General features: G+C 37.9%; 8 protein-coding genes across 11 annotated transcripts; 5 read left to right on the top strand and 3 right to left on the bottom strand.

Annotated features, from left to right (window-relative positions):
• The first annotated feature begins 4,982 nt into the window (after positions 1–4,982).
• LOC141905428 (uncharacterized) lies at positions 4,983–7,427 on the top strand. The gene is made up of 3 exons (XM_074794289.1): positions 4,983–4,991; positions 5,110–5,136; positions 6,160–7,427. The coding sequence occupies exon 3, from the start codon at positions 6,160–6,162 to the stop codon at positions 7,306–7,308; it is 1,149 nt and encodes a 382-aa protein (XP_074650390.1). The 5' UTR covers positions 4,983–4,991; positions 5,110–5,136; the 3' UTR covers positions 7,309–7,427.
• A 328-nt stretch (positions 7,428–7,755) lies between these two features.
• Positions 7,756–10,663, bottom strand: LOC141905430 (ubiquinol-cytochrome-c reductase complex assembly factor 1-like). Its single transcript, XM_074794291.1, has 9 exons — positions 10,502–10,663; positions 10,241–10,327; positions 10,029–10,124; positions 9,872–9,944; positions 9,709–9,766; positions 9,212–9,320; positions 8,908–8,988; positions 8,681–8,794; positions 7,756–8,597 (listed from the first exon to the last, which is right to left on the bottom strand). Exons 1-9 carry the CDS (start codon positions 10,583–10,585, stop codon positions 8,448–8,450), a joined length of 852 nt encoding a protein of 283 aa, XP_074650392.1. The 5' UTR covers positions 10,586–10,663; the 3' UTR covers positions 7,756–8,447.
• Positions 10,664–13,025: 2,362 nt separating this feature from the next.
• Positions 13,026–14,941, top strand: LOC141905291 (glycine receptor subunit alpha-3-like). Its single transcript, XM_074794122.1, has 4 exons — positions 13,026–13,152; positions 13,565–13,794; positions 14,400–14,543; positions 14,702–14,941. The coding sequence occupies exons 1-4, from the start codon at positions 13,026–13,028 to the stop codon at positions 14,939–14,941; spliced, it is 741 nt and encodes a 246-aa protein (XP_074650223.1).
• A 4,014-nt stretch (positions 14,942–18,955) lies between these two features.
• LOC141905288 (voltage-gated potassium channel KCNC1-like) lies at positions 18,956–29,786 on the bottom strand. Its single transcript, XM_074794120.1, has 5 exons — positions 29,490–29,786; positions 23,811–24,029; positions 22,097–23,302; positions 20,154–20,311; positions 18,956–19,006 (listed from the first exon to the last, which is right to left on the bottom strand). The coding sequence occupies exons 1-5, from the start codon at positions 29,784–29,786 to the stop codon at positions 19,000–19,002; spliced, it is 1,887 nt and encodes a 628-aa protein (XP_074650221.1). The 3' UTR covers positions 18,956–18,999.
• A 2,633-nt stretch (positions 29,787–32,419) lies between these two features.
• Positions 32,420–33,367, top strand: LOC141905287 (uncharacterized). Its single transcript, XM_074794119.1, has one exon. It carries the CDS (start codon positions 32,420–32,422, stop codon positions 33,365–33,367), a length of 948 nt encoding a protein of 315 aa, XP_074650220.1.
• Positions 33,368–36,215: 2,848 nt separating this feature from the next.
• Positions 36,216–43,075, top strand: LOC141905424 (uncharacterized). Of its 3 annotated transcripts, none has more exons than XM_074794284.1 (12): positions 36,216–36,306; positions 37,021–37,173; positions 37,449–37,642; positions 38,251–38,461; positions 38,893–39,014; positions 39,122–39,229; positions 39,384–39,419; positions 39,496–39,630; positions 39,999–40,037; positions 40,116–40,178; positions 40,290–40,521; positions 40,973–43,075. In XM_074794284.1, the coding sequence occupies exons 2-12, from the start codon at positions 37,058–37,060 to the stop codon at positions 41,286–41,288; spliced, it is 1,572 nt and encodes a 523-aa protein (XP_074650385.1). In that variant the 5' UTR covers positions 36,216–36,306; positions 37,021–37,057; the 3' UTR covers positions 41,289–43,075. The 3 variants fall into 3 exon arrangements, with proteins under 3 accessions (XP_074650385.1, XP_074650384.1, XP_074650383.1); XM_074794283.1 differs by having other exon boundaries at positions 39,086–39,229; positions 39,499–39,630; XM_074794282.1 differs by having other exon boundaries at positions 39,086–39,229.
• Positions 43,076–45,793: 2,718 nt separating this feature from the next.
• LOC141905738 (putative protein phosphatase 2C T23F11.1) lies at positions 45,794–50,064 on the bottom strand. Of its 2 annotated transcripts, none has more exons than XM_074794737.1 (10): positions 49,951–50,064; positions 49,324–49,444; positions 49,014–49,097; positions 48,860–48,925; positions 48,716–48,781; positions 48,513–48,586; positions 47,939–48,080; positions 47,762–47,845; positions 47,526–47,671; positions 45,794–46,834 (listed from the first exon to the last, which is right to left on the bottom strand). In XM_074794737.1, exons 2-10 carry the CDS (start codon positions 49,424–49,426, stop codon positions 46,595–46,597), a joined length of 1,005 nt encoding a protein of 334 aa, XP_074650838.1. In that variant the 5' UTR covers positions 49,427–49,444; positions 49,951–50,064; the 3' UTR covers positions 45,794–46,594. The 2 variants fall into 2 exon arrangements, with proteins under 2 accessions (XP_074650838.1, XP_074650839.1); XM_074794738.1 differs by lacking the exon at positions 49,951–50,064 and adding an exon at positions 49,873–49,943.
• Positions 50,065–50,464: 400 nt separating this feature from the next.
• On the top strand, positions 50,465–54,989 carry LOC141905154 (peptidyl-prolyl cis-trans isomerase FKBP8-like). Its single transcript, XM_074793927.1, has 13 exons — positions 50,465–50,596; positions 50,867–51,322; positions 52,129–52,249; positions 52,401–52,558; positions 52,750–52,897; positions 52,996–53,083; positions 53,173–53,283; positions 53,381–53,455; positions 53,535–53,652; positions 53,876–53,965; positions 54,280–54,357; positions 54,442–54,573; positions 54,649–54,989. The coding sequence occupies exons 1-13, from the start codon at positions 50,534–50,536 to the stop codon at positions 54,730–54,732; spliced, it is 1,722 nt and encodes a 573-aa protein (XP_074650028.1). The 5' UTR covers positions 50,465–50,533; the 3' UTR covers positions 54,733–54,989.
• The last annotated feature ends 5,959 nt before the right edge of the window (positions 54,990–60,948 follow it).

Genomic DNA, 60,948 nt, shown 5'->3' with positions numbered 1-60,948 from the left:
GGTAAGTATTGACAAAATACGGTTGATTCCTTACAAACCACCAAACAACTTTTTTCGAATATAAAATCAAACATAGTGAGTTCATAACAAAGACCGTCACCGAACTGAACTCGAATGACGAAGGTTACGCAGAATTAATTCAATTATGTCAGTGTTCTGATCAATCATTAGATCTTCCTGTTCAACCCACAACTTGGACCTTTACTTAAAACATGCACTTTCACAAGTGAATTTATCAAACCGGTTGACTTTGAAATTTAATTCCAATTAAGGAATTGATGCCCCGATGGAACGAAGGCAAGATATGATGGTGGTTTTCAGGGTAATTTTGGCTTCAGAATTGAAAGTACATTCGAAATGTTGACACCTTTACAGACCCCATCCCCCGATTACTTTTGTATTTATACTTCAGATTCGGGTGAGATTCAGGTCTGGAAATACGCATAACGGCGGTGTCGATACAGCAGTGTCTCATGTGTTTAATAAAACAACACAATATTATGAAATGTGATATTTACGGTTGTATTTATGAGAGCAATAAGTCACCGAGCCCTCGTGATTCGCACCACTGGAGGCCACGCACTAAAATCCTCAGCGTCCAGATTCTAACAATCAGTATCAATAATAGATTGAATTGCTTCGATAAAAGTTTTATATTTGGCAGCAGACATGCGCTGAATTCATAACGACGTTCGCTTAGTCTCATAGTTTTGTTAAAACGTTAGTATATTAGGAAGGAGTCAAATCGTCGTACAGTTCGGAGACTCTTTCTATTCTTTCTATTCTTAGTGTGCAATCTGAAATTATCTTTAAATATCACAGTTTCTCATCGATGGTTATTATGACGAAAATTCGTCAGACGAGTCGATCGCTATCCTCGTCCTCTCAGGCGCTAATTAAAGCAGTTCCCAATCAAGCAATGACGATAATTACGGAATAACCGTCGCTGTCCAGCTGTAACATCACGCCGGTCTGAATCAACTGATAATCAGTGCAAACATCTCCGATTCAACCCTACAGGCTTCTTTACTCCTCTATCACTAATCTTATACCCTCCCCCACACTTTGACTAGCAGGAGCCTAAAATGCGTATGAAAGCCGTAACGTCGTACGTCCAAACTATCATTAATTATTCCATTTTATGTTATACAAGGAAACTATAAAAAAACGCGTTAGAAATTTCCGCACGAGTAAAAAGAGAAAACCATATTTTATTCAGAGAAACCGTGCAAACCGTGACTCGTTAAAACACCCCCGCAGTATTCCCTGGATTACCATGTCTGATAATTCATCTATCCCGGGTATAATTTAATCCGTCATCAATCTGTAACTTAGGGTCGAATCGTTATTAGAAACGTGTCATTATCTTCTTTGATTTCAGATCCGTTAAATGGATGGATCTGTTTTGATTAATTTGATCACGGTCGGGGTATAAAGCTGTCTGGCGAGGTTCAGGTTATATAGGTGCGGAATGAGAGCGCTACACCTGACCTGACGCAGATACGTATCGTCATGGCATCTTTGAATTTTTCGTTTTTTTTTATCTTTTATTTTAGAATATGCATGTAATAATCACACTGAAGGAACCAAAATGGAATTCTAATGTATTGACTTAAATCTGGACATAGCCTTATGAGATACCTTTTAAAATTTTAATTTTCACGGTAAACGTGAATATAGGTAATATTGTGTAAGTCCATTAGAAATTACGAATTTAGTGAATCGTGTTTAGCGGAGCAGGTAGCTGCTCAGTTAGCTCGATTTTGTGGGGGAAGCTCGTCGTTTTTGATAAGATCAGTTCCTATCACAGTCCTGATTTCATACCAGGTTAATGCCAGCTAATCTACAAGATTTCTAGATAATATCGACTTTATTCTTGAACTCGAGTCACCTTTTATCTTTTATCCATTATTTACCGATATTTTTTTTTCAGATATTGGACTTTATTATGCGGTGTTGTAAACTTCATGTTGACTTATTGTGTATATTTCATGTGCGCGACGAATTGTAGACAAATGGAAAATGGCGGAGGCGGAGGCGGCGGCGGTGGCGGCGGGGGGCGCTTTCGTCGCACATCTCCAGTAAACCGAAACAACAACAGAATACTGTGGAATATACTACGACGATTTAATAAATGGGATAATAACAAAATTCCGCTTAGATTGAATTTGCTTCCAAAACGGCGACGCGCCCAAAACGATCAAAATGACGATGACTCGGTTTTGTGGGCGTGTGAAACAATAGACAAACCACGAGTCCTTAACGATTCATATTTCCCGAACATCTTACCCGAAGTGTTCTGTCCAGATCGATTATGTTACTGCAACAATTTCAAATGTCGTTCTCGTAATACGACCTTGACAGTTCTACGCAAACGAGGACCGAACGATTCTAATAAAGATTCGCACGTGTATATACCGCCTTCTTTAAGTGATAAGTGGCTGGCTGAAGAAATTTCTATAACCACGTCCTGCGAATGCAGCATTTGAATCTCAGTTTAGAAAATACATCTATACGAATCCAACCTCAATTCTGTGCGCTAAATATAATAGGTTCGCTATCGGCACTTTTCGCAAAGCTTTGCTCAAATTACAGATCGTAACATTTTCTAATTGATAATACGTATGTTCAACGAATAATTAAAGTAAGTTTGCTTAGATCTGACTACAATTGAAATCTACTACAAGTGATCTGGTGTATAAATATTATATACTTACATTTTTCTTGTTGCAATATATTTGGTGACCCGCTGTCACGTTGTTAATTAAGGGACCGGTAGACTTCATACTGCTCTTTAAAACCGGTCCTTGGATTCAGGTCTACAATTCTGAGTTTTGACTCACTGACAATGAACCTAATTTCCGAGTTAACTCTCTATAGCTCACAACTGTGGAACTGAATCCTTGTCTAGTTATTGGGTTGTTGCGATGGTAATTCGTGGCTTGTTATAACAAAAGAATTGAATTTTACTGAAAAATATGTCTGTGATCGTACACGAGTTAACTTTATCGTTGGTTAGAAAATGTTACAATACAGATTTATCTTTTCTAGTCTTAAAAATATATAACAAAATTCGTGTAAAAACTCTTATGATGAAGGGCAAACTTTCGTTTAGCATCTATGCCGCAACTGAGGAATTCTTCCTAAGGGCTTCAGTTTATTGGGAACTTCGATTTCCAGTGGTATTTAGGCCAATCGACCGAATTGCTTGCAGACTCTTGACGCCAGCTATATTCATTCGTGTCCACTCATGAAATTAGAAATTTCGTCGTCGAATCGATGAAAACGTATATAATGAATATCGTAAAATTTGTTGAAGTTTTATCGATAATGAAAAACGGATGAAAACATTAATAGTTTCCCGGTGGTTTAATACAGTATGAGGTATATAAAATTCCGTTATATATTATGCTGGAAATGCTCAAATTTTGACAGCGAAATTGCTCTTCATCAGCTACATTATGACGTATGTTCGTATATGAAGTTTGTAAGTAAGTCCGGAGTGGAATTTAAAACATATATATGTATATAGTGTTACTAGTTATAAGGTTTTGAACGTACTTGCTTTTAAATGGCAAATGGCATTGAAAGTCTGGACCCGAATTCATACAAAAATTGTGGATTGATTTCTTAAAAGAGTTGAATACAACAACTATAGAAATGTATCCAGTTTTTGTTCAAATATTTACATACAGATTATCATATTCTGGTTATTGTTAATTCTGTGGCATTGCGGGACAGCGATCTCGACGAAATAAATTATAAATTGTTCAGAAATGTCTCTTGTTTTGGTTATTGGTGTCACTGTCTGTCTGTGGATCACCGCCCAAACATCGGTTCGGTTATTCGATATGCGCCCCACGCAGGCGCCAAGGATTGTCAACCGTGGGGTCTACGGTAGTGTGCCATGCCTGGGTGGTTGTAATGTATCTCTCAGGGTTGAAAGTTGTCTGCTACAGTTTTATAGATATATTCGGTTTAGTTTATCACCATTTATTCCTTAAAGATAAAGACAGGATTGGTCAACTTGCTGCCAGGTGGATCACGTGATGCCATATTTGGGTTTTTAAAATAGATTACTCCGTCGAAAAACACCTAATCAAAATCCAGAGTTCAGAGCGGATCGTACGCAACTTCAACAAAGACTCCCGAACTTTTTAAGTGCCTTTTAATTCAAGGGCCTTTGACTTCTAAAGATGGCACCTTTTGCAAAACAAATATACAATTATGTCAAAATTCTAAAAAATTGGAACCGCGCTAGATGTCATATTCTAATTATTTCACCTTAAAAAGAATTTTCTAAAACTGTCAGATCTTGCACCTGAACTGGTCCTTGATTGTAAAGACTGAACTTCTAGAAATTGAAAAAAACACTCGATAAGCGTTTTTTTGAATTCTTAGTCCTAGATTGCTAGATGTCACTGGAACCATGTTGGGATGATCCTCACGTAGAGTTATCACAGCTCAGGATAATGTCCTTAGAACCGAATTCGGAACAGTGAGTTCAGTTGATTTATGATTTATCGTCTGCAAACAAACCAACTTAAAAAATGAAAAGTAGTTATGTAACCAATTGTCACGTCACCGTAATGAAATACAATACGAATTCTCGCAACCCTAGAAAGGTCAATGTCGATGAATCCCACTCAGAGATTTTGCTGCAAGGACGAACGAACAGTTTTTGAATGTATTATATCATGCAATATGGTGACGAGCCACGACGTCACGAATCTCTGGAGAGAGATACACGATGTAAGCTGCTGATAACTGGGGGCTTGTTCGTCGAATTTCAAAATAGATACTGGCAGCTGGCCAGTTTTTGCGTGTCAGGATTTTGTCACCTTGACTTTGGGGGATCAGCAAAGAATGATATTATTGAAGTCAAGGGAATTGTATGTTTATAGATAGATTGAAGTCCAACAGCATAAAGTAAATGTTTGATTAAGAATGATAAGAATTTTTTGTGTCGTTGTAAGAAAGCTTTTCAAAAAGTAAAGATTAGTCTATAGTTTATAGTGCTACGCACAGGTTTTCTCGTATTAACTTGAAAAACACGCATTCCGGAAAGCTCCAGATAAATGGAACATTTTATGCCATTTCTTATTGCAGATTCTTGAGAGATTGAGGATCGTTTTGGTGAGTAACTGGACCGTTACATTTACAAGTTTGATACACGTATAAACATGGTCAGTCTGATGCAGAAAACTATAGCAATGGATGTATGGGGAGGGGATGAGGGTAGAGGTGTCACTGCACGAGCTGGTAGGGGTGAATAATGACTTACAGCAAATGGACAAACAGTAGATATAATTTCCGATCCGCATTACGTAATACCGTCTTAAAAATAAGTTAATAATCTAATACATTACCATTCAGTGCAGATGATTAATATTTAATGATTTAATCATTAAAAAGATTATGATAGTGTTTATTATAGTTTTAATGTGTTCAGGTTAGCCATGTGTTCAATGTAACCTGACGTTACCATATTTTCTCCATGTTACCTGAAACCGACCAGGTGTGGTAAGAGAACCCGCCGCATGCTCTTTACAGATGTTCAGTTAATTTTACATTGTTTGCGTATGGAACTCGTAAACGCGACGTTTTCATTAGCGTTCAATCGAATGTGAAAATTGCGTTATAATATGCTGTTTAAATACACAGTGATAACTCAATGTTACTTTATAGCGCAATGTTCGTGCTCGGAGTAAATCTGTTTCATTAGACTATCTAAACCTCGACCCAAGGTACACGTAAGTCTAGTTGATCTCGAATTATTCGTGACATATATAGGTTATTCAAGTGACATCACAGCCCGTCATACTGGCCAGTTTGCTGCCATTTGACGGCCAATTTGAACAATACATAAGGCGTCATTTTAAGCAAGCAATAATAGGTTGTCTTTTTGTCAGAATTGGTTTGGCTACTGTGGACCCAGCTTCACTAAAAAGTTAAACTATTCTGAATCGATTTGAGATAACCTGAATTAATGAAGATAATGATTGAATTTAAGAATTGAACATTTTTGTGAAACTGGACCCTGTTGCTGTTAGCCGCTGCTGATAGATTCAGTTTCGACATCGGTCATAAATTGTCGGTTATAGAACCAAAATCCTTAATCGTGCAATTGGTCCCAGGGAGTTCTTTTTCCCATTTCAGATGATGAGGTTGCGTTTTCAAACTATTCAGAGTAGACTAGTGATCTGTTTATTAGTGTTCTTTCTCGGTGGGACTTGGTTTTTGGTGTCGCATCTATCATCAGTAACAAACACAAATCAACAACAGCAGCGAAAAAACATCCGCAAAGAATCACCGGAAAATATCCGCATTGACAAACAGATTCTTGATCGGTATCACGTCGATACTATCTCGAAAACCTCGTATCTCGATTTACCGTACAATCCTATAGTGTTTACCGATAGAAACCCGTTACTTCTCGCCGAGATACACGAGATAACCCTCAAACATCCGAGACCGAACTTCCAGGAAAAATATTACACTCACGCCAAACCGTTCCTGATCGATACCAACGATGGAAACTTCGAGAAAGACAAACAATCGAGAATTAATATTCTTCGATTAGAAACATTAAGACGCATTTCATTACCGGTATTCGCGCCCAGTATCACAAACAGAGATTACGTGCAGATTATGAAATTGCTGGCGTTTTTCGACGGAATTTGCGAACGCAACGATTTCTCGTATATGATGTACGGTGGTACGCTATTAGGGTCGTATCGTCACCACGATCTGGTACCCTGGGACGACGATATCGACGTACTCGTCGGGCACAAACACAAGCAAAAACTGGTCGAAATTCTGAGTAATCTGAAACCGAATTTCATTCTTGATACGTATAATTCATTACATTATAAGCTGTACGCCCAAACAGCGACGTTTCGGGCGTCAGGGGTGCCCTGGTTGTGGCCTTATTTAGACATTACATTTTACGATGAAAATCAGACCCATATTTGGGACGCGTTGATCTACGGCGGGAACAAGAAGAGATACATTTTTCCTAAAAGTGCCGTATTTCCTTTGATAAAAAGACCGTTCGGTGTTTTGTACTTACCATCCCCTCGTCTCGTATTAGACAATCTTAAACTGACGTATGACGGCGAAGTTTTAGGTTGCAAAACTTCTTTTTACAGCCATAAATTAGAAATGGCCGTTAGTTTATCTTACATCATTCCCTGTAGTGAGCTATACGAATATTACCCGTTCGTGCAACGCGATCGAGAGGACGCGTCAACTGAACGATTAGTTTATAAAGGAAAGGTATTGAAAACGATCGAAATACAGAAATAGAAAAATGCAAAGAATAGAATTTTTGGACGTTACAATAATGTTTTTATTCATTGATTAACTAAGTATGCGTTATTCGAAGTCGTGTTTTATAATCGAATACATTTCATCACTCTCTTTATTTTCTATCCAATAAATATCAGTCTTTTCAATAATGAATTTTGAGTAATATTATCGGTTTACATGTGTTCTTTTCTCTTTTAATCCTTAATATCATTCAATGTCGATGATGTTGGGCAATACTTACTCTTCAGGGCATCCATAACCTTTCAAGTTTATAGTTCTCTTACCGGTATTTACTCTCTTTCTTGCTTTGTGCCAACACGTGCAAATTAATGAATAACAAATATATGAATAGATGAAATACATGTATCTGTAATGAAATCCACATGTCACTCTTCCACTGGATCCTGAATCTAAAGACCCCAGAAGATAAAAAAAACACCTTAATTCAAAATGAGTAACAATCTATTTGGTTCAACTGTTTACATTATATCTGGACCTAGATTCAGTCGAGAAGGTTGTCGTTTGTCCACACCTTATACATATACATATATCAAACATGACACCTGAGAAACTATATAGTCATCATCTATCACAGTAAGGTGCAACACCTCACTCACTAAAACTATCATAAAATCATAGCTTTGACACGTGTATCAATCGAAGCAAGTATCAATCTGCTGCTTCTAAACTCAACACCTCCTCAGACCTGCTGTTATCACGATTTTTCCAATTTTAGATCATCCATACTTATCCAGTACTTCACCATTTCTCAATGATAATGAACTACAAACACGAGACATTTTATCAGCAAACTTTCAGAAACTGATCATCCACACTTCAAATTACAATTATGAAAGTTGATAGGAGTGGGTCCAGGGCTACAGATTGTCTGAAGAGTGGGATTCAAGACTACAGTGTCTGATGTGAGGGTTTCAGGGCTACAGTGTCTGATGTGAGGGTTTCAGGGCTACAGTGTCTGATGTGAGGGTTTCAGGGCTACAGTGTCTGATGTGAGGGTTTCAGGGCTACAGTGTCTGATGTGAGGGTTTCAGGGCGACAGTGTCTGATGTGAGGGTTTCAGGGCGACAGTGTCTGACGGGGAACGTGTATGATAGTTGAATCAATATTCTCTGCTGCTATCGTCGTAGTTTAGTTATATCCTGACTCGTTATTGATTTCAGTTTATTTTTACAATCTTCGTCTGAAAGATTTCCGCGCAACGGTAAAAATGTTATCAATCCAAATTTAATCATTATTTCGGCATCTTGTTCGTCCAAGTGTTTTATCTGAAATCATAAACGACAACGAAATTCATCAATATCTCTTAAAATCATAATTGAAAAATCTCAAGAAATAGGGTACATTTTACCTGACGCCTCACGTAGTGAACCATACTTTCTAAAAGTCGTGGGTCGATGTTTTTCCTCTCAAAGAATGTTCGCCACAAAGCAGCGGCTAAATCTTTATCATCACCCAGTAAACCCTACACATAATATACATCAAAATATCATCATTCAAATCTCTAATGACCCGATCAAACCCGGTCTATTTCAGTAAATAGCGCTTGCTATGGAGCCGATGTCAAGTAAGTCTTACCTCATCATAACTAAACATAGCAGCTCCAAGATGATCTCCGAATACAGAAAGACCTTCTTTACGCTGACTCGAAGCCACACCCTAAAAATAACACTCAACTTCCTGTTTAAACACGTAACTGAACATTGAGAACAAGTAGAGTATAGAGAATATTATCTATTTAAGTCTTCCACAACTCAGTTGTAAGATGAAGAGTTTATTTTCAAATTTGTCAACTCTTTCCTTTGTCAAATTCACCGACTTTAGGAGTTTCCTGATGACAGTTACAGGGTAAAGGTGGATATACTTAAAAATTCTTTGATACCTCAATTTTCTTCGATCTTTGCTCAAGGTCGAGCCACAGCGCCTTGACTAGATTGTGTATCATTAATTTACCCTCTTCTCCAAGATTCGTCAATTTCACCAATAACATCCTGAAAATAAAAAAATAATCTCATTTCCAACGAGATAATAATAACTTTATTTTCCCTTGAATTACTACAGGATTGTGCCCACTTTTAAGTATCAAGCATAAAAGCATACAATTATAACGATCGCATTAGCGTCGCAATACGAGGGAAAGGGTCTTAAAGCAAAGAAATGTTTAGATTAACAATTAGCAAGCCATTTCACCCACAGCACATGAACACACATGTAGAATTACACACGTATATTGAGTCATTGAATGAAGAAATAATAAGAGTTTCTGATCAACTCAGAAGATAGCGATTTTATGGGAAAAACTTAGGTCTTTTAACGGCATCAATGGAACAGGTTCATACTAATATTATTGAATTTAAAAAAAATTACTTCTTAACTTACCATATGTGAAGCTCTGTTACTATAAACCATGAATTGAACGTATCTGGCATATCAAATTCTATATTCATTTTAAAAAAAAACAAGCAAGTCAATATCTCGTCACAGATTAAACGACTTTACGTTTATCTAAATATAATACAAATATGATTAGATGATGTAATACCTTTCATCATAGAAACATGATCAACAAATTCATCCATACACATATATAACCTCTGACTGTTAACTAATAGATGCTGAAAATAAAACCAAATTAAAACCACTATCAATTGTGACAATTGTTGATTGAGACAAGCCCGTGAGGGTTTAACTGTACTTACTGATTTAGAGAACCGTAGACCATTTCTAAATGTGAGTTTATTCCAAATTGATCCTAAGAATCCCGGTTCAGTAGTAGTTGAAGTAAGGGTAGATCTCTAGAAATGAATGGTGCTATATCATTAGACTGTCAGGAAAGTGGGGATCAGGGGTTGGAGATAAACCCAGGCCCAGCTTAAGTAGCAGAACTGTAGGTTAGATAGAGTTAACTTACATGAATCTGTAGTAAGTCTGATGATGATGGTCCTCCGACAGCTGATTGAAAAACACACTTATTGCTTGACAGACAGTGGTGACTTCTCTGAAAAAAACAACATCTTAGCGGTTTAGATTAGTCGAAAACTACAAGAGCAGAATCCCAGAGACTAGTTAGTCAGAGACCTGGAGCCTGAGGCTCAGGCTCCAAGTCTCTGACTAACTAGTTGCTCAGGCTGAGCATGCTGAGGGCAGCTAACGAAACAAACGTCAAACTTACTATCAAGCGTCTAGCATTTGGTACAACCTGTATTAAACGATGGTTGAACATTTTCTGACAAGATGAGAGCCATATAAAACTCATTTTTCATCGAACTGTAAAATATCCCTGTTCTATTCCTAATAAATTACCAAATTATTGTGTTTTTACGTAAAATTTATATAAAACCGTCTACGACCTTGGGAATGACGATGTATACGCTACCTTGAGAATTATGCTGAGTCTACCGAGAGCGTTGTGAAGGTGGCAGCACCGCACGGTTACCTATCTTCCACCGCGATTATTTGCATAATAATTCTATGCAAATTTAATACCGGCAGTACCGTACGGTCCATGTTTGTATCTATTTCGGGGTTCGTTGTAAGATTTTCCTGGCCATACATGTGGTTACATTGAAAACTGCGCCCGCCAGACATGACAAAGCTATAAAAATCCTCGCAGAAAGAACTTAATTCAGTTTTCACAATATTCTTCCCTTGTAAGTCTTGTTGGAGGATCTCCTCATCAATAGCTGGATAATGGAATCATTGCTTTATCAATCCACCTTCCCTTAATTACCAACTCTCCCCTGGCTACTAGTATAGTACTCTTTCACTATCGTTCTCCAATACTTCTCAGTCCTACCTAACATGCCAGAGCATGCCATTGTCATTTGCCCACTTCGCATAGCACTTAACTGATTTGAAAAATAACAGGTTTAATGAGCAAGTTCACATATCTGATTGGCTGGCTTTAGCGTAATGATAGAAAATTGTTAGTTATAACGAGATCTAATTTCAATGAGCATTTTTTTCTGATGCCAAAAGCTGGTAAGGATCACTTTTTTCGTGCGAATTATGATTATCAACAACGTATTGTATATGATCATACTAAATGGGTGAGTGCATCGAGTGAATATTTGTATAAATTTTGGAAACATCGATGAATGGTTGTAAATATAGAAAGTATAATATCTAAAACTATTCTTTAAGGTTTATCAATTTTGTTTCGATGAAGGATCATCACCACGAGGATAAATCTGACTCAGCTTTACATCGATTCCTGTCAAGTTTCGACCCCGATTCGAGACCATTTGCGGAATCAGGTGATTTGAGGGTTGTTAGATTCGTAAAATAGTCATGAAATACCCAGAACACAGTTTCATAGTTCGGAGTTAAATTTGACTTTGAATCATTAAAAATGGAGCATTTCTAACTGAGAGCCAACCCTAACTCCTAATGGTGACACTGGATCTTGTGTTTTTACCTACGTTCTTGTATTGATTTGAATGTTTAAGTTATACAATTTAGGTTACCCATTGAATATCTCATTCGGACTGTTCGTCAATCACTTCGGATCTGTGGATGTCATAAAAATGGTAGGATACCTTAGATTTGTATAATATGTCAAAACTGAATATGCCGAAAACTACAGGTTCATACACGCCACATTTCCAATATCCGACTTTTTTATTTGCAAACTATAGTTGTGTCATCAGTGAAGTGCGCTGTAAAATATCACAAAAACTGTTCGTCGGTTAAACTATCGCCTCGGAATATATCTAGCTGGTGTCTCTTTCCAGGAATTTACTTTGGATGTCGTTTTGAAACAATACTGGGAGGACCCCCGACTTTCCAGAGAAAACAACAAGCGATGGCCGAATAAAAATTCAAATATTATAACGATAGGACATCACGATATATCTAGAATATGGACCCCTGATACTATATTCCGTAATTTGATAGATGGAAAACTGCATGGTATAACAACTCCAAATCATTTCATCTTGATACACGATAACGGCTCAATCATTTTCTCACAAAGGTAGAGTTTTGAAATGAAGTGTTTATCAGAGAAACTGGTGCTTGCATAGAAAATTCCAAACTCACAAACTAGAAACAGACTTCGAAAAGACGTTTCTATTTCCTCTGATATCGTTAGTGCATATTTCTCTATCAATAAAACCACAACTAAGAAATCCATATTGAAAAATGAAGTTTTCCATGAATATTTGACGTAATACCTCAGTTCTGTTATTGACTAATTCTCGAACTATATTGCGAACTAGTTTCACCTACAACAATTAATCTAATTTAGTTGAAATCTATTTGTAGGTTATCACTAGTTCTAATGTGTAACATGGATTTGACGTTTTTCCCAATGGATAATCAAACATGTCAACTAGAGATAGAATCATGTGAGATATTTTGCGTGATGATTTAATGAACTAAACGTTCAGCTTATAATCTTCCCTCATTTTTGAAAATCTATCAATTGCAACTTTTTCTTCAGTTCACTCTCACCCCGGTTCTATATATGAACGCATTCATCTAAGTTAAACATTAAATGGAATTAACAAATTATGCTATATTATTACTTTATTATGCAATATATGATATATAACACATTAGATAATTCATTAAGCTGCTTTACTTCTTCCGAATTCAAGGGAATTTTACGATTTCGTCTAGAAACTGTGTTAAGTTATTTTTAGTTCGAGATGATTCATGTTTTAACTCGTGACATTTTAGTTGCATTTACAACAATGGATATCAGATTTCACTGGAAGGAATATGAACCAATTCAGATGAACAAAAAAGTAGAATTACCCGAATTCGATAGCCACAATATCCGCATGTCATTTAACGATTGTACCGTCGAATATTCTACTGGTAAGGTTACACAATTTTAGATGTCATAAAACTAATTTGTAACCTGTATTTCTGTTGGCTTAATATGTCCGAATCAAATAACCAGAGGAAAGGCCACAATACTCGCATGTCATTTAACCGTCGAACTTTCTACAAGGATTCACAGTTGTAAATGTCATATTGTGCGTTTAAAGCAGGTCACATTGCGCTTTTTCTGGAAACCTGTAAAATAAAGTTTTTCTGTTGGTTTAGGATAGGCGTATGGGTTAAGCAGTTCAATGAACCACGCCTAGAGGTGTGGGAAGCGGGAATGTTAAATACGATATTTCCACAAATTGATTCTCGTCAATTCAGCATTTTTACCAAAGGTTACATGTATACAATAAAGTGTTTTCTTGTGAGATTCCATTTGAATGAACCTTTTCGTTGACAGGTATTTTCCCGTGTATCTCAGTCGGATTTCACATACAGCGAGAATTTGAATACTACCTAATTCAAATGTTTGTGCCCAGCGTATTAACGGTAATGTTGTCATGGTTATCGTTTTGGTTGGATCCCACTGCGACCCCAGCTCGAATATCTCTCGGATTACTCACTGTTATAACGATGACCACACAAACGACTGGAATCGTCTCTCAACTACCAAAAGTCTCTTACATCAAGGTAAAGGGAAATGATAGCTACTTTCTTGGAAATCACCTTTGGCGAATAATTTAGTTACATGAATTTAATTTTATTTCTGAATCATCAGGCAATCTGATGACGGCTGTCGTATGGCTACTTCAGAAGCAGCCCTTTCTGAAATACACGTGTGAAATCTTCCTCTCGTTATAAACCTGTGAAAAAGCCAGGTCATTTAATGATTTGATGATTCGATCCATTGAACATTAGTCGCGCCGTTTGGTCTCCGCGTGAAAAAGCCACGTATTTTACTAAGCACAACTATCTTTAATTTTTCTCAGGGTACCGATACGGTGGGAAAAATGTCCGCTTTAACAAGAATATCACGCAGTTGCGAATTCAGGCATACAATATACATATCATTTAATGATTCGATGATTCGATCCATTGATCACTAGTCGCGCCGATTGGTCAATGAAACAGTCCTCAAATAGTGTAGCGATTTCCACAACGTGAATATAACTGTAATTATCTTCATAAGGGTCACCTTAATCAAAAAGTGTCGTCATCTAAGGGAATAGAAACGTCTCCCTGGGTAGAGGGGGGAAATCTGCAAAATCTTGATATATAAGATGATATATTTACAGGCTATAGATATGTGGACGGCAATGTGTATTGCATCAGTATTTGCGGCACTGGTTGAATTTGCTGTTGTCAATATGTTAGTTCGTCGTGAACAGATTGAATTCCACCGATCAATAGAGTGCAGAAAATCTGTATTCACAATTGCAGTAGGTATAGTCGTGACGCAGGAAAATCTTAGAAAGACCTTAGGAGATAGATATCCAAAAACGTGTTCTATATAGCCCTTTTCATGAATAAAGTTTCAAGTAGTTGTACGTAGATACTTAATTGAAATGCTGGTCGAAATACAATAATTCTTTTTCAGACTATCGAAAGAAATCGAACCAATCAACATCTTTCAGTTAGCAAGGACAGCGGCATCGACCTTACTACGCATCCCGTCGGCAGAAATAGTCATCAGAAACTTCAAGCGCCTACAGGATCACCGATAACCTGCAATAGGAGATTAGCGTTGAAAGTCGAGTCCGTTTCAAGGATCGCATTTCCAGCTATATTCGCGATATTTAACGTATTCTTCTGGTTATACACGTTACACTATATCTGACTAGTGATCGCAGATAAATGAACTAGAGATAGATAATGAAAACTTGGCCAGATCGAGTACGCCTAAAATAATTTCACAGGATCAACATATTACATATCAACATTGTATTAGATTAGATTAGATTAGATTTTATTTTACTTATAATCATCGCTATAATACATATACATTATATTTACGGGCAGAGTCATCGATTTTCAACAAAAAATTTAATATAGTAAATAATGAATTATAGTAAATTTTACCAGCATAATTAACATAGATGGCGATTCACGCATAATATGGTTTTCTTTGTTTGTTTCGTTTGTCTCTTTCTTTTAATTATAATTAACTAACATATATTGTCACTCGTATACTTTTAAACCCAGCTCACACATTCTGCTCACAATTGCTCATCGTATGTTTTGTATGCAGCAGTAGAACAGATTCATCGGTGATGATAGAAAAATTGTTGACCACATTTCATCAAAATAACAATCACGGCGAGTTTGATAATACGTTGATAGTTAACAAGAAAGTACAACGTTATATCATACGAGTCTTTCTATTTGTAACAAAATATCTTCACACGTAAGGCGTGAAGAGATTCTAGCAAACGCTCGAAAAGTTCTACAACAAAATATACAACAATTAGGAGGTTGGGCTTAATTCACATTTTGTAGTGAGCAATTCATCACTTTCTACGATGCTTTGTTTGCTGAAGGACACGGTGAACAAGCGCTGAATTTACCAGTTGAAACCCGTAACGACGCGAGGGTTCTAGAAATCGGATGCGGGAATGGTTGTATGAGAACCATTATCTGCAAAACAAATCCAAGATAAGTTTTATTCTAGTGACGGATACCAATCCATGCGCTTTAGAAAATACATATGTGAATTTCGAGCGTTACGGAGTTCCGGGAGTGGTGCGCTATTCAGACGTGTTCCAGGAGATTTCTGAAGATTCGACTTGATTTTCTGGAATGTTTCGTTTTTCTATCAGACCCCCGCAGAGATCTGGCGGTGATACCGTTTTAGGTTTTAGTTGGGCTTGTGGTCGACTCGACATCCTGGAAGAGAAGGCGAAACAAGCAAAAATGCGTCTGGAATGCTATTGGCGTGGAGAGGGATGGATATGGGGCCTTTAGTTGAAGAATATTACCAACTGCGGCTGAACAAAAGTTACCAATGACAGAAGTATTATTTGATTGAATAATCTGCTTCATTTATGAAATCCTCGATATACTGGAATAGATTTCTAATGAGCAGTTATCATGCGTAACTTATCATATTATTCATGTTCAAAATGTAAAAGCAATATGGACTAATAATCCGCAATAAATGCCATAATAACAATAGTTATTATATAAGAAAGACTACAGTCGTTAGATAAAATATGAACTACTTCAAATTATCTATCGTGGTTTATGGGTTTTTATCATGAAATACTATTCCTATTTCTAAAATCAGATAAGCATTGTTCTTCGTGCCAATCTCGTTATTCTAAGAATGAATGTGGGAATGATTAAACTATTGATTGAATGGCAGAAGTCTGGAGTTTAAGTTGAGTCGATTTCACGGTCTTAAACGAATATTTCTAGACACAAAGAATTGTCAGAAAAAATATAGAATTATCCGCTAGATGGCGTGTGATAGACGTATGAGAATTCACGACCTAATAACACGTCATCATTATTTACTGTGCAGTAAACTGTCAAGAAACCAACGGCACAATGCATTGTTACAAGTGTTGACGATGATCCCACCTTGCGTGTATTAGTTAATACATCGGCTTTCTTTTATTATACGGATATTTCGTTCGTCGTTTCAGCTCACACAAGTAGCACTGCGCTCCATTATTCCGGCATCCATTGCGCTGTGCTGTTTTGTGTTAATGGTTATTATCGTCAAATGTAAGAGTCGTGTATGTCAATATTATGTTACTGAATAAAATGCCTGCATTGATTTATACGAGTACTTCTAGATATAAGGCCGGACTTTTGTCGCGTCATTTTTATTAAAAATGAATACGTCTCAGTTTCATTCTGTGTTCAATATCAGTAGACTGCTGACGTTTGGAAGCAGAAACCGAATGCTTAATTTCACTGAAATTAGCAGGAAATTTGGTAGTTCGAATCCGGACGTAAGGACGGACGTAGCGTTTCTAATTGCGCCGCTAAAGAAACCCATCCTGTGCGCATAATGACGAACGCAACTATGCAAATACGGGTGAAACGAGGAAAAAACGCGTAGGCAAAAACGGCGAATTAAAAAACGATGAAAATCTCAGCAAAATGCATCGCTTTTATTAGTGTTGACAAAGTCGTTACAGCCACAAAAACATGATTAAACAAAATCAGTCATAATCAGCGAACAAAAATAGCCTAAACGTCAGGTATAATTGCATCAAGTATTTCGTTTATTGTAGCCGTTTTCACTCAATCACGAATATGAGTTAAAAACGTTCGAACACAGAAAAAAATACGATTGTTTATTTTCACTCATTCGGAGACTCAATTCAACATAGCCTGACCAATATTGTGAGGACCCTTCCCTATGGTAGTGCCTAAGTTGATACACACTTAAGCTGTTATATTATACAGTAAACCATTCTAAAAATCAGACTTTTACTTACACGTGAATACAAGTTTTGATTGTAAACTAATAAAAATTACGAAAAATACATTGATCAGCAGTATTTAAGCAGTGGACAAACTTTAGATTCAGTATTTTAGAGTCGGTGGTTTTCGACTATTGGTGAAAAGGACGGATGAAGAAGTTTAATCTGCAGCACCGGGAACAAGAAGGCAGTTTAACCTAATGGTGGCAGAAATTTCCATTGATTGTAGTTCTTCATTAAAACAGTTGAGTTGATTTCTATTTATTTCACACGCATAATTTGTCATTTTTGTGTCATTTAAGCGCTTAAATGCCTTCGTAGAAAAGATCCGCAACGAATGATTAGAATTCAATATACATGAAACACTTCAAAATTACTCTACTGTACAAATAAAAAAGATAAAAAGAAGAAGTTGATGAGATCGATTCAAAGAGGAACGACGTTTCTGAGCTTCGTCAGTTACTCATCAGTAGATTTTAATCATGTCCGATTGTGGCTATCTCTAAATTGCTGTTAGTTCATGATTTTGCCGCTAATGTTTTGTATAGGGGCAGCACCTGACGGTACATTCTGACGAGGCGCGCTATTGCTTACGGTGGCATGCGAGTGGGCACTTTCTTTCAAACTCAATCGTGACGTCACCGTGCTATCGGCTGCCCAAATGGCGTGACTAGTACTCAACTCGGCCTTACTTTGCCCAGGGAAGTGTCATCGCACTTCCCTGCTTTGCCCAAGTTCATTATCATTCAACTTAGAACTGGATTTTTAAGCTTCCGAATCCATACATTATCATAGAGGAGTCACAGAATTCACATTTCTACTAAGTTATTGGTTTTCATTAATAGTTGATTTATTCAAGTTCATTCGATTATAAATGGAACGTAGAAGAAATTGACCGAGAGAACACAAAGTAGCAGTGGATGCTCATCCCGACGGTCGCGGTTCCCTCATTATATGATATATTCACCGAGTATGGCTCTATTCTACTGATACTCAATTAACTTCACGATATTTCGAGTACAAAAATATAGAAATTATCGCCACATACACAAAAATAATTACTACGGCTATTCTTAAACGTTTGTATCGTAAATAGAGAGTTTTATGTACAATTTCAAGCAGATGACACTGAATTAATGGACGGAGTTTTTTACAAGTAAAATATAATATATTCGATTTCCTCCCGTCTTGACAAAAACAACAAAGTCATAGTTCATAAGCTCATTTACAAAATAAAAGGCAAAGCTGAACTAATAGAAATTCAATCGATTTATTGATAGAGAATACCCTAGCTATTTGTTTATCTTATCTCATCCGCTACGATTCGCTAATCTAGAACACGAAATTTCTTATTATCATTGACATATTTTTACACAGGTCACCATAATGACAAACTACTTAAGGCGCGTCTGTTATATCAGCAGAATTATCGCAGAACGTATTTTGGTTTGAGACCCATTCATCATTCCCTAAAAATAGATAACAATGATATAAATTGAGTATATCAATGCATTATGTAAATATATTTTTTCAAAAGTACGAGACATTTCCAGTCGAAAGAACAACGACCGTTACCCATGCAGATACCTTACATCCTTCTCCCTCAAAATGACTCATGCACCCCCTCAACCTGCATTCACCCATCGGGCATTTTATTATCAAACCATTCTTCCAGTTTTTGTTCATCCACACTCCACAAGTGTTCAGAATTTCACATTTCAAATCGGAAATGAACTACAAACACCAGACATTAGATATTTTATCAGAACACTTTCAAAAACTGATTGTCCACATTTCGCACTATACAAATGAATCGAATGTCTTAAGGGGTGGGGGGGGGGGGGTGGCTCCGGGCTACAAAATAGTAGTTTGTATGAAGTTTAAGAGAGTTGATGTGTTAGTTGCCCAGTAACCTAGAATAAACGGCGTTATGAATTATGTTTACCGCGAATTATACCTTTTAAGGAGAGATTGATCAAACCGATTTGCATGGTTACTTTTCAATGAAACACGTAGGCGATTCTAAAGAACCAGCAGACCACAGTTACACGGACTTAAAATCATTTCCATGTTTGACACGATCGATTAAACGCAGCCACTTCGGTTTGGGATTTTTCTTTAAAAAAAGATGTCGCTTGAAATAGTGACATTTCAATGTGTCATTGACACCGAATTAGGATATGAAACACGTCAGCAATTTTTACCTTTAAAATTTTAACTAATTTCTAGATTGCTGACGGCAGCATTTGCAGTGAAACAGCTTCAAAGCATTTTAGGATCGAATGAATGATCATTATAAATAAATCATTGGTGTACATTTCATATCCTGAATAATACAGGTATCATCAACCCCAAACCCCAAATCTCAATTACACAAACCGGACCACTCCTTCAGACAATCTACAGCCTTGAACAAGCCGCCCTGAACTATCTCTCTTCAGACAATCCACAGCCCAACCAGCAGCCCTGAACTAGCCCTCCTCAGACAATCCACAACCCAACCAGCAGCCCTAATCCAGCCCTCTTCGGACAGTTCACAGCTCTGAACAAGCTCCCCTGAACGACCGATCTTCTGAAAACCTGCAGCCTCCCCGAAAACCAGCGCTTCGTTCTTACTTTGATTTATCAACTGGAGTTGAGTCTTTATTTCCATGCATCCTGGCCGCCTCCTCTCGTTTACTCTTCATCAACATCACCTGACGTCTGCGCTCCTCCATTCGCTTCCGGTCAGCGTCCGCCATGTCGCTTAGCAACTGCCTACTCTCGTCTTCCAACTATAAGACAAAAAAATGATTACAGAAGTTCATATATTTGTGATACACCTTCATTTAAATCATGATGCGTCGAAGATTTTTTTTTTCATTTGTTTATGGATAGAATAAATGGCGACGATTTGTCATTGTCATGAATTTGAACGCCTTGGCAAATATAGTGAATAATGTAAAGTTTGATGGTGAAATCGCTCAATTTAAATCGACCATTGACAACGAAAACGTGAAGTGTTGATTGAGGGAAATTTATTCCGATTGGATAGAACGAACATGTCTCGCAATATTCATCAATCATCGTCAGTAGTCGAATAATAAGTAAATAACATCGACGATGACTTTGACTTTGTTTAATTGCGACGACAACGTGTCAGGTTTATCTACACGTAAAATACTCAATTTTCACCACGTAAGAAAATTAGCTACAAGAACGAATAAAATTTATCCAAAAACCAAATGTAAAATGTGTTTTTTTGGCCATTTAAGAAACTATGATTTCTATACAGTATTTGACTTGTTATAGGTTTTCAATGTTATTACTCGTAAATTCCGCGGCCATGATGATATTTTTCCGTTAGAAAAGAGCGGCTGAAAAAAAATCATTTCTCAACAGCCGCTTATTTTGACGCTAATTGGTGCAGAATAGCACTCTACGAACCTGAAATATTCATATCTATATGATTAAATTGTGATAGAGCCGAACACCTATTATACTTCACACTCGCCTCGACTCTCCTGATTAGTGTAGATGTAAAAACCCTTCACTCTTGAAACCCTGAACTCTCTTACGAAATAAACTATTTATAAAACGGTGTTTCATGTCAGCATTTTCGTTCAAATACATACATAATTTAGGCATAGAAAAGGTCCTGCAGCCTTTTGCTTTTTCGACTCGACTTCGCAACATATTCAGTGATTTACAGGAGAGGCCCTGGTTGATGATTTCCCATATTCGATATTTCCATCGGATGGAAGACAATTAGATGCATTGCGTTTCACCGGTAGATTATCTCCATCAGTACAACGCACCTAATTGGTGGCTAGATATATACACTGGTGGGCATCGAGCGGGAACCTTTCCGCCCAAGAAATCTTGGGCGATATAATAGACCAATGAAGGAACTGCGACCAGAGATTGCGTTGTTGGTGCGTTGTTGGCAAGCGAGGATGGCACAAGTTGAACGGATGGCTTCAGGGGGTGGTTTCCATTAGTAATAAATACCAGTTGACCCATTCTCTCACATCATCGCAAATCTATTAATAATGTTTACCATTCAACAGTTTGCCTTAAACCGCCGTTCTCTATTTGCCTGTATTCCTCACCACGTAATTCTTTCTAAACAAAAGCCGGACAGACTCGTATTAATTATTCACACGAATATTTGCCGCGTAAATTTCCACCGATTTCCATTAATTTTCAGAGGCGAAAAATAAACAACTGCGCACTGTATTGTACTATACTGAACTAATACCGTGCGCACATGTCGACGACGTATGCAAAATTATTTAAGGAATTTTGATATTTCGACCCTCCCTCGAACATGATGGAATCATCAGACTCTACCCTTATTACACATATTGTAATACACATACGCAATAATGCCCCATTGTCATTATCAGCAAATCAGGAATCACATTTCGTTTTAGCCTGGGTTATTCCGAATTTGCATAAGCGATTCTGATTGGTGTAGACACTTTTTCAACAACTAAGCAGCATGCGTGCGCACCGAGACTGGTGAACCCATCAGGTTCGAATCCTAGCTTATGATGGATTAGTGAAATAAAACTTACTTTACTATTACTGCTGTATCCAGAATCCAACGATACCATCGTTTTACCGATCTCAGGTTGATCTAGATCATAAATTGTAGTTTCTTCTACAGGGGTGGCGCCACCGGACGGTTTAGCACCGTGACGGATACGGACGGCTGGATCACGTGCTGTAGGTGGGTACATGCTAGCGTGCGCCTGTTTACTGGTGGCGTACTCGGGAGGATGATAGCGAATGATCGAATCGTGAGGTTCCTTCAACGGTTCTTTCATCGCGTCTTTACTTCTCGATTTTTTATCGGACGGTGAATTTTCGGCGCTAAACTTTTCGACTTTCGTCGACGACGATCCCGGACGTTTGCCCGACTTGGGACGAGCCGATTTACACGAAGCGGAATCGTCGGGCGTCGTCGGTGGACTGTTCATCGGTTTTATCTTCCGTTTGGACTTGTACGGAAGTTTTGTCCGTGAAGTAGCGTGCGAATAGTACAACGTGAAGTTATTGACAACGATCGGAACCGTGAACGCGATTGTAAGAACCCCGCAGATAACGCAACACGTTCCTACAAGATACCCCATCTCACGTTTGGGCACTTTATCCCCGTATCCGACGGTAGTCATGGTTACCAAAGCCCACCAGATACCGATAGGGATGTTGTCGAATGTTTCCTTTTCGACGATATAAATCAAACAGGAGAATATTAGAACTCCGGTGAACAGAAGAACGATTATCAACATCAGTTCTTTCGTGCTGACTTTGATCGTGTAGACGAGTATTTTGAAGGCGATGTAATGTTTCATCAGTCGAAATATTCTCAGCAAGCGTATAACCCGTGATAGCATGATTACTTTGAGCAAGCTCGGCGTCCACTGATTTTCCGATTGGATTATCTTCAGTAAAACGGACACGAAATGCGGAACGATGCAAATCAAGTCGATTATATTGTGAACTTTAGTAACCATCTCCCTGAACGTCGGTACGAATATAAATCTGAGAATCAACTCGAACACGAAATAACCGAAACAGACGTAATCTAAAAACTCCATGTAATCTTTAACTTCGGTTCTGTAAACTCCTTCGCGTTCTTTCCAGTTGAGATCTTTATATTCGCAGGCGGTTAGAGTGGTGTTCAGCGGAATCACCACTCGACGGAACATACAATGCGTTTCCAGAACGAATATCACAATCGACATCAATACAAAAAACATCGACACGACGACATAGGCCTGAAAAAAAACAACACAGACAATGATTGAACTGTTACACTACGAAAATCGAAAAAAAAACCGCGATAAGTTCCACGGTCTTGATACCTAAAGGTGTTAAAAATAAATAAAAAGACTGGTTTCAAGTTGTTACATCTGCTGTATAAGTAAGGTGGTCTTACACTAAATCGAAACTATAACTGTGAAACTGAGCCCCGCATGCCATCGCCTTGTTTCACTACTGACAGGTGTGAGGTGGTTCTTTAAGGGAACATAATGAATATAACATCAAATCAGAAAAAAAGGTAGCGATACTAAAACAATAACGACTTATTCGCCGAGGATCCGAATATGAAATTCGTCGAGTGGATACTACTTTATATAATACTCGGGTTGATTGACTTGTGAATATTGTTCTCATTTCTGAATACGATTGTGATGACTGTCAACTGACTGTATGCTGTTGACTCTGGGCAAACAACGAGGAAACACAAGACTCCATTAAAACTAATCAAACACTAGTTTTTACCTTGGCTAATCGACCAGTTGATGGATCTTCGAGTACTGCCCAAATACGCCGTCTGGTTCGTAACCATTTCGACGGTTCTTCCTCCCAGGCGTCGTTTAAATGTGCCCCGAATGTCTCATCAATGGCCGCCAGGGTTGACTTGTGATCGGTGAATCTGCTGTAAGCTCCCCAGCAACACGGCTCGATATCCGACTCTTCGAGGCCCCAAAATAACAACTCCTAAATGTGAAAAAGTTCAATAGTATTAGTTCACGATTAACCTATAAATTGTCTGTAATCTATAGTCGATCTAAGCGAAGCCCGGGTTAAGGATCAGAAAATACGTTTGGAAGTCACAAAATAATTATTTCATTTTTGTCCGAGTAAAGTCTGAGTTGGCCATTCCCTCTGAGTGGGTGAGGTTAACTTTATCACGTCGGCGAAATGAGAATAATTTCATAACAAATTTCATAGTTCATACCAATTTCGCTTCGTAATTTGAAATGTGTTAATAGAATAGAATAAGATAAATTATTAGATACAGTGTCTACTGGCTGATGATGCGAGATTGTGATTCAACGTGACTTCACGCGCGCAGAAAACGATTCCGAAACAAAGAAAACTGACGTAAATGTAATAATGATAATAGAAATACGACATGAAAATTAGTTGCAGCGAAAATCAATCAAAAACTGATTAGTAAAAATAGTTGTTATTAATACTGGACTGTTGCGTTGAGAAAGTCACGTATCAGGATGCATCGAAGACATTACTTGAATACACCAGATTATTGTCTCATGTGATTAATATCGCTGAAGCCGTTTCTATTACGTCTATTGTTTCAGTTTCCGATAGCGGATATTTTGCCTACACAACTGACTGCGACGCGAAGGAAATAAATAATCAGTTTCCCGGGACCTGTATCACCGCCAGCGAGTCTGTATAAAAATCATTCAACATCTTTTTCAACGAACACGCCTTGTAAAGAATATCGAACTTTCATTCATTACGTTATTTAGGGATATTACTTTTTATTTAAAATGGTGGTCGTGGATTTTGATTCTACAGTTAAATCTATAATACGTGTAATAATAGTTATAATTGGACAGTTGCACACAAACTTGAAAATGAGAATGAGAAATCTAACAAAGTATATAGACCTACTCAGCGGAACACAAAGGAGTAACCGTACTTATAATCTTAGAGAAAAGAACTGCTTGTAGTGTAGTGTATGCCGGACATTTTATTTAAAGTATTCACCAAGCGCGATTCTTGCGTCTCCGTTAACCGTTATTTTTTTGAATTTGGCAGTGAATTCACTGCGGTGTTTGTAATACATCGAATAGACACCCGCCGAACCATAAAACTAGAAACTAATAACCGAGTGTAATGTTTCGCTTGAATTATTTCCTATATTGTCCCGGCTTTTAGCCACCTTAACGCATTTTACGACCCACGCAAAACCAGACCTGTTTACGGCGTTCGACTCTAATTAGACGTGTTTTCTCGTTTTACAATTCATTTCGATGTAAACTACACAATAGAATGGATACCATTAAAGTTTAGTTTACGATGCGGTTACTCGTGGCAACACGAATCGATATCCCCCAACTCGCCGTCTGCAGATTATTGAAAGAGCGATTATTCATGTTGGTAAAAATGTTAATACCGCTTTCCTCTCTCCTCAGTCTCTCCCCTAACTCTCTTTCTCCCATCTAATCCCCTCTCTTCCCTCTCTCCTCTCCCCTCTCTCTCCTCTCTCTTTCTCTTCTCCCTCTCTCTCCTCCCTCTCTCTATCTTCTCCCCCTCTCCCTCTCTCTCTCCTCCCTCTCTTTATCTTCTCCCCCTCTCCCCCTCTCTCTCGCTCTCCCTTCTCCTCTCCCTTCTCTCTCTTCTCCCTCTCTCTCTCTCTCTCTCTCTCTCTCTCTCTCTTCTCTCCCTTCTCTCTCTTCTCTCTCTCGCGCTCTTGAAATTCTGTGCCGATATTGGAAAATTTAGCATTCCGCAACTAATGAAAACGTTCGTTTTTTAATTCAATTAGGAATTCAATTTTCGAGCGGCAAAAAAAGGAACGACTAATAAAATCTAAAAATACCCGCAGACACATGAAATAGCAACTCGATATATCAACTCGATATATCACATTAAGTATAAACAGTACATACATTTGATATTTTGATAAGCAGATTGCTCATTCTGGGGATGTTTTCTTCAGGTACCCAGGGGCCGTTTCACATGAACTTTAAAATTCCATTCGTATTATGTTATTATAACTAATTCAATACCTGATTTTCATTCGCATACGACCCCTGCAAGTTTATTGCTGATGTTAATGGAAAATTAAGTGTCCGATTTTATATACTAAATAGAATAAACATTGTATGGATTCCATGTATCGTATAATGATGCTTAGGACTTGTCATATGGTTTTAGAGGCATGGACATCGATGGAAGGAGGCATTGGTCCTAGTTTTTGCGGAGCTACAAACAATTCAAAGCCCCACACGTCACATACACCACAAACAAAAACGACGACAATTCAGTGATTTTTAAAAGTTGTAGGCGCGAAAATGTGAAATACATATGCCATCATTAGGATAGTCCTAAAAGCTTTGTCTGTTTAGATTCCGTTTCCACCCTTAAACTCATACAGCAAGCTTATGGGTTTGAAGTTAAAGTGTATTAAAAAGATGAATTGGCTAAAAAGTGTAGGCCAGGAACATACTGGCTCCGTTCCTGCTATCCATTGGCCTTCATTAACGGCTGATGGCATTTTGGAAATTCAAGGTTAAACCTCTGCTTATTATGTAGAACAGTAAATGAAATACTGATGATGGCAAGTTTCTATGGACACTTCGCGTGTTAAGTTCATTTTGTAATAAAGTCATCCGGATTCACTCGACAGCGTCACAGTGACAATTAAAGCAATTAGTGAGAGTAGTAATGAGTGAATCGTAGCACGCGATATTGACAACCACTACCTCCTCATTACCTCCTCATTACCTCCTCATTACCTCCTCATTACCTCCTCATTACCTCCTCATTACCTCGTTACAGCTCCTACAATCCATACGTTAACATTCACTAAATGACGGACGGTCTTACCGGCGAGAATTGAACCCAATCTGACGACGCAGTAATAACTAAATAAAAGAATCATCGAAGCAATGAGTGGATTTTTTCTTCGTTTTTCAGGTCGAAGAATAACATTGCCGAGTTGAGACTGTTAACGACCGGATCTAAGAGGCTCATTAATCATTATACAACGAATCGGTTCCGTAAAACAGATCTATTTTGATCCAGGGAGTGGGATAATGGGAGGGCCTGATACAGTCAAACTCGCTTAACACATCCAGCTACATAGCTGTAACGATCATTACGTTGACGACTTATCCAAATGATGACTAACATTTCGTAAATACAACAGATTGGCACTGAATAATAGAGATGACTTGTCCAAATGACGAAAAACGACCACGTTTCGATGTATTTCGCTTTCTAAGTAAGATGACAACTCATGATTGATTCATATCTGATGATATCGTTATAAGTAAAGAAGCCGAAAGAATGCGCAGTTTTATATATATTTTTGATGTATAGTTTCATTATGCGCTCGTAGGGTTTTATATCATTTCAAAATTCAAAGGTTAATTGATATTTCTAGGAACGTACATGAGTACAATTCAATCGTGATTTCCTATTGAAAAGCGCACAATAACACGTTCAATTATTCATTATACGGCCGTAAAAAAAACAAATGACGTTTTGTTTTGCGGAAGACAACGAGGTAACATCTTTTGAATAATAAATGAGAATCGATGATCAGTCAATTGAATAGTATTGTATAGAGTTTGAGAGAGTGACTGGTGAAGAATCTATTCTTGACAATAACAGGGAATCCAATAATAATACAATCCATATTTCATACGGTTTGAAACGATTTCGATGTTTAGTAACGCGTAGCAACTCGATGAGTAACTATGGATCCGGGACTACCTGGGACACGCAGCTCGCTGAGAGCTCGTGTGATAATTGTCTTGTCATCTCAAAGATGGATCAATGTCTTCTTCTTTATTATTCATTACGACTTGTTCAATTCGCGGATTAATTCGTAATCTTGAGAAATTATAGTTTGCCCGTAAATATCGCTGCTTTCCATTCGAAGCAAGAGACTAGATGAATTTCTTTTTCATCGGGTCGGTGCTTGTGTCCGAAATAAGTTCCCCTTCCTATATCAGAAACGGGCCTGCGACTATTTGAACTAAATTTTACTGGTCCCAATTTAACGAAAGAGTTAAACTTGAATGATTGGTTTAATCGGCTATCGGCTTCTCGGTGAGGCTGGCAATTCAGAATTAACCCTAAGCAGGTACGAGATATATTTATGCCAGCAATATGTATAACGTTGATAAATTTCAAATATTATTCTGTAGATTCATGAAATTGAAATCATTACAGAATAAAAATGATTTACGCGCTGTCGACTTCGACTAGAATTGTGTGATCGAGTAAAATAAAGTATTATTTCAGTTGTAGCGACTACACAAATATTTGTTAGTCATAAATCACAATTGAGTCGAATCGAAATTGTTTTATCACGAGGATTTCAAGCGCAAACGTATTGATGAAACGCGTGGGTTTTTCACAAACCTCGACAAACTGCGCTGCTGCGACCAGTCGACCAGTGCAAACTGAATTCTCATATTTTCTTCCATTCGTCACGAAATCCGGAAATAGAATTTTCTCCGGTTCCTCTCCCGCCCGATTCATGATCTTTACGGTAGATTTTTAGTTGCGTAATAATAACGCGAACTGAGAGGAATACGTTTTATCGCTGTATCTCATGTAGGTTTTATACACGATGAAAACAGCACTTCGGGGAACTGAATTTATTAGCACGTAGTATATGTAAATGTGATTGGTATCATAAAGAAGCGCCTCACTGGGCGATACGGGCAAAATGCTTTAAAAACCCTAGAATTTGTTTGAAAAACATCCCAATTTCATCACGAGTACGGTGTGCCCACTTTTGGAGCTTTCCCTTTTTTTATCCAACTTGTTTTGAATGACTAATATACATTTTCAATTCGAATGGAATTCGTATGAGGTATCTACTGTTTTAAGGTGTACAGCGCGGTGATTCAGTTCATAGATCTGCGCAATATAAACGAATAGATTATTATCATCATTATATGATATAAGAACTATCCGATATTATTGAAGTCGTGGAGAAGCCACATTAACCTGATATCAAATCAAAACACGTAATAACATATCTTTATGCATATTACATTTCGATATAATGAATAAAATGCATGGAATCTAAAACGGTAATTTCTTCGTTTTTTTCTTAATGGAGAAAATTACGTATTGGAAACTGCGTAATGACGTAATACACGTCATAATACATATCAATAGAGGCTCTAACACGATATAAAGCGATCATCTAATATTCTTACTGCTCTCACTACTCTTCTTTCTCTACCTGATCTTACTAATCTTACTAGTCTCACCATTCTTATTGATCTTACTGCTCTAATTGTCTTTGCTAACCATTTACTGTTCTAACTATACTCTTAACGCTCCTACTAATCTTACTATTCTCTTACTGTTTTTACTGCTCTCATTGTTCCTACAACTATTACTTATCTTACTGCTCTCACTGTTCTTACTGTTCTTACTGTTCTTTACTGTTCTTACCCCTTTGACGACATTCCCGCACAGATTCGTATCAACGTGTAATTCTTCTGAGCGATAATAGTGTAAAATCACGGCGAAAACGTTCGGATTTCTGTCGAAGAAAAATTCTTTTCTATCGTAATCGTAACTTTCATCAGCTTCCATCAGATGCGCTAATAAAGCCAGCCTGGTTCCCGGGATCCTTTCTAATGTGCTCGCCCAGGTTTCATGTCTCCGACCGCCCACATTTATCGTTATTCGTCTATCCAATTTTTTCTCCATTTTCAAAAGATCGACGTACGGTTTGTGATGCAACATTTCCATTTATCATAGTGTCTATTTCAGAAATATTCGGCTAAATCAATGCCGTCGTCATCATTCTGCCCGAGTCAAATTGCATGTTTAGTAAGCATTTATCTAATGTTCCTATGTATATATTCTGACTGTGATATAGAGCGTATCAGCTTCCGAATATCCGGTACTGATTCAGTTGAATATTACAATTTTATATCCGTTCCATTGAATCAACTGATTAGAATTCTGATCTACTGAAAGCTACTGTTAACACGACGTCGCGTGGTCCAATGACAGACTGGATCTCCTTTATAAAGCCATCAACGATCGGGAACAGTTGTCGTCGCCGTCCTGTTAAAGGCATAAATAAGCAATTAGCAGAATTGTCGTTACGAAGAATTGATCGCAATGCACGGGGGATGGTAACAAGCGAGCCGATTCTGCCTGAACTCTCAGTTTAAACTACCTCCCGGCACGTTTCGATTCGGTCGGTGACGATGACGTCACTCCACTCATCCGCGAACACCAGACGACCGATGAATGCGTCACTTCCGGTGCCCGCGGATACGCGATTATTTACTCTCTAGACCCTGATTTTAGTGTTAACGCATATCGCTATTAAAGCTCTATATTTCTAGTACGTCTGAATAATTGGTTTTGCCGACATACACGCGCCGTATCACTAAAACAGCCAATAACTAAATCTTGTTCGCTATTGAAATACGGATAAGTGATGATAGTATATGGAAACTCGGTATCGTTCTAATCGAGAAGTGCAATGGGACGTATAGAAATCTATATAGAAATACGATACATGTAAAATATGCGCAAACAAGTCCAAATCCATCCTGTATTCGTGACTTACGTAGTTATCTGTCAATTGTCAGGGGCGTTAGGCGTACGTATATAAAAAAATATCCTGTAGCTATCAAATCTAATAGAATAGAAAGTTATAGAGTATACCCGTTTCATTAAAAATAAAAGGAATAAAAATGCAAGAGACCATCGTTAATTGTGAAGAAAAAACTAAAAAGCGGGAAAATAAACAAGGAATACAAGTTGATTGAGTACATTTTCAATAAGAAGACCGTAACCTCGTGTCATAAACTTTTGATTTTAATTCATGACACGTAGATATATTTCATTTTTAATGTTTAAATCTCTATGAAGTGGGAATCATCTTATGATCTATCGAATCTGTTCCGGCTTGGTTGTCGCATGGTAATCCAAATTAAATCTGAATCTTTTTTAAGGTCAAAGAGGATCGTGCAAGATTAACACCTATAGTGGTCGTTTCAAATTAATGAGGAATTTGTCTGTTGATAAAATGATTGCGTATTTTTTTTCTTATTCCATCATATTTCATTCTCCGGACGAAGATTTGCGATTTCTCTTTTGAATCACTCCATCGGTTCATAAAAAATCGTCGAAACAAAACAAAAACCTGTAATTGAGGTCAGTTGGAAGGTAAAGTGATGTCGTAGTTGCGATATTACTATTGAACTGAAATAGTCAGCGGAGGTGTGAAAAACGTGCTACTCGTGGTGAAACTAAGGGACACGGTATCCTACGACACCCGTCACAAACAAACCACAACTATGACAGATGGAATATTAGACAGAATTCAAAATTGTTGAAATAAATTAGTTGATCTTAAAATCAGTGTGTATTATCTTAATGACAAACTGCATCCGTTGACGTATTTGACATTTAATGTTAATTGTCACCCGAATATTTGCGCCAAATATTTCATGAAACACGCGTCAGATTACTGCAATTACTACAAACAACATATTTAAGAGTAATAATTAGAAGTGCCTTCGTTTATTGATTAATTCACTGATCAAATAATTACACTCTTAATAATTTCACGTAAATTTCTATCAATTACTTGAAATTAGTGAAGGGACTAATTGAATGATTGTTGACGTATTAAATTCGTGTTTCTGATCGAAATGATAATAATATTCATTTATTATAGTATTAATTATATTATTATTGTCAAAATGTAGAAAATGAAAAAATGAATGCTTTTTGATACAAATTCACAAAAACGCACACGAGAAAAATGTACTGGACTATACAACAACAGATTGAACTCATGAATGTAAAATGACTTTGATTTACTTGAAACAAATTGATTGAAAATGATATTTTTTTCATAAAGATATTCAATTCATTCAAAATTTTGAAAAGAGATACAATCGGGGTTCAGAAAATGTAATATATATATATAGAATAATTTGTCCTTTTTAGAAATTATAAACTTGAATTAATTTCAGCTGCCTCATGCTAACCCGATTTTCATGTTTTCATATTGTTTCACGTGGAATTGACTTCAGATATTTCATATTTATTTCGCCCTGTGTTTGAGATAATGTTTTCTATTTTGTTTGAAAATTTCGCCCAGTATTTTCGTAAATATTTATCAAATCGCTCGCCAGCAGTGGATACAAGTGAGACCAACATTGCTGGCAAGTGTGATTAACAAACGTCAAGCATTGTTCGCTGTGACGCGGTTGTTTGTAAGTTTGTTTCTAACGGGTTTGTCCGCGAATTCCCGGCGCATTCGGTATAAATACCATACGAACTCCAGCCCTGGTCATCAGTTTTCTGTAAACCGTTTACCAGATTCTTCTCGCTCAAAACTAGAGAAGATGTCCAACAGTCTACCATTCAGCATCGAGTTCTTGACGACTCCGCACAATCACCATCAAACCAGCTGTAAGATGATCGACCTACCGCCTTTGAGAAGTCTATCGCCGATTTCTGATTCGTTTGGTTTCGAAGAAAATCAACATCAGCGCCGAACACCATCACCGTTATCTTTAAACGGTAGTTTAGATACGCCTAGTAAGAGTATCGCGTCTTCCTGTGACTCGCCGAGGAGTGCTCCGTCGCCGACCGGTTCTGACGATGTCGCCGAAACGATCTTCGCTCTGGAACAACAAGCCGCGTCGATACAAACCAGGAATAAGGATAAACCGGGACATTCTTACATCGCGTTGATATCTATGGCGATACTCAGTCGTCCGGATAGACGCATGGTACTCAACGATATCTACGAATACATCATGACGAACTTCGCGTATTACAATAATTCGAACAAAGCTTGGAGAAATAGCGTACGTCATAATCTCTCCCTGAACGAATGTTTCGTTAAGTGCGGTCGAGCTGAGAACGGTAAAGGGAATTATTGGGCGATTCATCAGGCTTGCGTCGATGATTTCGCTCGCGGTGATTTCCGTCGTCGAAACGCCCGGCGCCGCGCCCGACGAGGAACCAGAGATCTGGATATACCCGAGATACCGGTAAATAGCGCGCAGAAATACAACGTCGGCTACGTTCAAATGAGCTGTCCGCCGACTTACCGACCCAGTTCATACCATCCTTATAGATCTTACCAACAAACTGGATATAATAGATACGCTGCGATGACCGGTACCTCCAGTTGTATCCCACAACTGGCACCTGCAGCAGCCGCACCTGCGTTAACAGCTGCGTTCTCGTCGCATCATTCGCGTATCGTTTCGTCCGCGAATACGACGTATTACACGACGACGACTCAGCCGCTGCAGCTGCAGCTACCGTTTCAAAACTGGTAGAAAGAAATATCTGCTTAAAAACTGAAAAAAGTCGTGTGGATGTTTGAAGTGATATTTGATAACGACTGAACCAGGTGTATATAGATGAAATATCGGGTGCTATAATTGTAGTTCATTTAGTTTGATGTGATGTGAGTATATAACTTCAATGTAAATATGTATATGTATATTATATGTACGAATATCAATAAAATTCAAGTATCAAAAATTAATTTCATGATTTTCATTTTAGTTTTTTTTTTCGATCTGGGAATTTTCTTTGTCCGGGGATTTCTATCTGATTACATTGAGTTCGACAATGACTGAAATGATTTATCTAAACTTTCTTCACCCTTCTTCACTATGAGTTCTCAATTTTTGATCAATTGTTATCAATCTCCATTTTCTCCATTTTCTTGCGAATATTGCGACTGCTGTAAATTGTATTCAATGATCAAAAGTTGCTGATTTAATTTACATGCTGAAAATCAGCAAATAAAGCTACATATATTGATTCCTGGACTCAGTTTCGCGTGTTGATGATTATATGAGTTTAATGCTAACAAATAAATAATTTTCATATATTTCCCTCAACACACACACACACGTCATATCTCACTCGCTGGTGAATCATGAATTCAACGACTGTTAGTCGACCGTACCACAGTTATATCATCATGATGTCTGTAGAGAATAAGTCTGGAAGCTACCGCATGTTTTCATTGGTATTTCTATTGGTTATCTTCTTACTGGGGGCTTTTGGAAATTCAGCTACTTTTCTGATAATGATAAGTCGTAGATTCCGCAGTTTATCTTACGCTAACTATCTGATCGCTTTGTCTATCAGTGATTTTGTATTCTGTTTTGATTTTACACTGATGCCTGTTTTACAATTTTTGCTCTTGTATCTAAACAGCGGTTTCTTTTTCATGATGAATTCACTGATCAGTTGTCAAATCTACGAATTCTTTATGGCATCTATGGGAGCTAGCAGTTCGTGGTTGATAGTAGCGATTATCTACAACTTTTTTCGATATTTGAAATGGTCTAGTGCCTTAATTCTAAGCACTGCCAGCTGGCTAGCACTGGATCCTCTATAACCATATAGCGCACATAAAACCGGTCCAACATTGTATGCATGAGTTATGAAAAATAAATATACTATAAATAGCCATTGTAAAACTGACAATCAAAACAGGACAATTTACTAATCAACACTGTTCATATATCCTCATTTATAAAAAATACTGCTCCACTTTATTTGATAGAACATCAGTTTGATGGTTGCTATAAACTGAACTGACCAATTGAAAAGTTTTAAGATGAATAATGAACACGTATGTGTCGTTTTATTCTCATGACAAAATTACACCTTGCTAAATGACAGGTATTTAATCGAGGAATTATCTTGTAAGTTCCTAGTAAATAAATGAACTGCACTTTAAAAACAGCTCAACATAAAAGAGACAAATCCTACTAAGTCATCGTGGAAAGCTTAGTATTAACTTAACGTTCTAAATTTCATTTTCATTAACATCATTTGTACTAGACAACTAGAATTTTCGCTGCACCTTGTCTTAACTAAAGATCTTCAAACATTATCAGTTCGCTCATTTAATTCAATGTTATTTTAGGGAAAACATGACAATGATTTTACTATCGATAACTAATCATGTTTATAGCTGTTTAACATTCTTTCTAAAAAAAAGTAAAATGTATCTCCCAAATATTATCCTTAAAACAATTAACAGTTACAGCAGTGATAGGGTGTGGTATATAGGTAAAAGGACGCGTGATCTTTCATCAGTTATTCGAAGCATTTTATCGAATCAGTTATTTTTTAGTGTGTTTGATTTAGTTAAGGTTTATGGTTATTTGTTTTGTTTATTACTAACTGTCCGATAGAACACTTAAAACAACAACAGAAAGGATCTCAAGAGGTTGGGAAACACGGAGAAGGTTGTTCTATGAAAGAAGAACCTTTAATAATTAGATTAAGTTGATAGGAAAAAATTCCTGATGACGGAGCCCTATATTAACTTATTGTTTGTTGGTTTTGTTTATCTTTTTATTACTTATAGTTTTATTTGTTTTTTTTTTAATTTTGTTATGTAGTTTTGTTTATTTTTTTTTAAATTATGTTCTCTGTATTTTGTTCTATTTATTACTATTTACATCAGGAATTTTTTACCGGTGAGATTTTGGGCTCACTTAAAAAAGTGCTACAAATTCACTGCTGCACCTAAAGTGATTTGATGAATCGATTTGAATTTGATACCGTGTTAAATTCAAAGATTAGACCAAATCAAATTTGATTTTGCCAGGATTAATTATACGATTTTACTTAAAATCAAATTAAATATGACGTGATAGATTTGCCTTATGGTAAATATCTTGGAAGGAAACATATATTGAGGTGGCGCTAGCGTGAACGGATCGAAAAAATCTTCAACTAGCAAGTGGCATTTGACAACTAGCAATTGGCAACAAGCCCAACTAGCAAATGGCAACTAGCAACTGGCAACTGGCATGCCGTCTTCCATAGTAGAATTGTCCATCATTGCACCTACTTGTCAGTCATGCTCCGTGTCACATGGAAGAGAATGCGTTCACGGCTTTAAACTGATTAAAATCTTTATTTGCGAAAAAAAATGTCTAGCGTGTGAGAATTACAAGTGGAAGGAAAAGGCTACTTCATGTATTTCTAGTCAATGGAGCAAAGCCATTAGGTTAGTATTGATAAGAAGTTCCAACCCGGAGCGTTTCCCTGTTAGCGTCCAAACATTATTAGACTGGTTAGTCTAATATTTTGGGACAGGCAACCAGTCTAGACTTTTGGCGAAGGTGAAATTGAATTGAATTTAATTTAATTGACTTGAAGTTTCCATGAACGAACGATCTGCGACAAATAGATGGATCAGTACTGGACCAGTTGAATATATACATAAAACAGGTTTCCAGTAAGTGAGTCTAAATGATAGTTATTTCATGAATTAAACTCTTTCCCCGACGTGACAGTAGTCATGTCAGTGACAGTGACAGTCACGAGTCAGTGACAGTAGTCATGTCCACTGTCCACAACCACAGCCACAGGGACTTGTCACAATTGATAGTGAATGAATAAAACCAATATCAATGACCAGATCCACTATCCCTGTATAATATAAAAACAAGGGTGGCAACAAATTTTCAATCTGACAATGACTTCTCCACTTCAATCGACTGTAATTCCAAAAATTCTCAACCGATTCACACGAAATAAGCTTTAATACAACCTAGAAGACTTTCTGCTTCGAACGAGCCTTCAACCACCACTCTCCGACAATTATCTCACAACGAAATCTCACAACAGACCATCGTTTTATATCTATATTACCCTGCGTATATAGAAGGGATTGCTATGGTGTCATCGCGAGGGGGAGGTGATGAAAAATGTTTGACCTCAAGCTCAGTCAAATAAATGGCAACACCTGAAAAATTGCTTTGCCTTTTGTACCCAATTGACAATATAGATCTTATACCAATTGGAATAGGACTTGCCGAATGGATGGGCTTATATCTATTTAGAAAAGTATCCCGTCGATATAGGCCTAACGTTTAAAGAACAAAACAATTGATTTAAAATTTCGACATTTTGATTTTCACCGACGCTCGTTGTTTTCTATTATTTACAGCTAAACCTAAAAACAAACTGATCCTCATTCAATCAACATGAACCTTGGAGAAGTGAAAATATTGTACAAAAAAGGCCTTTGCCTATTGCTTTTGATAACTGCGGTGAAAATGGACGATCAGTGTCGACATCTTGATCTAAATTTACCCAAACAGTAAGTAGTTCATTCAGGTCAAACAGAGTCAGTGTTCTGATTGGTCTAAAGCTGGTCACCGCATTAAACAGGCAAACACAAGCTTATGATCGGGTTACAACTAATCACCAGACATTAACAAACTGGCCACATATTGGGTCGAAACGGAAAGTACCCTTAAATGATTTACAAATGACATCTAAGAAATCTATAATAGATGAAACTAAAGGAACTAGTTAAACATATGAAATGTCCTAAATCATGATGTGAATTGTGAAACTGATTTTCTGTTACAGATTGTACTGTAATGAACGAGGTATAAATTACTGCATCGACTGTGATTTGCTGAAGTATTTGAGAAACCCGTATGATCCAACGTTAAGATTTAATGATCATTGTAAGACCTCGTACCCTGTTGATCCCACTGTACGGCCGCAGAATGTACGTCAGTGTATGTCGGAGGATATACGAGATCTTTCAAAAGTTCCAGGTACGTAAATCACCACGGACCCAGTTCGCCGCGGACCCAGTTCACCGCGGACCCAGTTCACCGCGGACCCAGTTCGCTCCGGACCCAGTTCACCACGGACCCAGTTCACTGCGGACCCAGTTCACCGCGGACCCAGTTCGCTCCGGACCCAGTTCACCGCGGACCCAGTTTGCCGCGGACCCAGTTCGCCGCAGACCCAGTTCGCCGCGGACCCAGTTCACCGAATTCTCCATGGTTTAAATTTGACTCCGCAGTTAAAGCATTTAAAATGAAATTATTTCAAATCAAAGTTAAATCTACCCTATCTTGGGACTCCTGGGTTCAATGCCTGTCTTGAAAATTCACCACGAACCAGTTATGAACCGCGGAGCGATATATTGACAAAGAATTGTTGAAGAACTGGATTATATTATGTGTTTAAGAGATTTTTGGGGTTTCGTGAGAAGTTTAAGCTTAAAACTGTTAAGTTTGAATTGTTGTCCTCATTGAAAACACGAAATAAGCTAGACGGAGGATATAAAAAACCTGAGTTTGGCTTTTCATAAATCTGGGCCCTTAGATATTCTTCCAGAGCAACTATTAGTAAATCATACCGTTTTGTATTACAGCCTGTTCGTCATTGGTATCAGAGATTCCAATAGGTGGCAGTATCGAGTACGGATGGATGTCTATCGGGCCGCTGATTACTCTGAGTAGATTCAACGGATGGAATATTAGTGTAGGCGAGGGCCCCAATGTTCCTCCGTGGAAGGTACATGAAATTGAAAAACAGACAGTCGGACGTACTCATAATTTCAGCGGCCAATCAGTTCTATTCAGGTAAGAGTATTAAACGGGTCAGTTTAAGATTAGCTGTTTAAAGAACTGTGAGATTCTGTAATTTCTTTGGCTCGAGGAGGGCTTTCTAATCAAGGCTCGATTTATGCAATCCTATCGATGTTTACAATTCTGGAGAGTGTTCTCTGGATACGTGTGATCTTCCATTGTTGGTATCCCGCTGTGTCGTAGTATCCCAGTTTCAGCCTTTGATTTAAGTATATAATCAAGAAAACATGGTAAAGAATGGTATCTATTGGTTGAATCAGAAATTTCATGTACCCTATCAGGATAATTTCATTCAATTTCTAGTAAAGTGACAAAAAATCTTGTATAGGCCTACTGGGATGCTACCAAAATCGAGCCCTGCCCAATGATGTTAGAATGATGTTATTGCTGTGTAAACTCACTCTGTATTTTTCATATTTGGATAGAAATTGGGACGGCCGGACACAGGCGTTATCCTGCTCAGATGAACTGTTGACTTGGAATGAGACGATAAATGGTACCGATCAACCTCCACCTGTGATTCCTATTAGTACTGTACCTACCTCAGGTAAGATCACATTCAATCTGCGTTTTATATAAAGCACGGTCTTTTTAATCTAATCACTTTTATTTCTAAAGGTGCTTCGGATAATGGCGGCTCATCTCGTGTTGTAGAAATTACAGTAGGTGTGATTGCAGGAGTAGCATTGATAGTTATAATTGTTGTGTACTGTGTTAGGAAAAAATATTTATCTTCTACTCCATCGGATAGTCCCGAAGAAGGTATGCATCAGTAAATTGCTTTGCTTAAAATTTTGTGTTAATTAATAAATGATTAAGTTGTGTTGCTAATTAATTATACCTTCTCTTGTGGATCACAACTATTCATTACTAGAATCATAAGTTTATTTTGAATAACACTTGTATTGTATTACAGTTCCCTTAAGTGTTAGTAATGGTGATAAACAAGTTGGTGAGTACCCAGTATGAAATGTGCGCATGAATGATTGAATCAAAGTTTGATATATCTAAATGTATTTGTTTACTAGTAGTTAATGGAAGCGGCCCACCATCGAATCATGGGGAATCAGTGTTGACAGCTAATGGCACCGGCCCACCACCTGTCGATCAGCGTGATATAAAGATTACAGTTGACGAAGATTCTACACCTACGAATGATAACTGTGAGTTTGAATTTGATTCATACATCATCCAGTTCAACAGTTCTCGGGTGTTTGACTTTAGGATGGAAATAATGGACAGATATCATTTGAACAGGGTCGTGCTGCCCCGAACCACCCTTTAATATTACAATGTAGTGAAGAGTGGAAGATCAGTGTAATGATAAGTTATCAATGTCTTGTGGGATGCTGGGTGAAGGTTGAGGGGCACAGGTTCCAGGGTGAGGGGGCTGCGGATCCTAGTTGAGTGGCTGGAGGCTCCAGAGTGAGGGGGCTCCAGGGTGCAGGCTGAGAGTGGACATTCAGACTCCACGCTGCTGATTTATTAGATCAAATGTTTGAACTTAAATCTCTTATTCTTCAATTTCCAGACGCTCAAAATAATAACGCGATAGAAACGACGTCATCAGGTGAGATATTGAATTCAGTTCTGTATGAAACAATCAATCTGAATGATTAATTAATTAATATAATGGTGATTATTTCAGCTTATAATCGCAATGTCAATCGTGGTATATTTGAAGACTTTGGTAGATATAAACCTAGTATTGGTAAGTTTTTGGAATTTTCTGAAAAAATAATTCTCAAATCTAAACAATCACCCTTTTCTCTAAATGTTCGTTTCAATTCGTGGCGCATTAAATCTTGTTTCGTTCTCATAGGTAATATCACATGTGCAGTGAATGCCTGTGACCTGGGGCACTATATACTCGGTGAGCTAGAAAAACAAGCATTTGTGATTAAGTATGATGAAAGTATGGCACGACCGGCACTTATCGATGAAAGGTTGTTTGAATTCATGAAGCGTGACGTGACTCTTTGGAAGATTTTCTTCAGTGTTTGGCTGGATTTGATTGGAGAAGATACTCCACAAAATTGCATTTCTATGATTGAGTAAGTGGTTATAATGGCAAATGATAATTCTATACTGAATGAAGCTGTGAATCCTGCATCCCTTCAGACAATCTGCTGTGCTGGGTGCGGACAGCAGACAGAGAGGGAGGGAGAGGGAGAGGGAGAGGGAGAGGGAGAGGGAGAGGGAGAGGGAGAGGGAGAGGGAGAGGGAGAGGGAGAGGGAGAGGGAGAGGGAGAGGGAGAGGGAGAGGGAGAGGGAGAGGGAGAGGGAGAGGGAGAGGGAGAGGGAGAGGGAGAGGGAGAGGGAGAGGGAGAGAGGGAGAGAGAGAGAGAGAGAGAGAGAGAGAGAGAGAGAGAGAGAGAGAGAGAGAGAGAGAGAGAGAGAGAGAGAGAGAGGGAGTACAAATAGCAGATAATCCAGGGGTGCAGGATATAGTTAGCAGATAGAAACCTGCTTCAACTTATATCATCTGTATCTTTATATTTTAAGGAAATACAATAAGAGCGAATTGGTTAAGTCTCTGAGCTTTCTTCACAGAAGACACCCTGATGTGGTGAAAGTGTTCCATATTTTGGAATTTTCCAAGCATTTCACCGTGTGTCCAGTATTCTGCATTCTATATAAAGATGATGGACACATCAGCCAGTGTAACGCGTGCTCGCAGATTTTCAATGAACATTGTGCCAATTGTAAATTATGTACGAACGGATGGTACGCACAACACAAATCTAGCAGTCCTTCCAGTAGCGGTTTAACTGTTGACATTCCTGGTAGTTCAACATCAAATACTGAGTGTGACGTGTAATGTTTGTCAGTGTGGAGGACATTCTATTGTACTCATAGATATAAACCAGGACTGAAGAAACTATTGGGTCAGACTCGACAAACAACTGCTAGTCTGGATCCTAGTGTCTTGGATTCTTAGAGGATATTCCGCTTGAGCTTCTAAGATTAGATTATTTCTTAGATTGTCATCGATATTGTTTTTGGTTTTAATGAATTTTTGTTTAATCATGTAATAATCATTTACAAGTTAAGCCTTAATCTTATCATATGTGACTAAAATGAATACTTATGTATTACATAGAGACTAAGTATCTTAGTTTAGATGTATTTATTTGTATGTGAACAAACTATTAGGGATCACTTGATTCATACACTGCAGTCAGTGGAAGGTGTTGAGAAGGGTCAGTGATGAAGGTGGTCAGTGGTGTCACCTCCATGCTGAGAGACAGGAGATTCGCTCAAGTCGGGTCATTTGAAACTATAAAAATGTGTCTGACTTAAATGAAATTCGAGTTGGATGTTACGTATTTCATATATAGTGTCACCAAATATAAACATCAGAGTTCAACGATTATCAGAGTTGATCGGATTCGACTTGGGTGAAGTTTTCAGTACTTTATTTTAATCAGTAAATACATATACATCATCGAGTAATAATTCAAATACAGGTTATAATCATGTGATATTTAGGGTAGATTTGTATATAGTTCTTGTTAACTTTATAATAAAAAATGTGAACATGACATGTGAACACAGTGCATGCACTAGTGTGTACAGCGATAGATTACATGCATTAGAGTGATTTGTGAATCTGTATCAGATCATTATCACGTAAAATACGTATTGAAACAAATTATGACAAATGAATTAGATATTTCATAGCTCCCAACCCTGAAGCTGGAAACCTGGCTATAACTGATAGTGTTTGAGTATTTGTATGAGACTATTGTCTGTTTATGTCTTTGTACTTACATGTACCGTTGTATCACATCGAAATTGTTTATTTTTTACTTTTTTACTGTGATGATGTCATATCGAATCGAATTGTAAATTCCCTCCACCTCTGTTGTATTTTCATCACTTGTGCTGAACGCCTCTAAACTTCACAGCGTATTAAGTCTCAGAGATATAGCCAACCACTGTTAGAAAATGAATGGAACACAAGACTCTGCTTGCCTCGGATATCTCCAATAAATTAGAATTCTCTCAAAGGTATGTGAATCGTGGGGCAGTGAAAGCAGGAATCAATGGATTGGAAATGGCTCGTGACTGCAGTCTACTGTAGATGTTGAACTGTGATCTTAGTCTCATTTTAACACTGCTGTTATGTAATTACCTGTACTTTTACCAGTTACTCTTATGAAATGTTTTTATCAAATTTAGGAATTTTAACTCATGTGATTTAAAAATCTAGATAATTGAGCTACTGAGAGCTTCTAAACGCCTGTAGCCAGCTCCAATCCTCCAGTTGTGAGTCAAGATTTTACTCTAGTGAAACTAATTGAAAATGAACTAATTTACCTCTGCAGAGTCTCAGACGACAGCAGAGAACAATAAATCACTAGATCACTTGTGAAGTTAACTCGTGACTGGTAAACTTTAGAGTTCAGTTCCAAATATTTTAACTGAAAGCCAAATTTCAATCTAGAACTGGAACTTGGTGCTGTCAGCCCTCAGCAGCGGTACTTGGTGCTGTCAGCCCTCAGCAGCGGTACTTGGTGCTGTCAGCCCTCAGCAGCCTAATAATGTTAATACAAAAGTTATATTCTATAAAATTTAAATCATTTATATTTCTTATGAACAATTGTGAATGAATATACTATTATTATATTGGATCATTTACCGGTATGCTTTTTTTTCAAAGGTTTCAATTTCGTCTGATTCGGGAGATGATTTGAGTCAAGGTCAAGAATTACAGTACACAATTACACTTACCCCTCTCCAAATGCGTACGTAATAAATGAATGACCCCTAACGCAGAAAAGTGTTTACTTTTGGTTAAGCCTTACTGCTACAAACCATCCATGTAAGTCCAGACGTCAACGAAGTTTAGACAGCAAAAGAAACATATGACACATCTATTCTTAGAAATATCAACGATCAATAATTTTATTGGAAATATAAATAGATCCCACTTTACAATATTTTATTTACCTTTTACATGGAACGTAGAAATATAATATTCAATCAACATTTTATTCGAACTATTTCCATCCACGAAAAATTAATGGATCAAAGATTTATCGCGAAAGAAGGAAACATGGCATGTTTCAATGCAAGGTGTATAGAGGTCTTGCAGCCGTGTGCATGACTTGAGCACGCCATATTGGTCGACGAACGCTATAAGTGATTTACATGACAAACTCCAGGGGCCGGTTCCATAGTCGAGACTTAAGTCCAAAAGTGGTCTTAACTCCTAAGACTGGTCTTTAGCTGTTAGAATAGCTAATGAACTAAGATAGTCTTAGACTGGTCTTACGTTTAAGCCATGACTATGTAACCGGCCCCTGAAGTTTGTAAATCCCCTGATTACGTCTTGTTGTTATGTATGACAAGTATAAGGCATCGGTTGACAAAACTACATCACGTGCAAGACCTGTATAGCTGACTTATTTCGGAATAAATCGGAATCATACCATGGAAGTATAAACTATATACGTCGATGGTTAGAGTGAATGTTGAGAGACAAGTAAAACGACATCACAATCAACATTCAAACACAAAACTACAGCATTTACTTTACAGAAAACTAGACGCAATTCAGAGAACGAAAAAAATCTAACCGACTACTAATGAAACTGTAATACTGAACAATGTCGACAAACTGCACACCGCTTAATGATTCACAAATACTCATTACTACTATATGTACAAATTATTTACAAAATGAAATCACCTTTAATATTGACTAGACTCGATTTCGAACGTAACGCACACGTTTACAGACAACTGAATCAACACAAAACAGTCAGACAGTTAATGATTAAATAGAACTCATAGATAATTAAACAGCACGACCCAGTTTCATAGTTCTCCGTTTAGATTTGACTCGGAAACGAACACCAAACCGAGATATCTATACAACTGAATCCAAGGACCAGTAACAGTCATGACTGTAGTCCAATCCAAAAGTGGTCTTAAACAGTAAGACTAGTTTTAAATAAAGTACAGAACTAAGATGGTCTCAGACCGGTCTTAAATCTAAGCCATGAATATGAAACTGGATCCAGGAGAATAAATGCAGTAAATTAATTTGACAAGAAGAACGCCGGAGACTAGGATTAGGATAGAGCCCGAATGAGACAACACTTCAGGTGTACTGTAAATACTGAATCAACGCTTTCATTTCATAACTAAATTAAAATAATAGCAATGAACTGATTGACAGTAGACTACCTGCTTACAAACCAGTAAATACCCGGTCCAAATATGGACAAGAGTTAGTGAGTGTGTTCCTCCCTAAAGTCATGTAGTACGCCTATACAATACAATATTCAATAAATACTTTATCTTTAAATAGCACTTCAACCTAATATATTGATGATAACCGTACATTTCTATATCAAACACTTCGATGATCGGACAAAAATAAAATCTATTCACGTCATCTTTAATCTATTTATACATGTATATGTCATAGTATGATGTAATGTTATTGCACACGGAGTATTCCAATAAATCACCTCTCGGTTCGGTTTCATGAAAAAGTTGTAAAAAAGTTTGAATTATCTGCCTTATCGATAGCATGAAGTAACAAATAGCGATCAAACCAAATATTTGAGTTGAACTTTTTCGTGAAACTGGGCCCTGGAGACAAGATTAGGAACTAGCTCCAGGTTCCACAGTTTGACTCACAACTGTGGAACTGGGTCCTGCAGTTAACTGTATTATTATAATTTCATTGATAATGAACTGATCTCTGATGACTAGTAATTATGGCACTGATGAACACTGATATAAAATATGCCCTTATATCATGACTATTAAGGCCGACAACAACTTACAGTAAACCCCACCTAACTCTGGACAAACTAGGACCACTTCAAAATCAGTCCGAGTTCCCGAAAAATGAAATCAGAGGAAATCAGAAAATAGTTTCGTTTTTGTCCCAGATAGTCACAAGGCAGGGTTTACTGCATTACATGAATTCAATATTTTCAAAAGATTTCTCTGTACAGCAGAGCTACAGCAGGGCTACAGCAGAGCTACAGCAGGGCTACAGCAGAGCTACAGCAGGGCTACAGCAGAGCTACAGCAGGGCTACAGCAGAGCTACAGCGGAGCTACAGCGGGGCTACAGCGGAGCTACAGCGGAGCTACAGCGGGGCTACAGCGGGGCTACAGCGGAGCTACAGCAGAGCTACAGCAGGGCTACAGCAGAGCTACAGCAGGGCTACAGCAGAGCTACAGCAGGGCTACAGCAGAGCTACAGCAGAGCTACAGCAGGGCTACAGCAGAGCTACAGCAGGGCTACAGCGGAGCTACAGCGGAGCTACAGCGGAGCTACAGCGGAGCTACAGCGGAGCTACAGCGGGGCTACAGCGGGGCTACAGCGGGGCTACAGCAGGGCTACAGCAGGGCTACAGCAGAGCTACAGCAGGGCTACAGCAGGGCTATGTCGTTTATTTAAAAGAAATCATGAGGTTCAGCTGCACATTATAAGTACGACTATATTAGGACAACAGTATTCAATCATTATAATCGGGATAAAAAGAATACAGAAATAATTTGGAAGATTTTTGATAGTTTAGGAAACAATAATTCAATGATGTAATATCAATATTGAGAATAACATTGAAACATTGTATCAGGGTTTGTAGCAGTCGGACTGAGGCAAAATTAAATAAGCGCGTTTTTCTGACTGAGATCCCGGCAATTTTCTAAATTAATAATTCGAAACCATGAAATTAGAAAATGCATTCGTAATCAAATTTGTCAATAGAAATTTCCTGTGATTGAATTTAATCCGAAAAGTAAATACTTTCTAGTACGTTCAGGATTTCACATACCAGGTATCACTATTATAAGGCTTATCCCAAATTTTAAGATAGTTGACGATTTTCAGAAGTTGCCAGACTTACTACAAACCCTGTGTGCGAATACGATGAAGTTTCTCCTCTGAATGGTTTTGTTTTTTGTGAGCAATAATAACGATATTGATTCCCGTCATAAAAACACCACAAAGGAATGAATGACGACATCTTTCCGTTGAAATTAGTCGTAGAAAATACTCCTTTTTGTACATCAATAAATTTGGAAACGTTTCCAATAATATTCCGAGTCACACTGAGTATTAAATGATGGATATGAGAAGTTGATTTATTCTCTATCCGGCTCTGGTCTCATCGACTGATTGCGGCTCCACGGCAGCGGCAGCAGCAGCAGATGAAGCTTGCTGGAATTCTAGGATCGGTCCTAACACCGACGGGTTCGAGCAGCGTTCAGCGAGATCGTCGTACGTACCGCCCTGTAAGAAACACACTAACACAACCGTCATATTATCACATCCTAGACCACCGGCCTGACAATCAGGAGCAAGACATTTAGTCATCAGTTCTTCACAAATCTACAAAAAACAAATCGAAAACTTTTATAGTAACAAACAACAGCAATAAACAGGACAATAGACGAGCATCAGTCTGAAGAATGAAATTCAACCATAAAGATAAACTAAGAGAGTAGTGACGTTTAGACTCAATGCTATGAGACATTTTCAAAACTAAGAGAGTATTGACGTTTAGACTCAATTCTATGAGACATTTTTAAAACTAAGAGAGTAGTGAGGTTTAGACTCAACTCTACGAGCCATTTTCAAAACCAAGAGAGCAGTGACGTTAAGACTCAATTCTGAGCCATTTTCAAAACTAAGAGAGTAGTGACGTTTAGACTCAATGCTATGAGACATTTTCAAAACTAAGAGAGTAGTGACGTTCAGACTCAATGCGATGAGACATTTTCAAAACTAAGAGAGTAGTGACGTTTAGACTCAATTCTATGAGACATTTTCAAAATTGCCACTACTCTCAGAGTCTTTCTTGTCATCATTGGCTTTTCTCATTCACCATTCAGCAATAAACAACCTATGTGCCATGAAAGACACACTCATGAAATATTTCCTCATCCAAGGGAGGAGGGCGAGAATTGGCCACTTCATGTTCTTATGTTTAAAATTGTGTGCAGCATTAGGGAAAAGGAAGGAGGGGGATGAAAATCAGCAAGATACTGAACCAACACCCCTTCCCCTAAACAGAACTTACAAATTCAGGTTCCATACGTTGAGCCACTCGAACTCGCACAAAATCGACCACTTCTTGATTCGTTAGAACATCCCAAATACCGTCGCAGGCCAAAACAAGAAACTCAACATCAGGACTTAGATCTCTATTCGTTACATCGGGAAAAGCTACAAAATAAACATCATCAATTTGTAATCTTAGTAACCACGTAAAGAAGCTGAAAATCATTTGAATCTCGTTTTTAGTAGAAGTCTAACCCGTTACTATCTGTTCTTCTGCTGGTTTTTTCTCATTTTTCTTGAACATGAAATCTCCGAGAGCCCGTGATAAAGCTAGGTTACCTACAAAACGCAAACAGACAAAGAGCACTCGCAATGAATTCCATCTATTTGAGTCAGTCGGGTTATATTTCAATTTGATGTTTAATAACTAACCATTAACTCTATTAAACTCGACCCATCCTCCAGCAGCTATTATACGCTTAGTTTCTAATTCATTGCTCGGTTTATGATCCTGAGATAAAGCTTCTGATCGTCCTCTGACACTGATTACCGCACGTGAATCACCAACATTTCCCTACAGATAATCAATATCACAGACCTGTATCAATCTGTGCAGCCTGGGCTTCCAATAAAAAACTGTAACTACAGCCACAGGAGTCTTTTTTCTGTTTTCAATAAATTTGTATTCTTATCCTTAATGGAGAAACTGAAAACTGTGGTCATGTGTGTGAATTATTGAACTCTTTAAATGCCCTCTGTTCATCATTGTAATGCTTTTTTCTTGCTTGTATTATCACCTCGTGTCATTTCCATGCCGTGCATTTCTCATTTTTATCATTTTGTGTTTGTTATTTTATCGCATGTATTCATCACTCTTTGTCTTAATGTACCCTGTACTCTTGTATTCATGTTTATATTTTATTGCGTGTCATTTCCTATGCAATTTGTTTATAATCATATGGAGCAATAAAATAAAGGTTCAAGAAATTAATGATAAGACACATACACAGTATAGTAATCCATCTTTCAATAACACTGTTACTGATGTGGTTCCTGCGAGTTCATCTTTCATACTATCGTCTGTGAAAAATAGAAAAAATATTCATTGAATATTTTTTGAATGATTGAATTAATTGAATCAATTAGAAAGAAAGATTTTCTGCGGGCAAATAATTTGACTACAATGAAAACTTTCCGGCATAATTTTACCTTTTAACATGTCTTCATCCAATGATAGAAAACCTTCTTTTATTGCTTCATGTATCTGACCTTGACCTGAAATATGGCATAAGAAAATGATCTCCGTTTAACGATGAATTTCTCGAGGTGTAAATGAATCGTTGTATGACTCACTGTATGCGGGATGGTTGATGATTTTCTGATGTAAGTTATCGCCGGCGTACTGAGCTACTTTAGCACCTGAAACAATTTTACTCAAAATTAATCATTCCTACAAAACAAATCAAAATGATAGAAAAATCATTTTATAATGATTTGATTTTCTCACCTCCGTGGCCATCGAATACTCCAAAGAAACAAGCATCTTTATCACCGGGTAATGATAGTAGATTAGTATGAGCATCTTCCATATCTTAATCACAGTGTTAAAGACTTTATACTAAGTTTTATCATATTAAATTTCTTAGATTGAATGGTATATCATTTAACCCTGGTTATAGATTTTGTTTTTGAGAATTTTGATGAATAACGCCGATACTCAGTTTCATTCAAAAAAGGTACCGTTCGTTAGGCCTACCGTATGCTCAGTAAAACATGAGAACTGCTGGAATGCCTCTCAGTATAAAAGTAAAGGATACTCATTCTCCAACCCTGCATACACGATGAACCAACTTTCACTAAATGATTTGAACAACTCGAAGTTTCCTTCGCCGTCACTGGTTCCGATAAAGTCTGACCCATCTTTCAATGTTTTATTATCTGAAATGATGAATCGACAAAATTATGCGCTAACATAGCTGGTAGGTAGTCGTATGGTATCTACCATCTGAAATTAAAATCAAGATCAGACAATAGGTTCATTACATATAGTCATAGACCTAGTAATTGATAGAGGCCTACGATTGATTAAGAGCTAGGCCTAGCTAGAGAGAAGCCAGGTTTAACTTGTCTTTTGATTGATTGTCAAGAAGAATTGTCAAGATAGGGATTGGGAAAATGTGTTGTAGTCATTTTTAGGAAGTGACATGAAAAGTATTGAATATTATACAATCAGTTAGTGGGGAGGTAAAGGATAGATGGGTTTGGCAACGGTCACGAAAGGAAAGAAGAAAGAAAGGTTACGAAGAGAACAGGAAGGAAGGTTTAGAATAGATCATTAGATGGAAGAAAAGTTGTTTCTTGTTGACCTGTCTCTGCTGTTAGACGATAAACCAAGGCGTTCAGTTCAACAAATATAACAACAGCCATTGAGAACTGTGACTGACCTGAGGGGCATCGATAGAATAGTTCATCGGGTTAAACAGATAACAGTACTTGATTGAAACAGTACAGAAAATTTACTGAAATCAGATTTAATTTGTCCAGCGCCTAACAACACACCGTTATGGTGAAAGGATGAGTTTACGCGCAGGAAAAAGTTCGCATTAAAAAGGCACGTAATCTTCACATCGATGCATTTTTATTTATTCAAATTTATTTCATTCGTATTCATTTTAAATATTGTCGGCACATGTTAGCAAATCAGCTCACAGAACAATTAAATGGGTTTTCAATATAGAATAAATTGAATTATATTGAAAGTGCTTAAGCCTATCGATTTGTTTCGGAGTCTTCCCTGTTAATATAGTTTGACTATTTCGCCTGATTGAATCAAAACCCCTCTGTACGAATTTATAATGATACAAAAAGGAATTGTATTAGAGACCAAAAATGCCAAAATCTATTTTGACTTCTATTACTGGATGTGATATTATCGGAGTCATCCTCTCAATATATTTCATTGAATTGACCGAATGTCAAACCCCTCGATATAAAAACGAAACTGCGTTGTTTTTTGCTGCAGTGATAATGTCTGAGGAGGTGAAGCATTTTGAAACTGAAGAAACTCAATCAACACAACAAGCGCCATCGGTATGTAAAACACAGGTCGACATGTAAAACTTTATCTTTAGTTTTGATGCGTATTTAGTAGAAATTACGAAATAATCAATAATCTTGTAATCGATCTTAAATCGATAATGACTCAACATTGTCTTGTTGATTGTAACTGACACACCCACCTCAAAGTAACATCACGGGAGTTCTGGGGGGAGAGGGGTCCATGCTATCTCTATGAGAATTTTGTGGTGGTTTTCTGTTAAACAGGCCTTATAAATTAGTATAATTATTATTTTTGTACAGATATTGGATGATGTCGCATCAGATCATACTGCACCTGATGATGTAGGTCCTGCTGGCGATGCTGCACCTGATGATGCAGTACATATTGTACCAGAACATGATGCACCGGAGGATGATGTATCTGCATTGCACGAGGATGCACCAGATACCAAACGGGGTGAAGTTGTGCTAGAAGATGCAGCGAAGGGGGAAGTAAGCCATCAAGATGATGACACCATGGGGCAGGAACCAGTTGTACCTGCTACAGAACCAATTGCACCTGCAGAACCAGCTGCATCTGCAACAGAATCAATTGCACCTGCAGAACCAGCCATACCTCCTACAGAAGCAGCCAAGCCTGCAACAGAATCAGCCAAACCTGCGGAAACAGCTGCACCAGCTACAGAACCAGCTGCACCTACAGAACCAGCCATACCTATAAAACCAGCTGCACCTGCTACGGAACCCGTTGCACCTGTATGTTCATCTTCCACTACAGGTCAATGTATATGTAGTCAAATTTACTGGGCCTCGTTACTTCAAAATCCCAACGCTAAAATAACTCGCGATAAAACCATTATCCGACCGATAGCTACGAAAATCTGGGGTTCAGATCGACAACAGATTTATGCAGCTTACCCCGAGGCAGGGTTATATACATTTACTCCTGACGGTCGTATTCAATGTACCTGTTCAGCTGCTGCAGCTGCTGGTAAACTGCACAATGAGGTAAATTGTGAAGTGATGGATGATTGATAGGAGATGGGTATACTTCTCTATCCGTGATGTCGTCCTGTAGTCCCTCCCCGGTGGTAAGGAGTCGGTCAGTCAGTGCAGGTTAATTACAACTCTTCACATCTGATAATGGTTTATTTCTTTCTGTCCCCAGTTTTTCTGATATTGTGCATGCATTCCATTGGTTCAGGATTAGTCAGTAACCTCTGGGCTGGCCACACTTTCAAATTTCTCAGTTAAAATTTGACTCGGAGTTAAAACATCAGACATATCTAACTGTAGAGTCAAATTTACCTCACAACTGTTGAGTTGGGTTTTAGTTTCATGGGTTACTGGCGAATTCAGGATCTGCTCAGCTATAGCTGTTCTGTGTGTAGGTTTTCAGCTTTGTTCCCTCGAGCTAACAAGAGTTCGCTTAAATACGTACGCGTTTTGCAGTTTGAAATTTGAAAATACTGGCCAACTTATTCTCTGCGTTTTGTAGTGACAAAGATACCTATAATTTATAGGTTTTTTTTAAGTGATTTATTTGTGGTGAAATTTTCCAGGATCCACCTGTCAATGGAAGTGAGGATATTGGCCTGAAAACTGTGAAAGAAGAAGATGACCGAAACAGTATTGATGAATCCGATTTGCCGAAGGAAACTGCCAAAAGTACTGCATCATCAGGTAAAATATGAGACAACTTCTAACACTGTTAATTGAGCAGTTAAACTGCTTTATCATCCACTCTCAATTCGGACAAATTTCGTTTGTAAAATTTGAATCTTTTTGAAAAATATAAAAATCTGACGGCATTGTTGTTTTCGGTGTGTTTTAGATGGTGATAATCCTCCATTAGCGAACGGTGATGAATCTGAAGAATCGGATAAAATGGAAGATGTAATTAAACCAGAGATACCGGATATAGTCAAACATACCGAAGATGCTGATAAAGACTTTATGGATGTGCTCGGAAATGGACAAATTAAAAAGAAGGTATGATAGGCATTCGATCGAGGGACAATTTATGAGAGGAGCCAGTTTCAGTCCATCAGTGAAATATTCAATTCTCTAAAGAATTAAATCTAATTGAGAATTGAGCTCCGTATTTGAATATTTCGGTGTAATAGTTTCATAGGAGACTGACTATTAGGAATAATGTTTGATTTTCGATGTGTATTTGGCAGGTAATTTCAGCCGGAGAAGGAATCACAACTCGTCCGACTCTGAACGATCAGGTGATTGTAACGATGAAGGGTCGTTTATCAGATGGAACTCTAGTCGATGAAATGGCGCATTATGAATTTACGCTCGGTGATGGTGACGTTATTCAAGGTAAAATCCCTGTTTCTTGAACCACTCTCGTACAGCAGGAGCCGATCCTATGGGAGCTACTCGTAAAAACATCACGAGCACTGATTCTATCATTGCAGGTTTAGATCTTGGTATCGCTCTGATGGAGAAGGGTGAGAAAGCTGAATTGACCGTCCAACCAAGATTTGCTTTCGGTGATATGGGCAGGTAATTAATATTAATGAGCAGATGAATTAATCATGACCAGTTTCTACAGTTCTGAGTAGTAATTGTTTTAATTAATGATTAATTCGCAGAGATCCAGACATTCCTCCTGATTCAATTGTTATCTATGAAGTTGAACTGGAAGCTATCGGTGATAAACTGGATTATTCTGTTTTACCCATTTCAAAACGACTTGAATTAGGGTCAGTATTTTACTGGTATTTCCTCACATTACCGTACAGTAACCTGTATACGTAGGATGATTGCGATGATGACGATTATGAAATTGTTTTTATTTAGTGATAAAAAGAGAGAGATTGGTAATAAACATTACACCAGACACGACTATGCTTCATCCGTGAATTCTTATTCAAAGTAAGTTAAAAACTCATTTGAGATCAATTTTAGATTCCTGAATATAACATAAACATGTCTAATTTACAATATTTTATAGAGCTTTATCGATACTTGATGAAAGTATTCAGAGTCCTGATGCTGAAACTGCTGATGTGCAAAAAATGTTAGACGCACAAGTGACGTGTTATAATAACCTGGCTGCCGCACAGTTGAAGGTACATTCTTAGCATCTTTGAAACCCTTTCATTACTGAATAATTAATACCCCGAATGTTCAGGGTTCAGTTCCATAACTCTGAGTTAACTCATCGAAAATGAACTAACTTATACTCAGAATTAACTCTAACTCACAACTTTGGAACTGGGTCCTGGAGATAATTTTAAAATCTTTATCAATTGCTTTTCTGAAAATAAGTGATGATGTTTTGTTTGTTTGTAGTTGAAAGCGTTCGATGCTGCGATAAAATCCTGTGATAGTGTTCTGAAGGCTCAACCCCATGACGTAAAGGCTTTATTCCGCAAAGGAAAGGTCAGTCAGTTATAAACAGTACCATAAACCAGGAGCCAGGTTCATGTCTTAACCATAGAATCAAATTTCAACATGAAACTGTGGAACTCGGTTTGAATATCTGGACGCAGTTCCTCAGTGTTCACATTTGACTCGATTGAAATGAAATGAAAGAGACCTGGTTCCACAGATGTGAGTTAAGAGTTAACTCATGAGTTAACAGCAGTTCGTTTTTGGTGACTTACGGGTAACTTTGAAACAACTGGACCCAGAGTTCAGAGTTAACTGTAATGTCTAGAACTAGTTCTCATGTTTTAACTGATTGTGATTTTCAGGCGCTGACCGGAACCGGTGAAACTGATGAGGCTGTGAAATGTTTACGGAAAGCTCTTCAACTTGAACCCGAAGCGAAGGTGAGGGAAAAAAAACAGTCGATGAAGTTTAATACATTTTCTCTCATCCTTTCTGTCTCTATTCTGCCTCTGTTCTTGCTGTAGGTGATTCACCAGGAATTGTCGAAATTAGTCAATCGACAACTCGCTGAGAAAGAGAAAGAAAAAGATTTGTATCGTAAAATGTTCAGTTCAGATTCCACGCCGAAGCCTCCCCCGAAGAAGAGTAAATTTTCTGTAAGTACTATCAAACCGTTCATGAAGTATTTACGCCAATTTGAGCCGATTGTAGATGATTTGTATTTTCTGCAGGTGCGATGGTACCAGGTCGTCGCTGGTGCTGTGGGTTTAGCTGCTGTTGTGACTGGGATTGTTGTCGCCGCATTAAAACTTTAGATTTCATCTGCTCTCTCTCTCTCTCTCTCTCGAGTCGTGCGAGTTCAGTTGATCGTTTGCGTACTTTTTATATCTGTTTTCCCATCGTTAAAGAACTATTAGACACATGCAATTTCAGTGCTTGTTTTGCTGTGCACTGCATGGTGGTGTGTTTAAACTACTACTACTGCTGCCGCTTGTTGGTAATGGCGTGTAGAATATTGAGGTCGCGTTTTGCTGCTCGAATATTTCTGTTAGTTCCTCCTGGGGTGGATGAAGAAAAGTAAAATTTGTTCTTCTTAAATATAGAATTTAGTTATTTTCGTTTATATTTTATGGAATATTCTCTCTGTGCGGGTGTGGACCAGGAAAATCAAACCTTGACTAGACTTCAACTCACAATGCAGTATCAATCTGCAGCCCACCCTCCGGACGCATTCTTAAAGAAATTCTAATGTAATTTGAGAATGATTGTGCAACAATGCTATAATCATTGCATGACAGTTGAGCCGACAGTAAGCCCGGTTAGCATTAGGAGCCTATGGCCAAGGTTAGTTTTAGAACTGCAGTCATTTTGCTTGGAAAATGGACAAATTTCCTCATTTTTTCAACGAAAATTCCTGGCTACGGGCAAAGCAACTGTACAATCGACACTGACGAACACATCGTTTTCATCAGGTTTCCTGCTCTAGAAATGCATTATCAAACATTCGTCTATCATTGATAGATATGAATATCATTTGAGTGATAAGATATAAACATCCGTCATAGAGAATAGCGATACGTGCGCTTCAATAAATAGATACAAAAGCATGATTTAGATCAACTGTCTCAGAGCAGGTGTGACAGACAATCAATATTATCAATATTTAACTGTCAACAACCGCGTCAAAACTCCTCACAAAACACTGATACTGATAGCATTTCCGTAAATCATTCACACACTGGTATAAAGTCGACCAACTGGTTATACATTTTTAACATAGTCACTGCAGTTTTCTAAACTTTAACCTTTGTGCGGGTTCACGATGTTACGCGACGTTTTTATTTGCTTAGCAGCGATTTCCATCGTTTTAGTGAAAGGTAAATTAATTTGATTACAAAGGTTCCACAGTTTTTACAGTCCGTTCTTCAAGTTGCAATACATTGGCCCCGGATGATTATATCCAATCCTTGTGGGGTGCGTTCGGATTCTCCGAGTTCAGAAACACGATTTTTTCTTGTTAATTCAATCACGTTGTAGGCTACGCTGGAACATGTGATGAAACTTGTACAACAGTTTATGAACACGGTATTTGTTTTGGACCTGCAAAAACTGAATGTTGTAATCACAACTGTAAAGACGGCTGCACGGGACCCAGTGACGTGGAGTGTACGGTAATCATCTCAAATATTTCTGAAAATTACGCCACGGTGGACGTAGTGTTCGGGGGATGCCCGACTGGGGCATTTGTAAGAGAAATAATAAATGATTTGATATGAACCTTTAAATCAGGCGTAGAAAAAACTAGGGAGGTTGGGACCTCGATTCTTGTCCCGGACGATGCGCATTGTTTCTATTTGGTATGAAGAGTTCAAGTTGAATCCTTTTTCTCTCGATCTTTCACTCTGCTGCTGTTGCTGTTGCTGTTGCTGCTGCTACTGCTGCTGCTACTGCTGCTGTTGCTGCTGCTGCTGCTGCTGCTGCTGCTGCTGCAGTCATGCCGAGATGTAATGATTGTTCAACCAGACGGTGACGTCAAATGCATCCCGTATTGTTACCCGTCCAAATATGCTGCCGCGCCAGATGTAGATGGTTACAACCCTGACGGCTATCTACAGTTCGGTAATACCTGCGTCAAATCATGTCCGGGTAATTTTAATCGATTCTAATGATATTTTGTGAGTTTATTAATTAGCCAAAATAGTAGTAAAACTTGTAACCTTTTTTACGTTTTCAGATGGTTTTAAAGAGGACTTAAATTACTGCATCAGGTCCTAAAGAGTTTTGAGATCTCAATAAAAGATTTTTTGAAAAAGTATTTTTTCTCTCTACCTAATCCAGTGTGGAAAATATCACAAATTAACTCTCTTTTTTTACAAAAAGATGGTTTATTAGATTCTGCGATTCTAATGTCAGCACGAGTTGCCGGGAATTCAGAGACCCGGCGTCAGATTGAGTGTATAATCATAACCGTCTAGTGCTGCCCCTAGAAACAACATTGACGGCGATTATGCGAACTAACTCGATAGCCGGAGGTGCCCGACTGTGGCATGTGAGGAATAAGATATTTCACATATCGGCCGCTAATGCAACAGTATAGGAGACGTCAAAGGCGAACTCTTTTATCAGATCGGAGAATCCGTTTGCCTACAATCGTACTCTCTTATTGGTCATGTGACTTTTTGGAGTCTCCGAAACCTCCTTTATGTCGAGGTGGTGTGATTTGGATTTTGTGTGGAGCCAACCGGAGATTTCGGACGGAGACTTCGGAGGTCATAAAAGAGTATGTCCGCTAGTACCCAGTCCGTGATACCAGTGTGTCTTTCGTATCGTACCCACTCAAATTCTAATGAAGACTTTATTGAACATTTTATTGCTATCGATTTCGGCGATTAATATTCATACGATTTCTATTTCTATTCTATATATATGGGTTCGGTACCCAGTTATAGAATAACCATGTTTTTCGCGACTGATGCCTCAATAGATCTGGGGTATACTATGACGCAGTACTTGAATCCCGGCCAACATCAACCAAAATTGTTGCCTGTTTGATTTGACATTCTTCCGGGAAACCCCGGAATCCCGTAACACTAAATCACACAACATGGAATTACAATGAATAAATCATGGACATTGGACTCGGGAACTTGAGTCTCGCATCGCCGGCTCGTTTCACTGAGTCGCGCCGGTTCTTGGAAGGTATAAGAGGTGGCTGCCGTCCAGGACAGGCTTAGCCCATAGTCAAAACAATTTAAAACAAATTATTCATTTTTCATTTATTTTAGAAACAATTTGTATGTTGTAAAATAAGAGTGAGTTTCAGAAAAAGGCAAGGCTTGTCGGTGACTGACGAAAAAGGAATGTTAGAATAAATGTAGTAGTTGGTTAATAAAGAACTAAAAGTTAAAAATATAGCTACGATAAATATTTGGAATATGGAAATACAACACACTGAATATGCTACGTTAACGAAACCGATCAGGAGAAAGAATTGAGAATTTTGCGAGAAGTGAAAGACGTGGCCGAATGGAACGCGCAGAAGATCTTGTCTTTGAAACGGACAGTGAAAAGAACAGCGTATGAAATATTGAGGTTATTAGGATCGAAATTAGACAGGTTTATGATGGAGAAGTTTGGGTATAATCCAGGAACTCAACCAACAGAGCTGATCTGTGATATTGACAGGGCTGACACAGAAGGTGTAGAGCATGCTGGATTTATTGATGGCGGTGGAAGTGGAACTGGTTTTACTGGAAAGATCACGGGTTTCTAGCTATTACTTACAATTAACGCGATGAAATTAGTTTTAGAAATTAACAATCGTTTATGAATTCGAAATTTTATCTTTTCATTCTATTGGCTACAGCCTGTTCCATAGCTGTGTGAAACTACAAATTCAAATCCGTATTCTGTAGCATGGTCATTGATTAAATTAGTAATCAGTTTTAACTCTAAGCAGTTAGAAAATCTTTTGTGTCATTTATTATAGATTTGCATTCAGAATGTTTTTGTTTTTTGATATTTCTCGGAAATATCAAAAGAGGCGGCAAAGTAACCTTATAGCGCGAATAGCTACGTACGGCTTCAGTTTGATTCGCCTACTAAAACCAGTTGCGCATCGCATAACCGTGGAGTAAAGCCCGGTCAGACTAGTCACATTCTAATCTTAAAACGTGGAATTGTTACCTTTGGGTCGATCGGCCCAAGTGAAAAATACGGGGTAAATGGTGCAAAGGACGGGTGTAGGAACATGCCATACGATATCAGTGATTCGGTTCTTCTTTTTTTGACGTGATTCGGAACCCACCGACTGTACTAAGGTGTGACATGATATCTGGGCGACTGGTAGAACAACTTTCCACTCCATAGACTTGCTGGACGAGAGTCTAAACTAATGAACTTAATGAGACAAGATGGAATTAAGTAAAATGATGCTAAATTCATTAAAATGTTACAAGACGGAAGTAGAATGACGCAAGTTGGATTGTAAATTGCGTAGTTTATTTGAACAATTACAGGACAAAAACACATTTTAGCCTCGAAAAAACGACACATTATTTTCAAGTATTCCATTACTCAATACCATTCCTATCTCACTTCCCAGCGACCTATGCACCATTCAACTTGGCTGCAATAAATAATTTGATTTATTACGTATATATCATAATTCCCGGTTGTGATATCCAATGAACTTAATCCACTGAAAGTAGCGAGCCTGAGTCATCACAAATATATACATCATATATTTTCTCTATTATTGGTGAAAGGAATCCGTGATTCGTGCATTTCATTCGTGGAACAACTTACCGATCAAAACGGAAATAGTATCGATTTGCGCAGCGAAATTATCTACAAAATAGATGGATATATAAACGACTTCCAAGCGATTCAATCATCAATACAATCTCCGATTAATGAAACTACAACTCATTAGAATTGGGCATAGTTTCAAGAAAAAGTTTTAGCCTAAAACGGTTAAGTTTGAATTGTTGTGTGTGAAACTGGGCCCTGGATCCAAGTTGTTTAATCACTTACCTAAATTATGATCAAATTCTTTTAACTCCTCTGTGAACTTTGCTTCCAAGTTGGAGTTCTCTTTCTCTAAATGATATGAGTAAAGTGTGTTGATTTCAGTTTCAGGGGACTCAGTATTACTGATGATATTTCACGGGGAATCTCCGGGGTACCAGAGTTAGTCCACGGAACTCACGTACGTAGTCTATAAGGGGACCTGCGTCTTGGTATGAGAATCATCCTCGTTTTAATTTACGCTTACATACTTACTACATTCATTACCAAACTTTGACAGTTCGACGTCAAGATTCTGAACTTGGGACAAAATCTTTTTCTCCAACTTTTCTGAAATATCAATTGGCGAATATTTGTCTTGACAAATGGTCAATCGATCGTCCCAGTGGCTGAGATGGACATTCAATGATTGGACCTCCCTTAGAACATGCAGTATTTCGAACATGCTTGAGGGAGAGGGTTGAAAAAAGATTTACATTTGTAACACAAGTCTACACAAGATATATATTACTCACTAATTTTGCCAGTCAGATCAGCATTCACTCCTTAATCAGTGATCAGTTTATCAACATCGTGAATAGTTACTGATAGTTCTATATTTGAAGACATTGAATTCTTGTTCATTTCATCCTGCAAATCACACAAATTTACAAACATACGTACCTACCAACCAACTCGGAACCCAACTACGCCTTTCTTAGTAGTGTTTCTATAACCGGACTCTAAACCGAATTTGTTTTAGAGTCCATGGTTCTTCATATCAAATTTTGAAAATTCACTGATTTGTTGAGCGCTGGGCGAGCAAGGAGGTCTCTATGGTGTACATCACCTTTATTTTGAATGGCGAACTATCAGTTAAATTGGCGAAAATATCGCCTCTCTATTCTATAGTATATACCTCAGTTCTACAGACATTTATCACTAGACCCACGACCACTAAAATCACAACAATTATCCGTTCCATTCTGAAAATAAATGCATATATTTGAAGGGATCTTTCTCTGCTCCACAAAATGATCTGCTCCCGGGTCTTTCATCAACAAGTTGGTTACTTTCATTAAGTCCCTCATATCCAAATTGATACGATTAGACCAACCTTTTTGGGAAAGAGATGGCTGCCTCCATAAATCCCCCAACCCTTATGCAACTTGCAAACGTATATTGTCACACATCAGAGATTGAATCGGTGATCAATGGTGTCGCACAAGACGGCCCGTGGGTTAAGGGGTGGTGTACTGAACTCATTACCTGTGATGACCAATCTCGATCCAGCTCCTCTCAAATCCAATTAGATTACAATGAATTCCTCTACGTACCTGTTATCACAAACCATGACATGAAAGTGATTGATCAAACTCAGTATCTAGATCTGTGTAGGATATATCTTATTATTTGCATTGTACTGATAATATTTTACAATATGGTATTTCAATGTATTTTTCCCTGTCTCTGCTCAACTGACGATATAGGTTTCCGATTTTTCAATCAACAATGATTAAACG

The sequence above is a fragment of the Tubulanus polymorphus genome, chromosome 5, assembly GCF_964204645.1.
Source record: "Tubulanus polymorphus chromosome 5, tnTubPoly1.2, whole genome shotgun sequence".
Taxonomy (NCBI): domain Eukaryota; kingdom Metazoa; phylum Nemertea; class Palaeonemertea; order Tubulaniformes; family Tubulanidae; genus Tubulanus; species Tubulanus polymorphus.
Note: the sequence above shows the minus strand (reverse complement) of the source record. Positions and strands in the feature narration are given on the sequence as shown.

Bases quoted from the DNA above. Each gene is read 5' to 3' on its own strand.
- LOC141905287 (XM_074794119.1), top strand. From the start codon at position 32,420: ATGTCCAACAGTCTACCATTCAGCATCGAGTTCTTGACGACTCCGCAC.
- LOC141905288 (XM_074794120.1), bottom strand. From the start codon at position 29,786: ATGTTGCATCACAAACCGTACGTCGATCTTTTGAAAATGGAGAAAAAA. The intron at 23,303-23,810 runs GTAAAAACTAGT...GTTTTTTTTCAG, and splicing joins CAACTGGTCGATTAGCCAAG to GCCTATGTCGTCGTGTCGAT. The intron at 20,312-22,096 runs GTAAGTTTTATT...TTTGTCTTATAG, and splicing joins GATACAGCAGTAATAGTAAA to TTGGAAGACGAGAGTAGGCA.
- LOC141905430 (XM_074794291.1), bottom strand. From the start codon at position 10,585: ATGAGTTTTATATGGCTCTCATCTTGTCAGAAAATGTTCAACCATCGT. The intron at 9,945-10,028 runs GTAAGTACAGTT...TTTTATTTTCAG, and splicing joins GTCTACGGTTCTCTAAATCA to CATCTATTAGTTAACAGTCA. The intron at 8,795-8,907 runs GTAAGACTTACT...TATTATGTGTAG, and splicing joins CTATGTTTAGTTATGATGAG to GGTTTACTGGGTGATGATAA.
- LOC141905428 (XM_074794289.1), top strand. From the start codon at position 6,160: ATGATGAGGTTGCGTTTTCAAACTATTCAGAGTAGACTAGTGATCTGT.
- LOC141905424 (XM_074794282.1), top strand. From the start codon at position 37,058: ATGAACCTTGGAGAAGTGAAAATATTGTACAAAAAAGGCCTTTGCCTA. The intron at 39,015-39,085 runs GTAAGATCACAT...TTATTTCTAAAG, and splicing joins TAGTACTGTACCTACCTCAG to GTGCTTCGGATAATGGCGGC. The intron at 39,420-39,495 runs GTGAGTACCCAG...TTTGTTTACTAG, and splicing joins TAATGGTGATAAACAAGTTG to TAGTTAATGGAAGCGGCCCA.
- LOC141905291 (XM_074794122.1), top strand. From the start codon at position 13,026: ATGGATATCAGATTTCACTGGAAGGAATATGAACCAATTCAGATGAAC. The intron at 13,153-13,564 runs GTAAGGTTACAC...TTTCGTTGACAG, and splicing joins TACCGTCGAATATTCTACTG to GTATTTTCCCGTGTATCTCA. The intron at 13,795-14,399 runs GTAAAGGGAAAT...ATATATTTACAG, and splicing joins CAAAAGTCTCTTACATCAAG to GCTATAGATATGTGGACGGC.
- LOC141905154 (XM_074793927.1), top strand. From the start codon at position 50,534: ATGTCTGAGGAGGTGAAGCATTTTGAAACTGAAGAAACTCAATCAACA. The intron at 51,323-52,128 runs GTATGTTCATCT...GAAATTTTCCAG, and splicing joins CTACGGAACCCGTTGCACCT to GATCCACCTGTCAATGGAAG. The intron at 54,358-54,441 runs GTGAGGGAAAAA...TTCTTGCTGTAG, and splicing joins AACTTGAACCCGAAGCGAAG to GTGATTCACCAGGAATTGTC.
- LOC141905738 (XM_074794737.1), bottom strand. From the start codon at position 49,426: ATGGGTCAGACTTTATCGGAACCAGTGACGGCGAAGGAAACTTCGAGT. The intron at 48,926-49,013 runs GTGAGAAAATCA...AAATTGTTTCAG, and splicing joins AGTATTCGATGGCCACGGAG to GTGCTAAAGTAGCTCAGTAC. The intron at 48,081-48,512 runs GTATGTGTCTTA...GATTATCTGTAG, and splicing joins AAGATGGATTACTATACTGT to GGAAATGTTGGTGATTCACG.